The following is a 72,089-nucleotide window of genomic DNA, read 5'->3' as shown; positions in this document are numbered from 1 at the left end:
TGAAGTCGGGGCTGGGTCATTCCGGTCTCGGTGTGCGGTGATTTTGGGCAGGCGGTGCGTCAAATTTTCACCGCATGGGGATTTCAGCTGCAGGAGAGAAGTCTTTTTGGTCCTGCGACTTCAGGGAACAGGAGGCAAGCTCGATGCCAGATGATGCAGAGCACAGGACCAACACCACCACACCAACGAGGACCACAAAGGCAATGCAGAATGCAGGAGAGGCTATTCAGGGCCAGGACAACTCTTCTGGGCCTCAGGGACACGAATATCATCCAGAGGTACAGACTCAACTGGGAAGCCATACAGCAGCTGTTGCGCCAAATTGAGCCACAGTTAACAGCCAGCCTGCAGACACCCCACATTATTCCACCGGAGACCAAGCTGCTAGCTGTCCTGCACATGTTAGCAAGTGGCTCATTCCAAACTACGGGTGCCCTGTTTGCTGGGGTCTCACAGCCCTCATTCTCCGCCTTCCTTTCCAAGGTTCTTGATGCCATCATCTCCCTCACACCCCGCCACATCAGCTTCCCTAACACACAGCAGAAGCAGCAGGAGACCAAACAGGGGTTTTACCAAATACATGGCTTCCCCCATGTGCTTGGTGCCATTGACTGCACACATGTTCGGATTGTACCACCTGCTGCAACCGGGCACCTATACCGCAACAGAAAGCACATCTACGCCATCAAGTGCAGGCCATTGTTGATCACAAGGGATTGTTCACCAACATCATGGCAAAGTATCCTGGGAGTGTACATGATTCCTTCATCTTCCGCCACAGCACCATCAATCGGCACTTCCAGGATGGACGATATGGCAATGGCCTTCTTCTTGGTAAGTCCAGAAACCTAGTAATATACACACAGCACAACAAAACCTAATTGATTGGGGGTGAAGAGGGGTAAATGGCGCTCTATATCACAATATTTAGATCATATGTTATTCTTCGGTGCTGCTGTACTAGAGCTACACCCCCAATGAAGCCCTACATGATAACCAAAGTTATCCAACAAATTCAAATTGTAGCAGCACACGCTACCATCTCTAATCAACACAAGTATAGCAGTAAGTACAACAAAACAAAGCAGAATATTGAAATTAAATATAGAGAGTCCTCATCCAATTGGTTCCATACACAAATTCTTGTTTAATTCTTCTTTTACTTGTTCCCAAATTCCATCACATATTTTTCATAATGTTCCAAATTTCATCAAAGGATCATCACAATGTCGTATTCCAAATTTCCATTAATTTTGTCCGTATTTAAGAATTCAATCAATTATATCCTTATCAACATCACTTGTCCCACTTGTTGCTTGTCAACACGTGTTTCGTCTAGGGAGTGCCCTTTGACTTCTTCAGGACTTCCTATAATAAAATTTCCATTAAATGTAAATTAATATACATTATTAATAGCTACATTGTTTTCCCACAATCACTTTGATGAGTATTTCATTTTGCATGCTTTTCATGTGGAAGCTGTGAGATTTAAGTGGAGACATTCTCGGCACTAAAAAAGTATACATCTGGGCATAAAGTTCACTGAATTCTTGTATTTATGTCAGGACAAATAATCATTCACATGGACAAACCCAAATGGCCTATTATGCTACCAGATTGCACAATCACAAAACAGGGTCTTCTATTGGCATTTAGTATTAGGCATTGAAATCCTATAATTGAGTCGCAGGCACCTATGACATTTTTTTATTGGGCACCATTGCCGGGACTGAGATATTGCAGTTACCATCTGTGTCACATTGGTGCCAACCCATTTTCAAAAGGGAAAGGGCCAGCATGGGATCCCTCCTCTTTGTGAATGCATGGCCACAAAATATTTCTGAGCATGATATTGTGCAAGGAACCACTGACTGCTTCCATAATTCTATTTTAGTGATGAAACAGGTTGTTAAATTAATTTCTGGACACCCCTGCTGAAATATTGCTGCATTTCGACTAATGTAAACATCTCAATATGAAGGCAGTCACAGACATGGTGGTCTGCAGAGCTCAGCAGGCCAGCATTCCTGTGAGTGCCGCCATTCCCAAGGAGTTTTCAAAATGAGAGCTACCTCATCATGATTGAAGAGGTAGGTCATTTGTTACCCCATTTTTCATTTGCAAACAATGTCATTTCGGGTGTTCTACCTCTGATCATCCAACTTGCTAATTGCTAGTTGCTGAATCTTGCAATGTGTGTTTCACAATACCTGATATAGGTACACATGGCCCTGAGTTACACATTTCCGGTGCAATGACTACACCTGTGCCCATGCATTCTGTCAACGATGATCAACTAAGACACTGTCAGCATACATTATTTTGCAGTTTTGGAACAGCAAAGTGGCCAATCGATGTTTAGTGCTAAATTGTCATCATTTCACACACAGGATCCCTGCCATCATGTTGTCATAGGGGGCATATATGGCTTAGGGGACACTGCCAATGGGGCATATGTAACCTAAATACAACACTGGTACAACTAATATGGACCACTGAAAGCACAATAATTTATGAAAGCAAATCAACCCACATGTCCATCACCCAGTTACTCATTGTCCCTTGATGCACAAGCCACAATCCCTGAGTCACTGGTATTGCACTACACCAGGAACGTGGCATTGCAATTGTCACCCAATAACAAATGATGAAATGGAGTACCATCTGGAATGGATTCGCTACAAAAGTGTGTAGTCAGGTTTGGCCCCACATGATTGTTAGGGCCAGTGCATGTGTGCATATGTGTGTCTATCACTCACTGGAGTGACAGTGTCAATGCAAGTTTGCAGTGGTATGTCTCTTGGAGTGTCTACATGCCTGATGTGCAGCTCTATCATATAAAATGTCACACACTGTGATTTGTTGTTACCACGTTTGCACAGTGATCAGACATTGAGCATATCTCTACTATCCATGTTTTACAGGTGGACCAGCCCCCTACACCATTGGTGAAGTGGCTCGATTCGAGGACCCAGATGTATCCACTAAGTGTGAACATTTTTGTCCTGTGTTGTGATTGCAGCTGTTGTGTGATTGGCTCTTGTGTGTTGGACTCATTGCAAGATATGATGAGCTGGCACGTGATCTGATATGTGACTTGTCTGGAGGTTGACATGGAAGAGTTAGACATTCACTGGCAGAGAGTAATAAATTGGGAGTGTAGTGCTGTGCAATAAGCATGGGTAGGTGAACAGGGTGATTTGTAGCCACATTTATGCCCACAATTGATTTGGAGGTGGTCCAGTGTTATTATTTAGTCAGCAAGTCATACCCTAATTCATACAAACCAGTGATGCATCAGTTTTACACACAAACTTGCGCATTCCTGTAATGTAATGAACATGTAGGACTGTGTGGGTGACTGTCCCCCAGCATCTAGCCCCACATGTTGTACTCAGTTTACATAGCACTTAAGTTGTATGTTATAGGCGTGCATGCAGGTCAAGGCCAGATGTGTGCTTGCATCAATGTGGGTGATCGAGGAAATGTGTCAGTGAGATCTAATGTTGATGGTTCACAAATGGAAACATGAATGTAGATGTAATTGACTATTGGTTGACTCACTCCTAGTTGGCAGGCCTCCTTACCTGTGTTCCACTCACTAAATCCATGTACAGCTGGACAAAGCTTTGTGGTTGTCCTTGACGGTTGAACAAATGTATTGCATGGCCATCCCCCTGAGGCACAGGGTTAGGGGGAGAAAATATATGTAGCTAGGTGTGATGCTAACAGTGTAGATGACAGACATGTAATTCAAGCATGCATGTGTGCCAAACTACACTGACCCCTTTATGATTAGCAACTGCATACCATCCTGCCAGTTCCATATACAAATCACAGGTCTTGTGTGCCTTCAAGTTGATCCAGATGATAGGGATTAGTTGGCCTGGCACATGTTGAGTACTTGCTGTATTTGCAATGTGACCAATTGCACTACATGTATGCACAGATCAGTTAATTTGGAACACACCTTGTTGTGCATTGCTGTTCTGTTAGATAGTTGATGGGTAGGCTGCGTTGGCATGTCATTCTTCAGGGACAATCTATCATCTGTACTGTGATTTGGACTGCATGTGCTATTTCTGAGGAAATGTTAGATTATCATCTGTACATGCATCACACAATGATGACACTAATGTGTGCCTGTCTCTTTTTCACAGCTGCCAACATGAATACCCAAGAAATTTGAGAGTTCAGAGGCAGGCAGTGCGATACAGGCACATCCTCGATGTGGAGGCTGGGTATCGGTTATATGTTGAAACCACGAGTGCTTCAAGTACCCATGGCTCAACAACGAGTTCGGAACAACGAACTCGTTGGCATCACTAATGCCTTTACCACGAATGCACTTACAACGATTTTTCATTTTAAACGGATTCCTGGTAAAGGCATTAGTGATCAGCATGCTCGGTTCCAGCATGCTTCCACCCTAGCCACCCACCCCTAAAAATTACCGCGACCGCCACACCTGCACAACCACCACAACCCCCACCCCCAAAATTACCACAACCCCACCCCCTCCCCTAAAACTTAAAGCATCCCAAACCCCCAACCCACCCCTTAAACCGAAACCCTAACCCCCGCCCCCATAAACCCTAATCACCCCAAGTCCCCCACCCCACTCCCAAAAACTAAAAACACCCCAAGTCCCCACCCCGCCCCTAAAACCTAAAGCACCTCAACCCCCCAACCCACCCCTAAAACCTAAACCCTGACCCACCCCTTCCCCCAAACCCTAAACACCCAGAGCCCCCACCCCCAAAAAAACAGCCCCAGTCCCAGCCCAACTTACCTCCTCCTTCACCGCATCTACTCCCTTCTTCTGTGCCTTAACCACGCATGTATGTGGTTCACACATGCGTGGTTAAGGCACGAAAACCAGGAAGTCGTGGAAAATGAAACCGTTGTTTCGCTTTAGTTTTGCACGACTTCGTGGTTTAGGAGTCGTTGTTCCGGGTGTTTCCCCTGGGTATCGCATGATGGCAAGACGCTATAGTAGAGAAAGAGCCACATGAGCATTGTGGGCTTTTAACCAAGGGGGCCCAGCATTTGCCACAACAGGTGTTGCCACCACCCCGACTGCAGGCACAGTGGACACTGGTATCTCTGCCACACCTGCTGCACACTCTACATCTGCAGCATAAGTCACAACTGCTGCACCATCTATGCCACCACCCCCAACCACGGCACCAGCACCTGCAGTTGCAACATCCACTATGACGCAAAACACCACAGCAGGTGTTATGGACATGGCCGCATTGCGCCAGCTGCAACAGGACATGCGAAGGGTCATAAGGAAAATGGACAGTCTCCAGCAAGAGGTGGCCCACAACAGCAGAAAACTGAAGTCTATTAAAAAAATCCATGGAGGGCAAACCTCTCAGTCCAGTTTTGCCTCACCCATAATTCCGTCCCCTCCCTCCTCTTTGCTTATACTGGTTTTAAAGTGGGTTTAGGGGGTTTAGTGAAAGGTTAGAGTAGGCTATTAGTTTAGATAGGATAAGTGGGTTGGGGGATGGGGAGTTATATTATTAAATGTTAGTTTGTTTGGGTGTTGATGTTAGGGTTTATGGGGGTCATTCTGACCCCCGCCGGTGGCGGAAGCCGCCCGCCTGGCGGGAACCGCCAGAAGACTGTATCGCGGTCAAAAGACCGCGGCGGTCATTCTGACTTTCCCGCTGGGCTGGCGGGCGACCGCCAAAAGGCCACCCGCCTGCCCAGCGGGAAAGCACCAGCAACGAGGAAGCCGGCTCCGAATGGAGCCGGCGGAGTTGCTGGTGTGTGACGGGTGCAGTTGCACCCGTCGCAATTTTCAGTGTCTGCTAGGCAGACACTGAAAATCAATGTGGGGCCCTGTTGGGGGTCCTCTGCAGTGCCCATGCCATTGGCATGGGCACTGCAGGGGCCCCCAGGGGCCCCACAACACCTGTTCCCGCCAGCCTGGTTCTGGCGGTGAAAACCGCCAGAACCAGGCTGGCGGGAAGGGGGTCGGAATCCCCATGGCGGCGCTGCTTGCAGCGCCGCCGTGGAGGATTCACAGGGGCAGGGGAAAACCGGCGGGAAACCGCCGGTTTCCCTTTTCTGACCGCGGCTTTACCGCCACGGTCAGAATTGCCCTTGATGCACCGCCAGCCTGTTGGCGGTGCATCCTCCAACCCCGGCCCTGGCGGTCCATGACCGCCAGGGTCGGAATGACCCCCTATGTGTATTCCAGAAAGAAATAATACAAAAAATATATATTAGTTTAGTATTAGTATCTGTTTAGGTTAGTATATGTTGTCCTACACGTGTCCTGTCATATAAGCGGGGTGGAGGGTTGATGTTTAGAGTGTTTAGTTACATGTGGTAATGTTGTGGGTAATGTATAGTTAGGATAGGTTAGGTTAGTATAGATGTGTGACATAGTTTAAGTTTTCTTTCATACATATGTAATACATTTTTTGGTACTCCTTTACAGTATATGTCATATGCTTGGGGATCTGGGCCTTTGCATGAGTGGACAGTGGCAAATCGGTGTTTGCCTGTGTATTCCATCCTGCATCCACATCCCATTCTTGACATGTTCATTCCCACTTCCAAATGAGCTGTCACATTGGCAGCTACAACAAAGCTACATGTCTATGCATCTGCCATCCACTGAACCCACCACTCAAGGTGACTATGGTTCCCATGTATTGGAGAGGTAGGTGTGATTTTAAAGCTGTCATAGTTTGGTTCCTGTGTTGGAATCTTGGGCACTGTGAGACATCTGCCTGCAGCCTGATGTTCATGTGAACCCTGATAAACTGATTGGTGTCATAATCTTATGAAGTTCAGTATACATAAATCACACCTATGATTTTTCTCATTGTACTCCCAGTTGACGTTATTGTCCAGACACTCTTACACATCCATTCCTGCTGTATGGTGTGGTTGTGGGATTTAAGTTTAGAGTCATATGTCACATGCACAATGATTGTCTTGTAGGGGATGTGGGCAGCATTGAGTTTCATCTTGTACATACCTTGGGCCTGACATATACAATTTCTACACAGCATTATACTGTTTGTGGTGCTTTAACTTCAGAAATGAGCCACAAACAGCACAGATGATTGTAAAATCCAGACCCTTGTGCATAGATATCAGCCCACATTCTTTCTACGCTATTGTATTGACATTTTGTGGCCATTGACGTTACATGCATCACAAAACTCCTGCTCAGTAGATATGTCAGCTTACACAGAGACAAAATGGTTGTGTAGGTGCTGTTTATTTTAAAGTGCTGTAGTGCAATATTTACATAGTCCAGGTTTGTAAGTCCATTGGTGTGATGCATTCTATTGTGACGCAACACAAGTGCAATGTTGAGGCACATGTCATTGGACATGCTGGGATGGAGTGTCATTCAGTTCAGAGGAACATGAATTGCAAATTGGGTAGTGAGAGACAATTGCAGTCCCTAGTGGTAAGGTAAACAGTGTGTTGAAGAATAGTGCATGTTACCAACTGTAGCAAGACTGGCATGTTGTCAAGCACAGGACATAGGAAAATCAGCGCCCATGTGGCATGGGCTAGTGCTACCGGGTACTCCTACAGGTGAAGGTGATCTGTTCCACGTCTTCATCTTGTGTCGTCTCCTCTGCCCTTGGTGGTGGTGGTTTTGAGGGGATAACACACACTTCAGTGTTTGGAGAAGTGGACTCTGAATTCCCGGTAGCTGCCGACTGTGGAACTATTAAGGGCATTACTGCAGCAAGGAGGAGCTGCTGGTTATTGAGTATAGCAGCAACATCCCTGTGGTAGGCAGCCAGGTTGGCCCTGAGGGAGTCCTGATTGTTGTCATGCATACAGTGAAAAGTTTGGGAGGCAGGTGTTGTGGCAACTCCCTCACTGCAGTGGTGAAGTCCCCCACACACTGTTGTAGTCCTTGCAGTAGTGATTGTTGCACTTGCATAGCTGCTGACTGTTCTGCAGATGACATCATGCACATGTGCATCCCCTCAAGGCTGGCTGCCATATTTTGCGTCCCCACCCACACCTCCTTGGCCAGCTCCGACTGTACTCCCACAACTGTACTCTCAAAGGTGGTCCCTGTGTCATCAGAGTCCTCAGCTGTGTTTGAGTTGGCAGGTCGTACTATTGGGGTGGTGGGTGGTTCCTCTGGGATGGCTGCTACATCTGTGCTCCTCCTTGTGACTGAAGGTGGGGTCTGGAGGGTTCCCAGGACATCTTGAAGGGTTTCCCCGCTAATGGTTGTCAGCTAGTCATCCATGTCATCAGGGTACTCCAGGACAGGCATATCCACAGGAGAGCCATCGTCCTCTGCAATGAGCTATTGTACAATTAGTGTGTCTGTGTTGTGGCAGTTGTAATGTGACGTCACTGACTTCCTATTAATGGAACATTGTAATCTGGGTTCCCATGCATTGTTCCTGTCATTAATATTAGCATTCTCACAGGCCTAAGCCCCACCTGCATGTCACATGTAGTGTGGGCAGTTTGGGGAATTGTCTGTGTCACATCCTCTAGGTGTAGGTTCAGTCCAAATTGTGTCTTGCCACTGTGTCTTGCCACCTTCTTGTCCTACTCAACCCTCCGTCAACTACTACATGGGCCTTGCAATGCCTGTTGGTGTTCTGATGCCACTTGCACCACACATAACAATATGGGCCTGACCCAGTCTATGATATTTCACATACACCTATACGTTGCTGAAACCTAGCACATACCATGTATTGCATTGCATGACGCGTTACAGGTGTCAGCATTGGTAGTGTGTCAAGTTGATGTTTGCGAAAGTGTGCTACATTGCATTGCACTTGCATTGCACTGATGGGCCTGGCAGAAGTCCATTTCCTCTTATGACTGTGCGGGTGTGTTTCCCTAGCTACACACATATGTCCTCCCCCTCAATGCTGTTGTCCTAGCAGTATGACAGTTGAGATGTTGCAAGGTGGCATTGCAGCTATTGTAAAACAGGCACGGGGTAGACCCTGTAATGGGCAGCATGGGTATGACATTACTGCGGTGTATTTCATAATGTAAGTGACAATCCCTGATGTTTATTGAGCTTATAGACATGAGAATTCGACAGGTGTTTGTTCCATGGGCACCTAAATTACATTTTCTAATTGACCAGCACACACAGCACATGTAGTAGTGGCAAATGTTGCCAATGGTAAATGCTGCTTGAGGCAGTGGCCTGAGACTGGGCAGTGTCCCCTAGTTCATATTCTGACAATTCCAGCTATCCTGTGACAGCAGCCCAGTTTTGCATTCTAGACTACCCTCCTGGACTGGCTTTGCCTTTCCAGCAACCTTAGCATGGTGGTGTACCCCCATGCAAAGGTTGTTGGTGTTGTGTTGTGCTGTGCCCCTGGATGCCCCTGCACAGCCCATGCACCTGTGCTGTGCCCCTTTCCCCTTTCCACTGCCTGATTTCCATGGCTGACATGCATTGTGTAGTTGGTATGTACCTCCCGCTGCTTGTAATTAACATTTAGGCATTTTGGTCCCCCAGGCAACTTACCCTGCATATGTGTTGTTTCCTGGTAGTATGAGCTGTCCTGTCCTGCGATTCCTGTGATGATCTCCTCTGGGATGACGGCTACAACCATCTCCTCCATCTCGTCCAGGGCCTCCTGCGGTGCTGGACTCCCATCTCCAGCTGCAGTGCTGCCTTCCTGTTCCTTGCCATTTTCTCCTTTGTCCTGCGCTTGCAGTCATGCCAGCATTTCTTGTACTCAGTGACAGTTCTCCTGACCTCTGCCACACTGTTTATCTTGTCGACAATTTGTTGCCAAATTGCCTCTCTCCTCCCAATTGGTAATTTAGAGGTAATGAAAAGTTGATGCTGGTGCTCCGTCACCTCTCTGACCAGTATTTCATGCTCCTCTGAGCTGAAATGACACTTCCTTTTCTTCTTGTCTCTCCCCTGGGTCTTGTCTGTGTCCTCCTGGCTGGTTCCTGGTAGACTGAGGTCTCCCTGGGGTCTCTCCTGGCTTCTGGGATCCACTGTTTGCTGCATTCACGCCACTTTTTGACACTATTGCAGTGGAAAATGGTGCATATTCGGTTTGCGAGGTTTTCCACGTCGCAAACCGGATTAGAGTCAATTTCCCTGCGTTACCGTCATTTTGCTTTACGATGCAGCGCAATAGTTAGCGTTAAAACAAATGACTCCAACCAGTTCTTAGTGCCACCGTGCTTCAAAGTATAAATTTGACGCACAGGTGGTGCTAAGAAATGGTGTTAGCCCGAGTAAACATTTTTGATGCAAAACTGCGTTAGCACAGTTTTGCGTCAAAAAGTATAAATATGCCCCTGAGATTTCTGCCCCTAATCCCTGCGATTAGCAGCGCAAATGCTGTTGACGGGCTGTCCGAGGCTGGGCTGAGCTTACCCCTTTTGACTCTGAGCTGAGAAGTGTGTGCCATTTTTGATTTGTCTGATTCTGTGGTAATTACACTTATTCATTTATTTAGTTGTGTTTGTTTGGAAAGTTTCTTAGTATGAAGAAAAGTGTAAAACAAGAGCCCACAAAAAGCCTTAATTTGTATAACGGACCCGCCAAAAAGGATAAGGGCAAAGTGCATGCATGGACATCATTTGCCCCTTGGTCCTGGACCCCTGGTTGCTCATTGTGACCCCTGGCACTGCCTTTGTGACTCCGAGCCTCAGAGATGGCGAAATAAGTGAAAGGAACACAATGTATGTTGTGTGTGTGCTTGTGGGTGAGTATGTGTTTATGCAAGAGAGTATGCAGAATTGGGAATGTGTGTTTATGTGTAAACCAGGAGTGGCTCACTGTACTTTTTTTTTAAAAACACACACTTACCTGGATCGTCGCTGCCAGGCACAGCACAGGCTCCCAGACTGCCTTGCGGCCAATCCTGACGCTGCTCAGAGCAGCATTAGGATTGGCTGGGAGTGCCCTGCCAGGGTGCTGCCATGCAGACTGGGAGCCTGTGCCTGCTCTCTCCAGCCCGGCAACACAGAGCCAGGCTGGATAGAGCACAGTGTGCATGTGTGTTTGGCCAGCCGGGCCGGCCGGCCAAACATACATGCGCAATGAGGGGGAGTGCTGAACTCCCCCTCTCTGCTTGTCACAGTCCATGTCTCTGAGCCTTTTATTACAAAATGATAATAAACCTAGTTTATTATCATTTGTATCGTTTTGTATTAAAAGGTTTGCAGCTGCTGCTGCTGGCGGGGGGGGGTGACGCTCCTCCGCCCTAACGGAGGAGCCGCGCATGGTGTAAGTATGTGTGTGAGTGAAAGTGAAGGCCAAGGGCAAGTGATTATATTTCTACTACCCCTGACATTTTGGTGAATTGACACCCATGAGCAGATGACACTTTTCAAAAATCATAAATGGTCTGATAGAGGAAATGAATATTTTATTTTGTGTTACCAGTCAGAAATCTAACCCTATTGTTCCAACTCTCCTGTCGATGATTTCTGCCCCAGCAATAATTAAGAAAAAGGTACAGCTAAATACATATTGGGGAAAATATTTTTTTGCTTAAATAGAAGAATTTAGAGCTAAAGTATAAACGTCAAAAGACTTATGCACTGATTTATACTTTTTTGCACGGCAATAGCATCATTTTCTACGTAAAAGCGGCGCAAACTTACAAAATACAATTGTATTTTGTACGTTAATGCTGCTTTTGCGTCAAAAAATGATGGTAATGTGGTGCAAGAAAGTATAAATCAGGGCCTTAGAAGGAAATGTGGCTAAAAAGGATGTCAGTCTGCACCGGTACATGTTGAAGGAACTGTGCACCATGTGAAATTTAGAAACCAGTATGAAATTCTTTCAGGGTGCATCTCTGTAGGAGGCTGGCCTGGATTATAGTGGGTACCTGATGGTACTTACACCTTGTGCCAGGTCCAGTTATCCCTTATTAATAGATTAGTAGTGTTCTAACAGCTTAGGCTGATAGAGGTAGCTATAGCAGAGCAGCTTAGGCTAAACTAGGAGACATGCAAAGCTCCTATTATACCACTTATACCATAAGGCACTATATCATAAGAATCACAATACTCAGAGTTACTAAAAATAAAGGTACTTTATTTTAGTGACAATGTGTCAGAAATATCTCAGAGGATATACTCCCTTAGGAGGTAAGTAAAATACACAAAATATACACACAAACCAAAATTAGGTCAGTAAACAGTTAGAAAAGTAGTGCAAAAACTGTAGAATACAATAGGATGCAAAAGGCCTAGGGGCAACACAAACCATATACTCTAAAAGTGGAATGCGAACCACAAATGAACCCCAGACCTAGTGTATTGTGTAGAGGGTCAATGGGAGTGTAAGAAAACACTAAGGGTGTCCAAGATACCCCACCCTAAGACCCCTGAAAGTAGGAGTAAAGTTACCCTACTACCCAGAAACACACTAAAGTCGTGATAGGAGATTCTGCAAAGGCAACAACTGACTGCAAAGCACTGAAGACGGATTCCTGGACCTGAGGACTTGTAATGTAAGGGGACCAAGTCCAAGAGTCACGCAAGTGTCCAGGGGGGCAAGAGCCCCCTAAACCCTGTATGAAGGTGCAAATGGGCTGCCTCTGGGTATAAGAAGCTGAAGATTCTGCAACAACGGAAGATGCCAGGAACTTCTCCTTTGCACAGAAGATGTTCCATGGGGTGCTGAAGGATGGAGAGTTGTTTCCACGCAGAAAGACCACAAACAAGCCTTGCTAGCTGCAAAGGTCACAGTTGAAGAAAATGGGTGCTGCCTGGGCCCAGGAAGGACCAGGGGGTCGCCCCTTGGAGGAGGAGACAGAGGGGGAACTCAGCAGTACAGAGAGCCCACTCAGAAGCAGGCAGCACCCGCAGAAGCACTTGAACAGGCATTCAAGAAATCTGAGCACAGAGGTCATCTCAACACTACAAAAGAGGGTCCACGAAGCCGGTGGTCAACTTAGCGAGTTGAGCAATGTAAGATGGAGTGCTGGGGACCTGGGCTGTGCTGTGCATGAAGGATTCCTTACAAAAGTGCACAGAAGCCCTAGCAGCTTCAGATCACGCAGTACACAGGATTACTGTCTGGCGTGGGGAGTCAAGGACTTACCTCCACCAAATTTGGACAGAAGGACCTCTGGACTGTCGGGGTCTCTTGGATCCAGCTCCCATGTTCCAGGGACCACGCTCGTCAAGATGAGAAGGGACCCAGAGGACGGCGATGCAGACGTTTGGTGCCTGCGTTAGCAGGGGGAAGATTCCGTTGACCCACGGGAGATTTCTTCTTGGCTTCTAGTGCAGGGTGAAGGCAGACAGCCCTCAGAGCATGCACCACCAGGAAACGGTCGAGAAAGCCAGCAGGATTAGGCGCTACAATGTTGCTGGTAGTCGTCTTGCCACTTTGTTGCAGTTTTGCAGGCGTCCCCGAGCAGTCAGCGGGCGATCCTTGGCAGAAGTTGAAGAGGGAGATGCAGAGGAACTCTTGTGAGCTCTTGCATTCTTTATCTGAAGAGAAACCCACAGGAGAGACCCTAAATAGCCCTCAGAGGAGGATTGGCCACCTAACCAGGTAAGCACCTATCAGGAGGGGTCTCTGACATCACCTGCTGGCACTGGCCACTCAGAGGCCTCCATTGTGCCCTCACACCTCTGCATTCAAGATGGCAGAGGTCTGGGACACACTGGAGGAGCTCTGGGCGCCAACCCTGGGGTGGTGATGAACAGGGGAGTGGTCACTCCCCTTTCCTTTGTCCAATTTCACGCCAGAGTGAGGGCTGGGAGATCCCTGAACCGGTGTAGACTGGCTTATGCAAGGAGGGCACCATCTGTGCCCTCCAAAGCATTCCCAGAGGCCAGGAGAGGCTACTCCTCTCAGGCCCTTAACACCTATTTCCAAAAGGAGGGGGTGTAACACCCTCTCTCAGAGGAAATCCTTTGTTCTGCCTTCCTGAGACTGGGCTGCCCAGACCCCAGGGGGGCAGAAGCCTGTCTGTGGGTTGGCAACAGCGGTAGCTGCAGTGAAAACCCCAGAGAGCTAGTTTGGCAGTACCCGGGGTCCATGCTGGAGCACCGGGGATGCATGGGATTGGCACCCCAATAGCAAATTTGGCATGTTACATCGCCATAGTCGGAGTTACCATTGTGAAGCTACATATAGGTATTGACCTAAATATAGTGCACACGTGTAATGGTGTCCCCGCATTCACAACGTTCAGGGAAATTGCCCTGAACTATATGGGGCACCTTGGCTAGTGCTAGGGTGCCCTCACACTTAGTAACTCTGCACCTAACCTTCACTAAGTGAGGGTTAGACATATAGGTGACTTATAAGTTACTTAAGTGCAGTGTAAAAATGGCTGTGAAATAACGTGGACGTTATTTCACTCAGGCTGCCGTGGCAGTCCTGTGTAAGAATGGTCTGAGCTCCCTATGGGTGGCAAAAGAAATGCTGCAGCCTATAGGGATCTCCTGGAACCCCAATACCCTGGGTACCTAGGTACCATATATTAGGGAATTATAAGGGTGTTCCAGTGTGTCAATCAGAATTGGTGAAAATGTCACTAGCCTGCAGTGACAATTTTAAAAGCAGAGAGAGCATAAGCACTGAGGTTCTGGTTAGCAGAGCCTCAGTGACACTGTTAGGTGCCACACAGGGAACACATATAGGCCACAAACTATGAACACTGGGGTCCTGGCTAGCAGGATCCCAGTGACACAGGCAAAAACAAACTGACACACAAGAAAAATGGGGGTAACATGCCAGGCAAGATGGAACTTTCCTACACAACCCCCCCAAAACCTTGGCCAGATGAGTCTGCATTGTCTTAGTGGAAATATCTGGAGAGTCCATCTGCATTGGAGTGGGTACTCCCAGGTCTATGTTCCACTGTATAGTCCATTCCCTGTAAGGAGATGGATCACCTAAACAATTTAGGTTTTTCACCTTTCATTTGTTTTAGCCATAATAGAGGTTTGTGGTCTGTCTGAACAATAAAGTGAGTACCAAACAGGTATGGTCTCAACTCTTTCTGTGCCCAGACCACAGCAAAAGCCTCCCTCTCTATGGCAGACCAACGCTTTTCTCTAGGGGTCAACCTCCAGCTGATGATAGCAACAGGTTGATCCTGGACCTCGGTGTTAAGCTGCGATAGCACTGCCCCAACCCCCAATTCAGAAGCATCAGACTGGACTATGAACATTTTGGAGTAGCAAGGGCTTTTTAGGACAGGTGCAGAGTATTTGGCCTGTTTGAGCTCATCAAAAGCTTTTTGACAGCTAGCTGTCCACAATACCTTTTTATGCATCTTCTTACTAGTGAGGTCATTAAGGGGAGCTGCAATGGAGTCATAATTCTTGATGAACCTCCTATAGTACGCTGTGAGGCCTAGAAAGGCTCTCACCTGGGTTTGAGTTGTAGGGGGAGCCCATTCCATAATGGTTTGGATCTTCCCCTGCAGTGGTGCAATCTGTTCCCCAACTACCAGGTGGCCCAGATAAACCACTTTCCCCTGCCCTATCTGGCACTTTGAAGCCTTGATAGTGAAGCCTGCCTTTTGCAGGGCCTCCAAAACCTTCCACAGGCGGACCAGGTGCTCATCCCAGGTGGAGCTAAAGACAGCTATATCATCTAGATATGCTACACTAAAAGCTTCCAAACCTTGCAGGACTGTGTTCACCAACCTCCGAAAAGTGGCAGGTGCATTCTTCAAACCAAAGGGCATCATCGTGAACTGATAGTGCCCTCCAATGGTGGAAAATGCAGTTTTTGGTTTAGCATCTTCTGATAGTTTAATCTGCCAATACCCTGCAGTTAAATCAAAAGTGCTTAGATACTTGGCAGAAGCCAGTGTATCTATTAGCTCATCTGCCCTGGGTATAGGATGAGCATCAGTCTTGGTTACTTGAGTGAGACCACTGTAGTCAACACAAAACCTAATTTCTCTTTTGCCATCTTTACTGTGAGGTTTTGGGACAAGCACTACTGGGCTAGCCCATGGGCTTTCTGAAGGGTCAATCACTCCTAAGTCCAGCATTTTCTGTACCTCTTGTTTTATGCAATCCCTGACATGGTCAGGCTGCCTATACATCTTACTTTTGACAGGTAAACTGTCTCCAGTATTGATTGTGTTCTCACACCAGGTAGCTGTACCTGGTATCAGTGAGAAGAGTTCAGAAAATGGTCTTAGGAGATTTACGCAGTTGTCCTTCTGCTCAGCAGTAAGGCAATCTGCAAGCACCACTCCATCCACTAAGCCATCAGCTTCAGTGGTGGAGAAGAGATCAGGGAGAGGGTGACTCTCTTCTTCCTGTCCCTTATCAGTTGCCATGAGCAGGGTTAAATCAGCCCTGTCATAACAAGGTTTTAGGCGATTGACATGGAGCACCCTAAGGGGACTCCTGACAGTGCCCAGGTCTACCAAGTAGGTAACCTCACTCTTTTTCTCAACAATGAGATTGGGTCCATTCAATTTGTCCAGGAGTGCTCTTGGGGCCACAGGCTCCAATACCCACACTTTCTGTCCTGGGTGGTACTGGGTCAGGACAGCCTTCTGGTCATGCCATTGCTTTTGGAGCTCTTGGCTGGCCTGAAGGTTTTTACTGGCCTTTTTCATGTACTCAGCTATTCTGGATCTTAGGCCAAGTACATAATACAATGTCTTGCTTAGGAGCTTTTAAAGATTGTTCCCAACCCTCCTTTACAAGTGCAAGGGGACTTCTCACAGGGTGCCCAAAGAGGAGTTCAAAGGGGCTAAAGCCCACTCCTTTTTGGGGTACCTCCCTGTAAGCAAAAAGGAGGCATGGCAACAGGACATCCCATCTCCTTCTAAGTTTTTCAGGGAATCCCATAATCATACCTTTGAGGGTTTTATTAAACCTCTCAACCAGACCATTTGTTTGTGGATGATAAGGGGTAGTGAACTTGTAAGTTACACCACACTCCTTCCACATAGCTGTGAGGTATGCAGACATGAAGTTACTACCTCAGTCTGACACCACTTCCTTAGGGAAGCCCACCCTGGAAAAGATTCCTAGGAGGACCTTCGCCACTGCAGGAGCTGTGGTGGTCCTTAAGGGAATTGCTTCAGTATACCTAGTGGCATGGTCCACTATCACCAGGATAAACCTATTGCCTGAAGCTGTTGGATGGTCAAGGGGGCCAACTATGTCAACCCCTACCCTTTCAAAGGGCACCCCAACCACAGGAAGTAGAATTAAGGGGGCCTTAGGTGTGCCACCAGTCTTGCCACTGGCTTGGCAGGTCACACAAGAGCGACAAAACTCTTTAGTGTCCTCTGACATATGAGGCCAGTGAAACAATGGAACAAGCCTGTCCTAAGTTTTACTCTGGCCCAAATGCCCAGCCAAAGGAATGTCATGTGCCAAGGTTAGAAGAAACTCCCTATACTGTAAAGGGATAACCAGTCTCCTGGCAGCTCCAGGTTTACGGTCCTGTGACCCAGTATACAGGAGGTTGTCTTCACAATACACCTTATGTCTATCACTGACATCCCCATTCTGCTGTTTGACATCTTGCTGTCTCAAACCCTCTAGTGTGGGACAGGTCTGCTGTGCTACACTCAGCTCTTCCCTAGCAGGCCCCCCTGCACCCAAAAGCTCAGCAGTGTCTGCTGCCAGCTCATCTGGTGTAGGTTCTGCACAGGGAGAGGATTTCTCTTCCTCAAAAGGGGAATCTTCTGGAGAGGGAGGGATAGTGGTCAAAGATTTACCCTTACTACCCCTAGGTTTGGGAGGACTTGGTCCATTGTTCCATGATCCAAGTTTCCCTGTCCTTTTTGCTTCTTGGCCTGAGCCCTTGTCAAAGCAAAAATATGCCCAGGAATGCCCAGCATTGCTGCATGAGCCTCCAACTCCACTTCAGCCCAAGCTGATGTCTGCAAATCATTGCCTTGTAAGCAAGCTACAGGTAATCCAGTGGCTACCACAACTTTCTTTGGACCAGTAACCCCCCCCAGTTGAGATTCACAACAGCCATGGGGTGGCTAAGTGTGTTATTGTGAGCATCAGTCACTTGGTACTGCTGACCAAGTAGGTGTTGATCAGGGTGGACCAGTTTCTCAATCACCATAGTGACACTGGCACCTGTATTCCTGTAGGCCTCAACCTCAACACCATTTATTAGGGGAAGTTACTTGTACTTACCCATATTAAGGGGATAAGCAACCAAGGTGGCAAAATCAATACCACCATCAGAGACTAAAGTAGCCTCTGTGGTCTCCCTAACAAGACCAACCCCAACTACATTACCAATGCTGAGCCCAGCTACACCCTTTGATAGGCTATTTGTAAAAGACTTCCCACTGCCACTGCTATTACTAGGGGCACTAGACGTTGCAGTTGGGGTTGTGGTAGTGGGAGCCTTGGTGTTTTTCTTTGGACAAGTGGAATCACTTGCCCAATGGCCTTTACTTTTACATAAATAACACCATGGCTTCTTTTGATTGTGGGAAGAGGATTTGGACCCACCAACCCCAGAGGATTTTTGTGGGCCTGATAAAGACTCAGAATGTTTTTTATCCTTGTCCCCACCCTTGTCAGAAGACTTACCATCCTTCTTCTTGCCATCCTTGTCACCCCCTGTATGAACTTTTCTGTTCACTCTTGTTCTGACCCATTTGTCTGTCTTCTTTCCCAATTCTTGGGGAGAGGTCAGATCTGAGTCTACCAAGTACTGGTGCAACAAATCAGACACACAATTGTTCAAAATATGCTCTCTCAGGATTAGATTATACAGGCTTTTATAGTCAGTCACCTTACTGCTATGTAACTAACCCTCCAAGGCCTTCACTGAACAGTCTACAAAGTCTGTCCAGTCTTGAGAGGACTCTTTTCTGGTGTCTCTGAACTTAATCCTGTATTGTTCAGTGGTTAAGCCAAATCCATCCAAGAGTGCATCCTTAAAAACTTTGTAATTGTTAGCATCACTTTCTCTGACAGTAAGGAGCCTATCCCTACCCTTACCAGTGAAAGATAGCCACAGGATAGCAGCCCACTGTCTTTGAGGGACTAACGGTACCATACAGGCCCTCTCAAGTGCAGCAAACCACTTGTTAATGTCATCCCCCTCCTGGTAAGGGGGGACTATCTTATGCAGGTTTCTGGAATCTTCTCTCACAGGATTGCTATCAAAAACACTGCTGCTGCCACCATGGGGAACTAACCCCAACCCCTGCCTTTCCCTCTCTACATCTAGAGATTCCCTATCTAAGGCCAGCTGCTGCTGTCTTAGCTTCAGCCTGGCCTTCTCCAACCTCAGTTTTCTGAGTTCCCTTTCCACAGTGTTATCCTCAGGGTGGGAGGCTTGGGAATTCTGAGACAAAGAGATGTGGGAATTGGCAGAAGTGGACCTGTCTCTAACTGGCTGGACTCTAGTAACCTGGCCTTTTGGAGTGAAAGGTGCCCTACTAGTGTGTGACCCCCTCCTACTACCAGTGTCACTAGGTGGCCTGTTAGCTGGCAGGTCTTTGGAAGAACCCTCCCCAGCATCCTCAGGGGACTCCTCTGAGTCTTGTTGGGTACCCTCCTCCTCTACCTCCTGATCCTGGGATGGGCCAGACTGCTTCTGGTCACTTTCTACGAGAAGGCTAAGAAGAAGGTCTTTGGTAGGATTCTTACCAATGCTTAAACCTCTTTCAATGCAGAGACCCCACAAACATTTAAAGTTTAAACTGCCATAGGTTGCCTGGACAACTGTGGGAGTAAGTTCTACTGCACACATGATTGTTAGAAAGGGTTTAGGACAGAGAGAAAAAAGTTTAGAAACTTTTAAAGAAAAGAGAAAAACTTTTTGAAACTTTTCAAAACTTTTCAAAACTTTTCAGAAACGTTTTAGAAAGTTTAAAGAAAGAAAGTTAAACTGTTTAGGTTAACTGTGTATATTCTGAAGCATTTGGTATATGTTTTTCCTATGAAAAGCACCAATGACAAAGTGGTAAAGCAGTTACAAGTACTTATCCCACCGCCGCACCACCAATGTAGGAGGCTGGCCTGGCTTATAGTGGTTACCTGATGGTACTTACACCTTGTGCCAGGTCCAGTTATCCCTTATTAGTAGGTTAGTAGTGTTCTAGCAGCTTAGGGTGATATAGGTCACTATAGCAGAGCAGCTTAGGTTGAACTAGGAGACATGCAAAGCTCCTACTATACCACTTATATCATATAGCACAATATCATAAGAATCACAATACTCTGAGTTACTAAAAATAAAGGTACTTTATTTTAGTGACAATGGGGGTCATTACAACATTGGCGGTAAAAGCCGCTTACCGCAGTGCAGAAGACCGCCAACACACCGCCGCGGCCGCGGAATTCCGCCACAGCTATTACGACCCACATCTCGAAATCCGACAAAATTCAGACACCCACACAAGTCCGCCACACCAAAGGTCAGTGATAAACTGGCGAAAACAAAACCTCCACCGTCACGCCAACAGAAATATGCCCATGCTATCACGACCCACGAATCCACGCGGCGGTCTTTCAACCGCGGTATTCCATTGGCGGTCCACACCGCCGCGCTCAAAATACACACACATCTCCAAAACACCACCACATTGGACAATTTGAAATACACACACCTGATACACATACACACACCACTCCCACACACCCAACATAATATAAAACACACACCCACATCACCCACAAACCCCTACGACCCCCATTACAGAGAGAAGGCCAGAGAGAGACACCACCATCAACAAACTAGCAGCCACAGGCACTTAACACCATCACCCACACAACTGCCACGCACAAAACACCACACACCACTACATATCACCACACTTATCACCACACACACCACCCCACATCACCTACACCACTCCATGGCACGTCAAAGACACCCCAGGTTCTCGGAGGAGGAGCTCAGGGTCATGGTGGAGGAAATCGTCCGGGTAGAGCCACAGCTATTTGGATCACAGGTGCAGCACACCTCCATAGCTAGGAAGATGGAGCTATGGCGAAGAATAGTGGACAGGGTCAACGCAGTGGGACAGCACCCAAGAAATCGGGACAACATCAGGAAGAGGTGGAACGACCTACGGGGGAAGGTGCGTTCTGTCGTCTCAAGACACCACATTGCGGTACAGCGGACTGGCGGCGGACCCCCACCTCCTCACCCACAACTAACAACATGGGAGGAGCAGGTCTTGGCGATTATGCATCCGGAGGGCCTCGCAGGAGTCGGTGGAGGAATGGACTCTGGTAAGTCAAATCTTAACTATCATATCCCCCACCCTACCTGCATGCTATCACAGACCCCCAACCTCGCCCCATGCCCTATCACTCCAACTCCTCACAAATGTACTAATAACACAAACCACCCATCCCAACACCAAGCCCTGCATGACAAAACAAAGCATAGACACCCATCACTAAAGCATGCCCACTGCACATACCCATAACACCCCCCTCAACCATCATCACACAAGCCCCCACACAGGAATGCTAGCACTGGGGTATACGGTCACCCACCCATTGCACACCATGACACACACAGATGCAATAATCATGCTTTTACACCCCTGCAGGACCACTACCCAACGTCACCAGACAGGAGGGTCCAGACATCTCCACCCCACCCACAGAAGGGGCCCACAGTGATGACAGCAGCTCTGTCCAACTGGATCCAGATGACCAGCCCGGACCATTGTGCGCCTCAGGACAGTTGGTTCGCCTCACACAGGCACAGCCCACCACAGACCTTCCACCCTCTGGTAACACCAGCACAGCACCCACCCAGCGGGCCCATACCTCCGTCCCCAGGACACGTCAATCAGCTGTGTGTCCACCACTACAGGGAACCCAGGATAACCCACCACCCCAACAACCATAGGGACATGAGGGCAGTGGCAGTGGGCACACGGTCCAGGGGACGGAGGCCCAGGAACACAGGGGAACTGGGAGGGCTGCTGTGCGACAAGGGGCGGACAGGCCCAGGGAACCCACTCTCCACTAGGCCCTCTCCTCCGTCATGGGAGCCTACCACCACTCCCAGGAGACAATGGCAACGGTCCTGGCCAAGTTTCAGGAGGAACAGTATTTGGGGTTCAGGGAGGAACTCAGAACCATCAGCTCCGCCCTGGGCACCATCGTAGGGGTGCTGAAGGAAATACTAAACACCAGGAGGGACACTGTGGCACTCCAAGGGGCCCCTGACACTAGCATGGATGATGAACTGCCCACCACCTCTGCCGACGCTAGTGGACAGGAGGCACCGCCACAGGACCACCAAACCAGCACCCCACCCCCTGCAGATGGAGAACCACCCGCAAGCGGTCCCTGATATCCAGGAACAAGACAGAGCACGATGCCAAGACCCCCGCCAAGAAATGAGACCACCCTGATTGTCATCCTACTGTCCCACTTTGTAACCCTATCCATATTGGAACTGCCCCAGCTCCACTTCCTATGCCCATATGGGCAATGCACCTGTGAGACTAATAGACTGGACTCTGCCATGAACATTCCTCCACCATCACCCCTCACCATTTTACAACCCCCCTCCAATATTTAGCACTTCAATAAATACCCTTGAAGCACAAAACAATCTGGAGTCAGTCTGTGATTTCGAAAATGTATATTAGCAATGACAGTGACAAAATGCGTTTTCAAATGTAATGTCAACATACCTATGTCACACATCTCAAGTCCATGAGGAATCTAAGCAGATGACACACGTTGGAAACCACACCTGTGAAACCGTAAGGGAAATGTACAACTCAGTGACCATATACAGGTTGAAATCGACAGACAGGATAGAGGTAGAAGTGTGAAAGTACTTATAGTAGGCAGGAATGTTTTCTCACCTGTGTGTCACTGGAAATATTGCTGGATAACTGAGTCCCTGTTGTCAATGTCTTCTTCCTCTGCTTCCTCCTCATTGCTGTTCACAGGCTCCACAGCTGCCACAACACCGTCATCTGGACCATCCTCCTGCAGAAAAGGCACCTGTCATCGCAAAGCCTAGTTGTGAAGCATACAGCAGGCCACGATGATCTGGCACACCTTCTTTGGTGAGTAGAATAGGGAACCACCTGTCATATGGAGGCATCTGAACCTGGCTTTCAGGAGGCCGAAGGTGCGTTCGATCACCCTCCTACTCCGTCCATGGGCCTCATTGTAGCGTTTCTCTGCCCTGGTCCTGGGATTCCTCACTGAGGTCAGTAGCCATGACAGGTTGGGGTAACCAGAGTCCCCTAATAGCCACACACGGTGCCTCTGGAGTTGACCCATCACATAAGGGATGCTGCTATTCCACAGGATGTAAGTGCCATGCACAGAGCCAGGGAACATAGCATTTACCTGGGAGATGTACTGGTCTGCCAAACATACCATCTGTACATCCATGGAATGATAACTCTTCCGGTTCCTGTACACCTGTTCACTCCTGTGGGGGGGGGACCAGAGCCACATGGGTCCCATCAATGGCACCTATGATGTTGGGGATATGTCCAAGGGCAAAGAAGTCACCTTTAACTGTAGGCAAATCCTCCACCTGAGGAAAAACGATGTAGCTCTGCATGTGTTTCAGCAGGGCAGACAACACTCTGGACAACACGTTGGAAAACATAGGCTGGGACATCTCTGATGCCATGGCCACTGTAGTTTGAAATGACCCACTTGCAAGGAAATGGAGCACTGATAGCACCTGCACTTGAGGGGGGATTCTTGTGAGATGGCGGATAGCTGACATCAGGTCTGGCTCCAACTGGGCATACAGGTCCTGGATTGTGGCACGGTCAAACCTGTAGGTGATTATCAAACTTCTTTCCTCCATTGTCGACAGGTCACACCATCGGTCGGTACACCGGAGGATTCCGCCATCTCCTCACATGTCCCAGCCGACGGTGCCTAGGAAGGACAACAGTGACCACAGAGTCAAACAACTCAGAGGTATGTACCCACAGTCTACACAGAACACCATTCATACAAAAAATGTGGCCTGTATTTGTGTTGTGAGACAAGGCCTAGGTATGTGTGACGCAGTTGGTAATTAGGCCATGTGGGCCCCTGAAATGGCGGCTGCCTGACCTCTAAACTGGGACAATGGGATGTGAGGTAACTGCGCTGGCGTTGTACACCGTTGCGGTAGGCGGTCGAAGATCGCGGCGCAATGCTGCATTGGTTAACATCAGACCCTATGGGTCCCAGGAGCCAATGACGATGTACGCCGGCGGTGATGGTACGCACCGCCGCGGACGTGACCGTCGCGGACGTGACTGCCATTTTCTATCTGTTCAATCACTCGATACCTGATCTTCGACAGGAGAGGACCTAAACTGCAAGTGCTGCTGTGACCTCGGTCTGGAAGAGACAATGGCTCATGCGTCTGGGGAAAGGGCCCCTGCCTTCACTGCAGAGGAGTTGGAGAAGCTCGTGGACGGGGTCCTCCCCAAGTACACGCTACTCTACGGTGCTCCAGACCAACAGGTAAGTACACAGGGAGCACGTTGTATGGGCTGTGCCTGTGTGGAGAGTGCTGGTTGTAAGAATGAAGGGGGCACAGTTCTGCGTGCATGAAGGACTGTGAATGCATGTGCCACGTGGCAAGGGTAGGGATGTGGGCCACTCACTTATACGGTGCAGTTGTTAATGACTACTCTTCTTCCCCTGTACATGTCATGTAGGTCAGCGCCCACCAGAAGAAGGATATTTGGCGTGCCATCGCCAAGGACGTCCGGACCCTGGGGGTCCACCACAGACGGAGCACCCACTGCCGGAAAAGATGGGAGGACATTCGCCGCTGAAGCAAGAAGACAGCGGAGGCTCAGCTGGGGATGGCCTCCCAACGTGGGAGGGGTGCCCGTCGAACCATGACCCCCCTGATGTTCTGGATCCTGGCGGTGGCCTACCCTGAGTTGGATGGGCACTTGAGGGCATCACAGCAGACACAAGGGGGTGAGTACAACATCATCAGAGGACTTTGCGCGCAGTGAAGGTGTCTGGGTGGGGGAGGAGGGCTGTGAGTTTCCCTAGGCCAGGGTGAGTTCCGTAGGCTAGGCCCCTCCGTAAGGCAGGCCATGTGGCACCCCACCCCAACTCTGTAGAGTGCCAAGTAAAGGTATTCATGCCCCTGTGTCATCTATGTGTGCAGATGTCGTCCATAGCCATGTAGGCCATATCCCAGGAATTGCATCTGTAGAGCCCAACAGCGCGACGTAGTGCAGGGGGCTGCTGTGTCTGTATTGTCTGCCAACGGTAGCGGTAAGCCATGCACTCAACCTGTCTTTCTTCTGTCGACCCCCTCTTTTTGTGGTCTCTCTGTTCTTGTGTGCATCAGCATCATCAGGTGGAGGTACAGTGGCACCGGAGCACGAGGGAGCTGCATCCCACATGGCCATAGAGGGCCACACCACAGACTCAGAATACACCAGTGGGACGGAGGGCGAGGGGAGCACCACGGCGGTCACAGGATCTGCAACCAGCGACAGGGACTCATCCTCCGATGGGAGCTCCCTTGTGGTGGCGGCAAAATCTGTGCCCCCCACTTCTACAGGTACAGCTGCCACCCCTCCACCAGCACCGCCCTCCCAGCAGCCCCTCAGCGTGTGCCCCATGCCCGCTCACCCAGGAGGGGGGGCATCACCTTCGCCCCAGGCACCTCAGCCCCTGCCCCAGTCACCTCAGCTGCCCTCAGTGAGGAGGCCATTGACCTACTCAGGTCCCTCACTGTTGGGCAGTCTACCATTTTGAATGCCATCTGGGTGTAGAAAGGGAATTGCAACACACAAATGCATCCCTGGAGGGCATTCATTCTGGTCAGGCTGCCCTTCATCGAACCCTGCAAACTCTGGCCTCAGCACTGATGGCAGCCATTGTCCCTGTATCTAGCCTCCCCCCTCCAACTTCCTCCACCCAGACCCAAGACCCTGTACCCCAGCCTATCCCAAGCACACCATCAGACCAGCCTGCACACACCTCACCACACAAGGGAAGCTCAGGCAAACATAAGCACCACACATCCCACAGGCACTCACGCAAGCATCACATACATACAGACACACCAACATCCACTGCCTCCACTGTGTCCCCCTCCTCCTCGTCTACACTCACACATGCATGCACTACCACTACAGTCACAACATACCGCACCAGCACACTCACCACCACACCCCGCTCACATGCACTCACCTCCCCCACTACCATTTACACGTCCCCTGTGTCCTCTCCCAGTGTGTCTGTGACGCCCCCTCCGAAGATACACAAACGCAGGCACACACCCACCCAACAGCCATCCACCTCACGACAGCTTCCAGCCCATGCACCTGCACCCAAATCGACAAAAGTTACACCTCCTACAACCACCACCTCTTCCTCCACTCCCAAACCCCCTCCATCTACCCGTACCAGTGTCTCCAAACAACTTTTCCTGTCCCCCCTTAACCTATTTCCCACCACCCCCCACCCCTTCCAACTCATAGGTCCTGTACTAGCACCTCAGCCAAAAAATCTCCGGGACCAGTGGTGCCTGTTGTTACAGGTATGTGGAGTGCACCGGCCACCAGGACAGCCAGTGTGGCACGGAGCCACAGCACAGCCAGTCCACCCCCTGTGAAGCACCAGAAGTTGGACAGTGCCCAGCGGGAGAGGGGGAAGACTCCAGCCAGCAAAGCCACTCACAAGGGTCCCAGGGGGAGTGTGGATTCAGCTGTGACTCCTCCCAAGGTGGGGCAGGTGCAGAAGAAATCTCCAAAGTATGGGAGGAGCAGCACTGCGGAGACGACCGCTATCATCCCCGCTGCCCAGGAGGCCACCGCCAGCCCCATTGTCACTGGCCCGGAGGCCACCACCAGAGTCACTGCCCAGGAGGCCAGCCCCATCGTCACTGGCCAGGAGGCCACCGCCAGAGTCACTGCCCAGGAGGCCAGCCCCATCGTCACTGGCCAGGAGGACACAGCCAGCGACAGCCCAGCTGGCCAGGAGGGCCTCGCAAGCCACAGCCCAGCTGACCCATGAAGGGCCACCAGCCACAGCCCTTCTGGTCAATGAAGGACCGCCTTGGCAAGCACCGCTGAACAGGCCAGGGACCGCTGAACAGGGCAAAGACCGCCATGGAATGCATCGCTGAACAGATCTGACGCTGACAACTCAAGCACCGCTGAACAGGCCAGGGACCGCTGAACAGGGCAAAGACTGCCATGGAATGCACCGCTGAACAGGTCTGACACTGGCAACTCAAGCACCGCTGAACAGGCCAGGGACCGCTGAACAGGGCAAAGACCGCCATGGAATGCACCGCTGAACAGGTCTGACACTGGCAACTCAAGCACCGCTGAACAGGCCAGGGACCGCTGAACAGGGCAAAGACCACCATGCAATGCACCACTGAACAGGTCTAACACTGGCAACTCAAGCACCTCTGAACAGGCCAGGGACTGCTGAACAGGGCTAAGACCGCCATGGAATGCATCGCTAGCCCATTTGCGGCAGGGGCAGTGACGCAACTGGGACCGTCACAGGGTGTGTGCTGCACTCTGGGCACCAGTCCCCCTCCAGAACCAGTGGAGACTTGCATCCACTCCGTCTGTCCTGCACAGGATGAAGCACTCTGGGCAAAAAGCTCCCTCCAGAACCAGTGGAGACTTGCATCCACTCCGTCTGTCCTGCACAGGATGAAGCACTCTGGGCACAAAGCCCCCTCCAGAACCAGTGGAGACTGTTATCCACTTGAGAGACTGTGGCTTTTCACTCCCCAGTATGGTACAGTGGGCAACCCACCCACTGCAGAGACTTGAGAGACTGTGGCTTTGCACTCCCCAGGATGGTACAGTGGGCAACCCACCCACTGCAGAGACTTGAGAGACTGTGGCTTTGCACTCCCAAGGATGGTACAGTGGGCAACCCACCCACTACAGAGACTTGAGAGACTGTGGCTTTGCACTCCCCAGGATAAAGCAGTGGGCATGGAGCCCCCTCGTGGATCTGGCGTGGTGCACTCATCCGGCTGAGGTACCCCCCTTCCCTTCCCCCTGAGGTGCCTGTTGTATTTCTATCCGATGCCCCAGCAGTGTTCTCTCCATTTTGATCGGGTATCTTGTGTGGGCCTCGCCCATGCATTTTGGGCTCAGTGGTCCACGGACAATGAATGGTGCAATACCTGCACTACTAATCGTGGTGTATATTTTGTTTAATGTGTATATATATATATGTATATATTTGCTTACTGTATTTTGATATATTACAATGGTTCAACTCATTTCCTTTTGTCTTTGCATTCTTCCGGGGGGTTGGAGGTTGTTACTGTAATGTATAGATATGCATTGATGTGTGTGTTGTAGTGGGTGAGGGTGGGAGTGGGGGTTGGGATGTTGGTTGTGTGTGTCCCTGTGTTTTTGCCTCCCCTATGTCGTAGGTGAAGTACTCACCGTGGTCTTCCCCGCCAGCGTTGATGATCCTCGTATAGGAGCAGGAAGACTATCGCAGGGAGTATATGGAGTTCCGGCTCCATGGTGCCCTCGTTCCTCGTGGAGTGTGTAGAGGTGAGCGTTTTCCCTTTGAAATGGCTGTTTCCGCCATGTTTTTATCCGCGGTGAATCCACCTCGGAAAAGGTGGCGGATTGGTAGGTTGTGATACTGTGGGCGGTACATTGTCCTCCGCCTGTCTGTTGGCGGTGACCGCCACGCTGTTTGTCTGTACCGCCGTGGCGGTCTGAGTGTTAAAGTGGCTGTCTTTGTTGGTGGTTTCCGCCACGGTCATAATTCCATTTTTTTTACCGCCGGCCTGTTGGCGGTTTTACCGCCGCTTTAACACCGTCTGCCAGGGTTGTAATGACCACCAATGTGTCAGAAATATCTCACAGTATATACTCACTTAGAGGGTAAGTAAAATACACAAAATATACACAAACCACAATCAGGTAAGTAAACAGAAAAGTAGTGCGAACACTGTAAAATACAATAGGATGTAATAGGCCTAGGGGCAACACAAACCATATACTAAGAAAGTGGAATGCAAACCACGAATGGACCCCAGGCCTAGTGTAGTGTGTAGAGGGTCGCTGGGAGTGTAAGAAAATACTAAGGGTGTCCAAGATACCCCACCCTAAGACCCCTGAAAGTAGGAGTAAAGTTACACTACTACCGCAGAAACACACTAAAGTCGTGATAGGAGATTCTGCAAAGGCAACAACTGACTGCAAAGCACTGAAGATGACCTGAGGACCTGTAAAGGAAGGGGACCAAGTCCAAGAGTCATGCAAGTGTCCAGGGGGGGCAGGAGCCCACTAAACCCTGGATGAAGGTGCAAAAGGGCTGCCTCCAGGTGGAAGAAGCTGAAGATTCTGCAACAACGGAAGATGCCAGGAACTTTTGCATAGAAGATGTTCCACGGCGTGCTGAAGGATACAGAGTTGTTTCCATGCAGGAAGACCACAAACAAGCCTTGCTAGCTGCAAAGGTCGTGGTTAAAGAAAATGGGTGCTGCTTGGGCCCAGGAAGGACCAGGAGGTCACCCCTTGGAGGAGGAGACAGAGCGCTCAGCAGTACAGAGAGCCCATGCAGAAGCAGGCAGCACCCGCAGAAGCACTTGAAAAGGCGTTCAAGAAATCTGAGCATGGCGGTCATCTCAACACTACAAAAGAGGGTCCCACGAAGCCGGTGGTCAACTCAGCGAGTTGAGCAATGCAGGATGGAGTGCTGGGGACCTGGGCTGTGCATGAAGGATTCCTTGCAAAAGTGCACAGAAGCCCTAGCAGCTGAAGATCACGCAGTACACAGGATTACTGTCTGGCGTGGGGAGGCAAGGACTTACCTCCACCAAATTTGGACAGAAGAACCTCTGGTCTGTCGGGGTCACTTGGATCCAGCTCCTGTGTTCCAGGGACCACACTTGTCAAGATGAGAGGGGACCCAGAGGACCGGTGATGCAGAAGTTTGGTGCCTGCGTTAGCAGGGGGAAGATTCAGTCGACCCACGGGAGATTTCTTCTTGGCTTCCAGTGCAGGGTGAAGGCAGGCAGCCCTCAGAGCATGCACCACCAGGAAACAGGGGGACAATTCCATGATCTTAGACATGCTACATGGCCATATTCGGAGTTACCATTGTGAAGCTACATATAGGTATTGACCTATGTGTAGTGCACGCGTGTAATGGTGTACCCGCACTCACAAAGTTCAGGGAAATTGCCCTGAACTATGTGGGGACACCTTGGCTAGTGCCAGGATGCCCTCACACTTAGTAACTCTGCACCTAACCTTCACTAAGTGAGGGTTAGACAAATAGGTGACTTATAAGTTACTTAAGTGCAGTGTAAAAATGGCTGTGAAATAACGTGGAAGCTATTTCACTCAGGCTGCAGTGGCAGTCCTGTGTAAGAATGGTCTGAGCTCCCTATGGGTGGCAAAAGAAATGCTGAAGCCCATAGGGATCTCCTGGAACCCCAATACCCTGGGTACCTAGGTACCATATACTAGGGAATTTTAAGTGTGTCAATCAGAATTGGTGAAAATGGTCACTAGCCTGCAGTGACAATTTTAAAAGCAGAGAGAGCATAAGCACTGAGGTTCTGGTTAGCAGAGCCTCAGTGACACAGTTAGGCACCACACAGGGAACACATATAGGCCACGAACTATGAGTACTGGGGTCCTGGCTAGCAGGATCCCAGTGACACAGGCAAAAACAAACTGACACACAAGTAAAAATGGGGGTAACATGCCAGGCAAGATGATACTTTCCTACAATCTCGATGCAGGATCTTCTTCCACTAGCTCCTTTAGCAGAGAGCCACTTAGGGCACCAGTACAGGGGCCTCGTGTGATGTTTCATCTCGATTCTGATCCTTCAAGACACCAGATTTATAAATCACAGATGAAAGACGTTATAGCGCTTAAAGTTTCAGTTAAATGGCTTCAATATAGCCTGTGAATTACATAAATATCCATAAATTACACAAATTAATCACCTTACCGAGCTTCCATTCTCCTATTAGTAAAAGGTTGAACGTTGTGAACCCATTAATAAATGATATATAAAAGAAAGTTTGTTAGAGACTACAGGAGGTGCTGAAAATGACAACACTAGATATAAATTGACATTTCTGTCATAATTCCTAAGCTTTATGAAATTCTGATTGCATTACTGAAGCATTGCTAAATGTGAGAAAGCAGACTATTCATTGAGGTAGTCCACCACAAGTAATAACGTCACTTTTCCTGGTAGGTCAGTAAAAAAACATACAATTTAAACCTGGTAGCTATGGCATAGAGCAGACACACTTGGCTTAAGGAAATGTGTAAAGCATTTAGAAGTACCAAAGCCCAACACTACTAAAAACCCACTTCAATGTAGAAAAATAGAAACTATTTTATTGAACAAAATAACAAAACTCCAATAAGGGAAACCGCAGATGTGAATTTTTAAAGTCAGTAATGTAATTAGTGACTCGGGCAACTGATTGGGCTAGACCGAGGCCATGCATTTCCTTAGCTGGACACCTGGGGATATGAAAACCTGGGAAAGGCTAGTAAGATGCTTATACTGCTTTCATATGTCTGAAAACGCGGAGGAGTTCTGGTGCTCCTGAACCACTACCAGTGGTGAGGACACCATTTTGGAGGGTGGGGATTGACATTTTCAGGCACCACGACCAAAGAACACCCTGTCAAGTCAATTTCCCTAGTAGTTTCCAAGAATCCCACCTTCTGGCAGCATCAACTCCATCAATCTTAAGGCACTAGAGTTTTGATGTGGCCAGATGACGGGAAGGGATGTTAAAGAGGCTATAAAAGGGAGGGATACCTGGAATAGGATGCAGTGCAGATTGTGATTGTGTTGACATGAAAAATAATCTAGATTTCATACAATTAATTAATCTTAATTTACATTAATATCACATTCACATGATGTTCTTATCTTTTGTTAGAATACGTTTTCTTTTACCGATTCTTTCAGATCGATTCTCTGATTCTCTTCAGTAAAGAATGGAACAATACTGGGAACAGCCTCCTAGTTCATAAGACTATTGTCCCACATCAAATCACTCAACCTCAGAGAGAAGAATAAATTGGTATTTATCACAGTTAACTTCTTACAGAAATGTCTTCTTCAAGGTTTTGTTAAGGTGGAACACTTACTTCACAATCCTTTACAGGCTTAATGGGATTAAAGCAAACAAAGCAAGTGAATTCCCAACAAGGGTCTTTAACCACTTTATTTTGCCTCCCCTGGCACTGACCTAAATAGTTGTCTCTTGAAGTCCTTAACATCTCAAATAAGGATAACTCTCAATGCTCCTAGTCTAAACAAGATTCACTCTTACTTTAGGCTTACTGAAAGTTCTGGCAAGAATCATTATTTTAGTTTCTTATCTCTCACATATGATACGTCTGCAATAACATGAGTTTCAGGATTTCATATTGGCGTTTTACTGTTGATTGCAAGTATGCATTGGTTCCACTCGCATTCATGATTTTACTGCTGCTTTGTTGAAATTAGAATAACAGGCTCACTATGATGGGCACTACCCTTTCCATACTAGCTTACCTCAAAATGGCTGTCAAGATTTGGTGCAGTTGAAAACTTGTGAGATCTCGCTCTTATGGTTCAGCTTTCTTTTAATCTGTATTGTCTCACTTATATTTCCTTCAAGATTCAAGGCTATTGTGGATGTTCCACCACAAATGAGCACAATATTTAAAGGGTGCATTTGCAAAGTGCACTTTTCACCACAAATACCCTCTGGTACCCTTGTTTAAAGCATTTCCTACAAGATGAAAGACCACCATGACACAGTCCTAGAGAATAATGTAATCCTGGTAGTAATGGACTATGCCACTAGAAATCTTTAGGCAGTATCTCTGAGGGCAGTTACTTCGCATATTCAGCAGAGTAGGGTGCCCAAGGAGATTATCCCAGACAGGGGACAACAGGTCTGTGTACTTGAAGGCTATGGGGGGTGACTTACAAATGTACTGCACTTAATCACCTCCCATCCAATGCACTTGTTGAGAGGTTCAACAAGACTCTGAAAGGCATGAACATGTGGTCGATATGAAACTCATGGCCTGATTTAGATGCTGATGGTAATGGCCCCGCCATCGACTTTTTGACTGGAAACCGTCCGCCGCCGTGACAGTCCTCCTGCCATATTTAGATGTTGGTGATCTGATGGATGAAAAACTGCTTTTGTACTGCTGGCTCCTCCAAGAAATACTGCCTGCATCAATGGTGGGAAAGGTAAAAGGGATGCCGGTGGGACCACAGCCAGCCTTCCTGCTGTGCAGATTTAGATGTGCCTGACCACCAAGGAAAAAGTGGCGGTCCAACCTCCACTTTTTAGTTGGTGGATTGGGGAGAACAGGGTGAAACCTCACCGTTTCTCCATTTACCCCCCTTCTTCGACTGGACACAACTGGACAACACCTGCCATCGCTGCAGCCACTGACCCATGGAGAAAACACAACCACCTTCTCATCGACGGACTTCAAGGTAGGGATGCTGCATTGCCAGGGTACGTTGAGTGGGCACTGCATGGGAGGTCGGGACCACTGGAGACATATACATGTCACAGTAATTTTCTTAAATTACTATGACGTGCATATGTCGGGGGCATAAGTGGGTCAGACATGTATGGGAACACACTGGTACCCAACACATATCACACATGTACACAACTGTCATTTATAGCACCAGTATTCATGTTGCTTGTTGTGGTTGTATAGTGTGTGGGTGCATTGTCAATGGTGTGTGTATGTAGTGTCATGGATTTGTGTCAATGTGTGTTTTCAGCATGTACAGTTTGTGTTGTGTCAGAATGGCAATTGAGTGAATGTGTTGTGTAGTGTGTGGGGCAGGAGTACACTAATGGCTAAGGAACAGTGTGTGTGTTTGTGTCCCTTAGCTCCCTTCCATAGCCACTGCCATTGTATGAAGTCCATTGAGTCCTGCCGCCGTCTCCCCCGTGAGCGAACCACCGCCAGTCAATCCATATGCAGAACTGTAACATCTAAACACCACAGGCAGACATGACAGTCTTTTCAGGCCCGCTTCCAATGCCGCTTGGTGGTGCAACTGCCAGCATCTGAATCAGGCCCTCAGACAGAAGTGGGACATCCTACAGCCCTGCCTTTTGTTTGCCCCTCTTGGCAGCACCACAAAAGGGCGTGGGCTACAGCCCCCTTGACCTTCAATATGGGTACCCTTCAGATGTCCACTGAGTCTTGTCAGAGTAAGGTGGAGAAACCTTGCTACAAACCCAAGCAGGACATTATGGAATATGTAGTCTGAGATCTAGGATGGCTGAGTACATAAAAAAGGCAGAAAACTTTGCAAAAACATTGATTGACATCACAGTGCATGGCAGGGGGAGGGGTGCAACTTATAGTTGCCTGCGTTAAGTATAACTGGTGAATTTCGGTGGTTTATTACCTGACATTTTCACCTAACTATGACATCACTTTAATCTTTGTTCTTTTCATTGATATATATATATATATATATATATATATATATATATATATATATATATAGTCAGTTAAACAATACCGGCTGGCAGTGCGGCATCATGTGGATCAATGCCCACAGCTTACTATATCATGTAGCAATATAAAGAGTATCATATTAAGTAAGTCAGACCTACTGACCAAGGTCAGAACAATAAAATATAAAAAGCAGGCCTATTGATATTGTCAAGGGATCAGCACATTAAAATATATAAAGCAGACTGTCAAATAGTGACCAATAACTATAATCAAATGTATATTTTATAGATTCACAGAGAGCTAATTCAATAAAAGTAATTGTCATAAAATATTTTTGTTAGCAATGGGGTTTCTAGTTGGCAGAGGTATACACCCTTGTCTAAGTAGGGACCACAATCCTAGTCAGGGTAAGTTACAACACAATCCAAATTATCCTGTGCCCACCCTCTGGTAGCTTGGCACTGAACAGTCAGGCTTAACTTAGAAGGCTATGCGTGAAGAATTTGTGAAATAAATCATACAGTAACACAGTGAAAACACCACAAAAATACACCATACAGGTTTAGAAAAATAGAGAACATTCATCTAAATAAAATACTGTTGAAATGATGAAAATCTGTTGTACACAAGCAAGTTATGAATTTTTAAAGATTAAATCCAACTAAAGCTCCTAGAAACACAATAGCTCCAACTGAAACTATCACAGCATCGTTGACGAAGTCGTTCACAACAATCGGACACGACTGGTGCTGGTCATGGAGTCACACGGACCCCCAGATACACACCCTTTTGAAAACGGAGAACAAGAATGTCGCACAGAGCTGGAAAGAGACGTCACTTGAGTCAGTGCACCATGAGTCCCTTACAGCTTCTGAGGAAAGAGGTGGTGGAGTTGGTGGAGGTGAGGCTTCGGTTCCGTACGGATGCAGGGAGAGATGATGCGTCGTCATCCGCGATGCATCGATCCGTTGTGACACAGTTCGATGTCCACCAGAACGTGATGTGTCGACTTCGCAGTGTGCCGATGACCCTGAGTGATGTTAGCGGAGTCACGGCAACGTTGGACTTGCATTGCAGGCCACAGTCATTGCGTGCAGCGAGGTACACAGAGTGGGAGCAGGCTGCAGTGTCGCTGGCGTCGCTGAAGTCATTCTGGAGTCACTGGAGTCAGGTACTAGCAAAAAGCTAGTAGTTGAAGTCTTTGCTGTCCCTAAGACTTCAGAAAAGGAGGCAAGCTCAATCCAAGCCCTTGGAGAGCACGTTTGGGGTAAGGCAGAGTCCTTCCAGCACATTCAGAGGCCAGCAGGGCAGCATGGCAACAGCAGGGCAACAGTCCTTCTCAGCAAAGAAGTCCAGAAAGTCCTTTGGGCAGCCAGGCAGGTCTTCTGACAGAGTTCAGGTGCAGGTCCCGAAGTGTCTGAGTTGGTGGGTTCAGAGACCCAGTTTATATACCCAAAAATGCCTTTGAAATGGGCGAGAGTTCAAAAAGTGGTTCTAAAGTGCACAAGTTCCCCTTTCAGCCCAGTGCTGTCTGCCAGGATCCCAGTGGGTGGGTCATCAGTCCATTGTGTGAGTGCAGGCCATTGGCCTTTGAAACGTAAGTGTCAGGCCTTCCACCCTTTTAGCCCAGGAAGACCCATTCAATATGCAGATGCATGTAGATTTGACTGAGTGTCCTGCGTTTGTGGTTGTCTGGGTGGAATGCATAAGGGAGATGTCAACAAGCACAGACCAGACGTGGATTTGAGACAGGCTGTAAGGCACAGATGGATTTAAGTGCAGATAAATGCTCACTTTCTAAAAGTGGCATTTCTAAAATAGTAATATAAGATCCAAAATCACCAATAAGCAGGATTTCCTATTACCATTCGGCCATACTAAATATAAATATGAGGACAGACCTAATGCACTCTAGGAAAGGAGCAGGCCTCACAGTAGAGGAACATGAATTTTAGGACTTGTCACTACCAGGACATATAAAACACCCATGTACCTGGCCTGCCTTTTACCAGCACAGCACCCTGCCCTATGGGTTACTTAGAGCCTATCTTAGGGGTGACTGATGTGTAGAAAAGGGGGAGTTTAAGGCTTGGCAACTACTTTATGCTAAGTCAAAGTGGCAGTGAAACTGCACACACAGGCCTTGCAGTGGCAGGCCTGAGACATGGTTAAGGGGCTTCTTAACTATAACGTCCCTGTAACCTTTGCTTTTTTAAGTGAATTTCTAGGTTTAAAAAAAAATTATATTGCCTAACTATAACGTCTCTGTAACCTTTGTTTTTTTTCTGTGAATTTCTATGTTTTTTGTTAACATAAAGTATTTTTCATTACTATACATTAATCCTGCCCCCGCCATGCACGGTGTTCGGTCGTGCATGGGGAGAGGTTGGCCTTAGGGCCTAGCCTGTGGCCAGGCCCTGCATCTAACCCCCTATAACCACCCAACCCAACCCTGTGCCACACATGATCTTTCGCTGTGCGTGGTGGGGGTTGGCTGCAGGGACTGCCCTCCCCAGTACCTGCAGCCAAACCCCCCTAACCACCCAACCCCACGCTGCACACAGTATTTGGCCATGTTGCGGCAGGAGATGTCAGCAGTACCTGTCTGTGTGTGAGAGAGTGTCTCTGGGTGTAAGAGAGTGGCTATGATAGTGTCTGGGTGTAAGAGAGTCTATGAGGGTGTGAGAGCGGGTGTAGGAGGCAGCACTTTCTATTGTTTAGTAAGTGCTACCTTGTTGGGTGAATGGCTACTGCGGGGGATGGGGGCCCATGGGGCCCCCAACCCCAGCCGATTTTGGCCACAGGGACTCCATCCACCAGGGCCCGGCCTTTATTAAATGGAGGAGGGGGACCACAGGGAACCCATCCCCTGTGGCCCGGCCTTATAAGTTTTTGGGGGGGATGTGGCCTATGCGGTCTCACTCCCTGGGCCAATCTTGGCACGGGGGAGCCCATCCCCCGGAGCCCAGCCTTAACATTTATTTTTTTTCAGGTGGGGTGTTGCACGGCCCACCTCCCAGGGCTGACCTCAGCCCCAGGGACCCCATCCACGGGCCCAGCCTAAATACTTTTTTGGGGGGGAGGCGGCCGCACGGCCTCCTCCCCAGGCCAATCTCGGCTCGGGGAACCTATCCCCAGGGGTCCAGCCATAACATTTTGTTTGGGAGTAGGGGGATCACATGGCCCCCATCCCACAGGGCATCCGGTGTGCAATGGGACTGCAGGGGGAGTCTGTAGGCCTGTGTGATCCCAGCTGGCTCCCCTCCTCCTGCGGTAGCCTGCATTGCTGTCACCGAGAGAGATCTGCTCAAGATGCATACCTATAGGCAGAAAAACAGAGGAAACCTCTGCTCCCAGCAAGCAATGGCTGTTTGACAGCTCTCACTTGCTGCGAGCGGAGTGTTTGCTCTGACTTGTTTGGAGCTGTCCAGAGGGTGGGCACCCTGGGATATAGCGGGAGCTGGCCCTTCAGGGGGGCCTCGCGGCCCCTCTTCAACATTAGATTTTGCCCCATTAGCATTAGCATTTCATATTAGTCCCGGGAGGGTGGCAGTCCCCAGGGCTGCGGGAGAGCACACAGCCCCCAACATATTATTTCATGTTAGCTCCTCGGAGGAGGCGGTCCCTAAGGCTGGAGGGGGCATCCCACCCCTGCATGTAATTCATTCTTTTTTGCCCCAGGGAGGTGGCAGTCCCAGGGGGCGAGGGGAGGCTGTGCGGCCTCCCTGCATTCAATGTGATACAAGCCCTGGGAAGGTGGTGGTCCTTGGGGCTTCAGTAAGCCCTAGGAGGGGGGCCTGGCCCGACTGGGTGCCATATAAAAAACAGTCTGTGCTTGTTTTTCTTAAAGATTTGCCACAGATTTGCGACCCCCTTGCGAATTTGTGGAAAAAATGCTTTTTTGCCCCGGTGGGTTGGACCTCAGCACCAAAGCTAAGGGGTCAGGGTACCTTTTCTTATTTTTTGACCTTTTTTTCTGGGACTCAGCTGAAGCTGAGTCCCAAGGTGGCTGCCAACACATCCTTGTAGAAGTGTTGGCAGCCAATCACATCTCAGCACGAGATTACAAGGGTTTGCTGACCCTTTGCATCCCTATATATGCAAATTTGTTTTTTATTTAATATTTCAAAAACTACTGAATGGATTTATACCAAATAACATAAAGGGCGCTTTCTTGACCAAGAGCTAACCTTCTGCCAAATTTGCTGTAATTCTGTCTCGTGGTTCGGGTGCTATTCCTGTTCAAAATCCCTATGGAAAGTAATATGGAGAAAACACATTTAGGAGCACCCCCTATTTCTTAGTCCACTCTTGACAGATCAACCCAAAACTTTCAAACATCAGTTGATGTGAGCGTTGAATTTTTGGGGAAAATGTCTTGAAGATTCCTCAACCAGTGTCAAAGATATAAGCAAGTAAAAACACACCTTTTCTATAGAAACTAGGTCCTAACTATAACTACTATATATATATATATATATATATGTGTGTTATGGTAAATGCAGTACAAATTCATGCTTACTTCATCTGTATCTGGAGTTGCTCACCTTAGTCAGTGCAGCTAGTGCTGTATATTCTAGATATGTTTCTGGGTTTAACCCTTCATCAGCAGAGAGCAGCAGGCTTTTTTCTGTTATTGCTAGAAATGCTGCCAAAGTCCTCTCAGGTATCAGTACCACTCACTGGCACACAGGTGCATCAGCCAAAGCTTGTCAGCTTGCTGGCTCGAGGGAGCCTTTTTAAACAGGAAACAGTTGGGAGCACACTGCCTCACACTCCAGCATGCCATTTGCATGTTGGAAAACTCGGCTGATTGCAGAAGCCCCCTAACTTTTTGCCCCCATTTTTCACTTATACTGGTGTTTTTGTAACTCTGATGGCGCCCTGGGCACTGATAAACAGTCCCAGGGCCTGTGCTCTGATTAAAATGATTATGCAAATAAGGCTAAATAGAATTGGATGTACCATCCTACCTAGAAGTTCCTAGTATATGGTAGAGCATGTAGTTTTTAGGACCCCAACATAGGTACTGGACCCATAGGTGCACTGCTGCGGTACCCGGTGTAATTTTAAAGGCAGACCTCTCTTGCTGGCTGCTTTTAAGTTAAAGTTTACCCTAAATTCAACTTTGTAATTAAAGGTACTTTCAAAGTCTCAAACTACCTTATTTCTACATATACGTCACCCCTAAGGTGTGCCCAAGGTGCCCCCAGGGCTGGGTGCAGTGTAACTATAAGCAACACCTTTATAGAAGATGTTTCATAAGCCCTGGTGAGGGAAAAATAGCTAAATTAATTTCCCCCATTGTAGTGAATGGGCGCCATAGGCTAACACGAGGAGACTTTGGGGGTCATTCCGACCTTGGCGGGCGGAAACCGCCATGCGGCCGCCAATGCGGCCGCACTCCCGCGGCTCCCATTCCGACATTCCTGCTGGGTCGACGGGTGCAAACCAGGTTTGCGCCCGCCGGCCCAGCGGGAATGAGCCCGCAACACAGGAGCCGGCTCCTAATGGAGCCGGCTGTGTTGCGGCCGTGCGACGGGTGCAGTTGCACCCGTCGCGCTTTTCACTGTCTGCTATGCAGACAGTGAAAAGCTGGCCGGGGCCCTGTTAGGGGGCCCCTGGATACCCCTTACCGCCAGCCTCTTCCTGGCGGTGAAAACCGCCAGAAACAGGCTGGCGGTAAGGGGGTCATAATCCCCAGGGCAGCGCTGCTTGCAGCGCTGCCCTGGCGGATTATCACCGCTGGGGCATAAACGGCGGGAAACCGCCGGCCCCGGCGATGTGACCGTGGCTATACCACCGCGGTCAGAATACAAAAAAAAGCACCGCCAGCCTGTTGGCGGTGCTTTGGTCTTTTTTGCCCTGGCGGTCTCCGACCGCCAGGGTCAGAATGACCCCCTTTATTTTTATTTAATAAAGTCTCAAAAGGATCTAGATATTTCAAGTTTGGTATCAAACATATTGTTATAATACATCCAAATTGCCATTGTTGAATTTAATATAACTAACTCAGGGAAGGAGTTTTAGAACTCTTTCTAAAAGTTACCAGTTTCAGCTCTGTAGTGCCCTTCTCTGACTGGCCAGGCTACTTTGACGAGGTGTGAAGTGGCCTGGCCTGGGCTGAACACAAAGAAAGTGCCTGGGGGAGGTGAAATGGCTCAGCAGATGGTGAAACAGGATGGGGGGAGAACAGCCAAACTGCACTTCAAAGGAGGGAAGGAGATTTGGGCCAGCAAGTGGACCTCCCCCATTTCCTTCTAAACCAGCCAGCCAGGTGCCCCCTGGCTAGATTAAGAGAGGACTGTAAAGGGGCGTGCTAGGGAAACTTAGCCACACCAGTGGGTGTGCTCAGCCAGACCTAACCTCTGAGATTGAATTTTTGCCATCTTGGATTTTTCTCTCTGGGATTGATTTTTGTAACACTTCCCAGGAAGTGGTCACTCAAGAGGAGGTGACCTGGCCGTGATTGGTCAAGAGGCCCCCCTGCTTTCCACCCTCAGGAGCAAGGATAAAATTGGCAGAGCTGCCCCCCCACCTGAGATCCCTACTGGAACAAGACAAGAAGATGAAGGACTGCCCTGATTGACCCCTGACCTGCAAATGGACACTGCACTCCGAAGGACTGCACCAGCTGTACACTTGGGCTTCAACACTAAAAGGACTTTGCCTGACTTCTACTGCTTCAAGAAGGGACTCCCTGTTTGCTACAGGTAGAATATAGCTGACCAGAGTCCCCTGCATCATGCCTTGAAGAAACTAACCAGCTGACCAGTGATAATTTTTGGATTTGAGCCAAGTGCATTCTGGGAGTTGGAGTATTAACCCTCAAGGAGCAACTCAGAGCTTCTGGAACCTGGGGGTGTGTTGTGGGCTCCAAAGGACATTCAAAGACCTTCTGGAAGAAGATCCAGAAGTTTGGAGCAACTTTGGAAAAAAGCTCCATAAGTGGACTGATCTGACATCGTGAGTCAAGCCTGCTTACGTTGACCGCGACCTGGCCTGACTTGCAGGTTCATCCCACTCAAAAGCTCCAGAGCCCCAGACATCCAGGAATCCACCAGGGGGTCGTGGAAAGGCAATCCAACGACGCCAACTCGAAGTCAGCTTGCTATGGAGGGTCTTCCGATGTCGGAGGGAAAAAGCTCCCAAAAAGCTTCTAAGTCCGAAAGTAAAAAGTTGAGCGAGTCTTATCGTGCAGTAAATCTGAAGAGGGTTCCAGGGAGGTTGGATTCAATTTCAAGTTCAGCCCGGACGAAGATTTCCATCTAAGTCCGAAGGTAGAATTCTTTACCGAGGTCTCCTGCGACACGTACCCGATGAGGGCTCCAGGGAGGTTGGACCCGACTTATGTCTTTGTCCTGGTGATGAAAATCTTCAAGAAAAAGACTGAGGTGGTCATTCTGACTTTCGCAGTCTTCACTGAATACCGCTGTGTAAGCAGCCACCGAAAGACCGCCAGTGATGGTGGTCTGAAGACCGGCGCATTACAAATCACCAACACAACACTGCCTAAAATTCACCCAAAAAATTATAGCTGAAAGGACAGCATGAAGAAGGCGTCTGCACCACCAGTACTGCCATGCTGAGAATATCCCGCCCACCCAAAAATTAACCACAAATCTACATGGCGGTCTAAACACAATGTTATTCCATTGGCGGTCCGGACCGCCACAGAAAAAAATGCACCTCTACCAGAACACTGCACCACATTGGACAATACCTTAACGCCACACCTGATACACATACACACACCTGACAATGGCACTACAAAACACACCCCCATACATACCCAGAATCCTTTGCACCCAGAAACTATGTGAGAGCGTGGCAAGAGCACACTGAAAGAAGGCACTGCACCTAGATATCAGAGGCATTATCACATTGAACATGCATCACATAACACACCACCGCACACAAACACCACAAACCACACGCACATCCCATTACCCTAACTCACACCAAGAAACAGCACACCCAGCATCCCTGCACAACACACACACCCCACCGAGAACCCAACCACCATGGCACCACAAAAAAAAAACAGATTCACAGACTGAGGGCAATGGTGGATGAATTGTCAGAGTGAAGCCGCAACTGTTTGGAGTACAGGTCCAGCAGACACCAATTGCCCGGAAAAACGACTTGTGGCAGAGGATAGTCAAGGTGAATGCTGTGGGGAACCATCCACGCACAAGGAAGGACATTAGGAAGAGGTGCAACGACCTATGGGGGAAGGTACGGGCCATGGTTTCCAGGCACCAAATCGCCATCATACATATTCCAAGTGCAGATGACATACAAACCACACATACCTGTTCATCATTGAGAGTAGTGACAAATCAGGTCAGTCCTGTTGTCAAGTGCCTGATCCTTGTCTGCCTCCTCCTCAGTATCAGAGTCACCGGCCCCAAACACTGCTCCAGCATCAATGTACCCCTCCTCCAACAGTGGGATGTGCCTTTTGAGGGCCAGATAATGGAGACTACAGCATGCAACAAAGATCTTGCAGACTTTCCCTGGTCGGTATTGTAGGGCACCACCGGACACATGGAGGAAATTAAATCTAGCTTCCAAGAGGCCAAAAGTCCTCTCAATCACTCCCCTCATCCGGCCATGTGCCTCATTGTACCTGTTCTCCCCTCCTGAACATTGGACATCTAACAGGTGTCAGGAGCCAGGGTCGGTTAGGTATCCGGAATCTCCTGTGTGGAAAAGGGGACATGACCATAGGTAACAATGCTAGGCAGAGTGCAGACTGTGTAGGGAGGAGTGCAACGGACTAACATGGAGAGCAGTACACATACCCATGAGCCAGACCTTTTCTCCCTGTAGCTGTGACATCAATGCAGGGACACTGCTGTCCTCAGGACATAGGAATCATGTACTGATCCTGGGAATTTTGCATTTACATGTGTTATGTACTCATCTGCAAGACACACCACTTGTCATTGAGCGAATATGTACTCTTCCGGTTTCTGTAGACCTGTTCATTGGCCCTCGGAGGTACCAAGGCAATGTGAGTCCCATCAATGGCTCCTATTACATGTGGGACATTTGATATATTGTAGAAGGCTGCTTTGACAGTGACCAATTCTGCACGTTCTGGGAACCTGATGTACCTGTGCACATGCTTGAGTAGGGCATCCAGCACATCCTACAACACCTTACTGAACTGTGAAGCCAGTCCCACAGTCACCTGAAAAGAGCCACTCACCAGAAAATGCAGGACTGACAACACCTGGACTGTTGGAGGGATGGTATGGGGATTTCTCAAAGCCGTCAGGAGATCTGCCTTCAACTGGGCGACCAGTTCCCTTATGCACCAACGGTTAAGTCAATAGGTCAGGATGATGTGGCACTCTTCCATGGTTTCAAGATCTACGAGTGGCCGGTAACTTGGTGCATTCCTCATCAATCAATTTTGGCGATATCTAGGTAGGGAGGCAAACAACAATCTGGGAACATCTCACAATGTTGAGAAACAAGTATGACACACGACAATCATAAATAATTGGTCATGTAAGTTGGATGTCATGTTGGGGGAAGAGACATTACTCCACACTCCATTCCCAGCCACAAAATCCCTGTGACAATGGACGTGTACAGGACATGTACTCAAACACCTTGCATGTGTTCCACCATACGGATTGTCAATACTGACAAATATAGTGACAAGTGTGGTGATGTCACCTGACACTCACTACATATGTGATTATCTACAAAGTATAACCGAAATGAATGCATTTGTGACGATATGCAGGTGATGATGCAGTGTGAACCCAGGACAGTCATGTAACATACTAAAATGGCATCCGCCTGTCCTGCATGCATTGGACATATGGAAGTGACCTTATTCTGCCGGCGGCAGTCGTCATGGCGGAAGTCTGTCGGAACTGCTGTGCAACTCCTCATTGGATAACATTGATGTTTATAGGAAACTGGGACCAATGACGATCACCGCCGGCGCTGACGGTCATGACTGTTGTAGTCGTAACTGCCATTTTGTATGGGCCAGCTCACTTGACTCCTGGTATTCGGGCAAGGAAGACCTCCACTTCGTGTGCTGCTGTGTCCTGATTCGTGGAGCAACGATGGCATGCACTGCAGTGGATAGGGCCATAGTCTTCACAAGTGAGGAGCTAGACAAACTGGTAGAGGGGGTCCTACCCCTGTATGGGCAGTTGAGCTCTAGGGCTACAGATCCTTTGTCCCACATTTCGGGTGGCGTTTGAGGATGAATGTGTGTGCACATTGACATGTAATGACTGATTTGGGGTTTTGCATGCACATGATGTGTGTGGTATATTAGCAGTGTGCATGGTCAGTGTATGTTGTGTGTCGCCAAAGGTTGCAAATGTATTGATATTATTTACAACATGTCCCCCATTTTTGGAATGTTTCCCATGCAGTTCAGCGCCCACCAGAAAAAAGGGTTATGGAGAGCCATGGCCAAGGAAGTGTTGACCCTGGGGGCCCATAGCTGGCGAAGCACCCACTGCAGGAAGCGGTGGGAGGACCTGGGACGTTGGGCCTGGAAGACCGCAGAGGCCCAGCTAGGGATGGCCTCCCAACATGGAAGGGGTGGGCATCAGACCCTGGCCCCCCTAATGGCCCGCATACTGGCAGTGGTCTACCCAGAGTTGGATGGGCGCTTGAGGCCAGCTCAGCAGCCACAAGGGGGTAAGTGTAGACTGTTAGGTGACTTCTGCATGGTTGTGTACTGGGGCCTCCACTGGACTTGGGATTTACGTGGTCATATGAGATTTAGGGAGTGTACAGTCCTGGTTGTCACACCAATCCTGTAGGAGTGTGACTCATTAGCTATGTAGAGTCATGCAGGAACAGAAGTGGTGGTAGTGTGACACACATTCAACTGTACTTATGGGTCACTCAAATATTCTATCATGTCACTGGCTGCACCCTCTATCTCTGCGTGTACTGTAGTAGTACAAGCTGATCATATTGGCAGTGTATTTGGGTAATGAGAGGTGTGTTTCTTTAACATTGCAATTGCTTCAATTGCAACATCAATGGATCTCTGTACCACATGTACTCCACACATTCCTGTCAATTAGTTTGTCTGAGCTCAGATTTGTTTCATCCTGTAATGGATGACATGTGGTTAGGTATGTTCTTGGGTTGAATTGTTGGATCAGTCATTTAGCCAGTTGACAGGCATGTAGTAGTTTTCAATCAGGTGTATAGGTTGCAGGGTTGAGATGATCGCTGATAAGTTTGGGCATCGCTTGCAAGACTCTATTGTAATTGATAGCAAAATGGTCTCTTGTTTACCCGTCAGGGGCTAATGTATGCATTGTTTGTATGTGAAGTGGATGTGTGGGTTATCACCATATACTCCCTTGCTGTTTCTCCCACCCTCATTCTCTCTCCACCTCTGTCTATGTGTGCATTAGCATCATCTGGCAAAGGAGGAAGGGCACTGGCGTGTGGGGATGCAGCAGCCCACGGGACCCAGGAGGCTGGCACCATTGAAGGGGACCAGTGGGACGGAGGGCAAGGGGAGCACCATGGGGAAGACTGGAGAAACCACCACATCAGATTCAGATTGCTCCTCCAATGGCAGCTCCCTGACGGTGGCGAACCCATCTGGGACCACCCCAGCACCATCCTGGTCCCCCACCCCACTTACCAGCACCACCCTCCCTGTAGCTCCGCACCCAGTTGCCCATGCCCGTTCACCCAGGAGGGCGGGGGTCTCCTTCGCTGCAAGCACTGCTGCCCCTGCCCCAGTCAGCTCTGCTGCCCTCAATGAGGAGGCTATAGACCTCCTGAGGTCCATCTCTGTGGGGCAGAAAACCATCGTGAATGCCATCCAGGGACTGGCATCCTAGATGCAGCAGTCCAATGCGTTCCTGGAAGGCATTCATGGTGCCTTGTCTGGCCTACAGAGATAATTTCAAGCTATGACCTTCTCACTGACGGCAGTTAGCGTCCCTTCATCTTCCGTACCCCCTCCAGCTACCTGTTCCCAATCCATAACCCCTCATCCTACACCCGGCCAGGGCACACATACAGACCAGCATACACCCACTACAACAGACAAGGTGCTCAAAGACAGACATAAGCATCACAAACGAACCCACATGCATGTACACACACAATACACATCTCCATACACAACAACAGACACTTACCCACTGCCTCCTCCCTTAGAGTCAAATCTCTACTCACACCTGCCAGCACTGCATCATCACACACTGGTCCTGCTAGCATTCCTGTCATACCCTCAATCACCACAACAGCAAACTCACAGACTCCCACCCCACACACCACATCAGCACTCACCACAACTACCTTCTCTGCCACCTTCAGTATATCCACCTCACTTGCACACACCACCCCAACTTTCACTCACACATCTCCCATTCCCTCTCTGTGCATCTCTACCCCCCTCCCAATGAATGCACACGCACTCTCACCCACCCAACATTCACCCATCACAGACATGCACACATAGCACACACCAGCATCCACATACAGCACACCAACATGTCAGACGAGCACTCCCTCTGCCTCCACTCCCAACCCTTAATCATGTGACCTCCCCGTGTACCTAAAAAAGTATTTCTTGCCGTCCTTGACCTCTTCCCTACTCCCCTCCCACCCTGTATTACGCCTAAATGTTGTGCCCCCCCCACCCCTCCCAGGCCCTTCCACCTCCCATTCCTCAGGTGCCCCCTCTGGTGTTTCCCCTGCTCCTCCACCCAGCAAGAAATCCACCCCTCCCAGAGCCAAACCCCCCCCAAAGTCCAAACCGAGACATGCTCCTTCCAAATCAACGCCACCTCTTCCCCCCACCCGAAACCCATGAGATTTCTGCCTGTCCCATTGATTTCTCTATGCCGTGGAGGCCTATTTGCTGTTAGGAGTCAAGTAGGGGCCATGATATCTGGACAACGTGTCCTGCATTACCGGACATTGAACTTGCCATTTGGTATTTATTGTATATAGTTTATTTATATATTTTGTGTAATAATACATCTGCCCCCATTGCTGTGCTTGGCAAGTTGAGAAGTTTATCCTGGTTTCCTTCTACATGGTGGCGTGACATCTCTGTGCAACAGTGGAATGTGTCTGTGTTGTTGCATGCGTTGGGTAGATAGGTTGTGCCATGTGCATGTTGTTGTGTGTCTGACTGCTTGCTTGTGGGATTATATGGAGTGTTGTGTGCGTTTGTGTGTATAGTGCTGCATGTGTGGATCTCCTTTTATGTTGTTTGTATGTGACGTGTCACCTGTTTCATTGTTTGGATGTGTGTTCACTGTTGTTGAATGTGTCATTGCTACATACAGTTTATGGTGTTTGTGTGTGTGTGGGGTTTCACAATGTGCCTATCTATGCCTGTGTTGAGATATTTGTGGTCTAGTTGTCGTTGTGTGGTTTTGGAGTGTTGTGTATGGATGTGTATGACTGTGTTGGTGTGCGTTGTGCTTTATGTTTGGCACGTATCTGTTTGGCTTTATGTGAATTGGGTACTTGGTTTTGAGGTATTTTGTGTGTGTGTGTGTGAGTGTGGATTTGTGTGCTGTTACGGTAAATTTGTATACGTGTGTGTGTGGCCTTCAATGTCCATGCTGGGAATGTGTGTTATGTGTGGGTGTGTATCACTGCCATTTCCTCCACTCTGTCCTAGGCGTACTTACGGTTGTAGTCTTTGTCATTGTCGCTAGCCCTGAAGGTGTATGGCGAGATACAATGCTGGGGAAGACTTGCAGGTCATTTGTCATGGCGGCCACGGACGTGTCTCTGTGCCTGGAGGTGGGTGTCTCCTTCTGTACTTTCTGTTTCTGCCAGGATTTTCTTTGCGGCCAGCCTGCCCCGGATATCCTAGCGGTGTGGTGACTCGAAATGTGGTGGGCGGCACATAGGTTTCCAGCAGCCTGAAGTTGCCTACTGCTGCCAGATGCTGCTCGTCGGCAGTACTGGCAGTCATTTGTTTGTGTTGCATTGGGTTCACTGCCTTACATGTTATATGGTGGTCACAACACCGCTGCCGGCGTGGCAGTCAGGTTACCACCAAACTCGGAATGACCACCTAAGCGACAAGTTAAATCTTTGACTGAGGCCTCCTGCTCATTATGGCCGAGAAGGGATCAATCGCGGTTGACCTCAAATTTAATCTTTACCCTGGTCGAGTTCGAGATGTGCAGATTGGCGCTTTTATTTTCTATACGCTAAAAAACATTTAGGGGATCATTGTGAACTTGGCAGGTTACCCCACCGTCAGCCGTGCTGACGGTCGTCGGAAGATCGCCAGCATGGCGAAGCCCCCGCCGGCCCTATAATGATTTTCCCGCGGGGTCGGTGGGCAGAAACAGTGTTTCCATACGCCGGCCCAGCGGGAAACAGGGCCTTTACATTGACGCTGGCTCCCAATGGAGCCGGCGCCAATGTGGCAGTGCGGCGGGTGCAGCAGCACCCGTCGCGCATTTCATTGCCTGTAATTTGGAAATGAGTGACGGGCTGTGCACAGGGGCCCCTGCACTGCCCATGCCAAGTGCAAGGGCAGTGCAGGGGCCCCCAGAGGGTCCACAAACCACCCATTCCGCCAACCTTTCGCTGGCAGTGTAAACCACCAGGAAAAGGCTGGCAGAATGGGACTTATAATCCACAGTGCTGCCCTGTCGGATCTGAAATGCCGCCACTGCCAGGCTGCCTGGTGGCGGCAGAGTTTCCACGTGGTGTTTTCGCCACGGTCATAATAGGGTGGGTAGACCGCCACTACCGCAGCAGTCCGCCCGCCACCGTTAGTCTGGAGGTCCATGGACCGTCAGATTCATAATGAGGGCCTTAATCTTTCAAAATTCATATCTTCCGTACCCTTTATTGGAATTTTGTTGTTTTAGTGTCATTGTAAAGATAAACATATAGGGCCTCATTACGACCCTGGCGGTCTTAAGACAGCAAGGGTCGCAGTGGCGATCTGACCACCACATTACGACTGTGGCAAGAGGGACTGGCGGTGCTGGCGGTGCTGGCGGTCCTAATCTGCCAGGGCAGCACTGCAGCCAGCACGGCCCTGGGGATTACAACCCCCCCCTCCACCAGCTTTTACATGGTGGTGGCACCGCCATGTAAAGGCTGGCGGAGACGGGGTGCAGGGGACCACTGGGGGGCCCTGCACTGCCCATGCATTAGATCCAGCCCAGTTGGATTTGCTATGGCATCCTGGCACCTCCTACTTCTAGCTTGGTCTGTAGTATAGGCTTCACAGAAACCTCCGCCACCACAAGTGGTAAGCCTGAGACTAGGATGTACTACTGCTCTATCCCACTGAATATTAATCTGTGCTCATCTGTGATTTTCTGCTTCATTGCAGCTGGTCCAGTGATGTCCCATACTCTTACCAGTGATGCCTTCAATACTACTCCTGACCAAAGTGCGGTCCATCACAATAGTAAACTCCAGTACAGTGGTTCTCTCTCTCCTCAATGTCCATCCCTGGATCACTACCATAGCAAGTAGTCTTTATTATTTGTTCACTCTACAGTTCATAGAGGGCTAGGGTGTTTATCAAAGCTACACAACAGGAACCTGAAACATAGTCATACCTTACCATGGCTGGGCAAAGTAATGTGAAATGCATTGCTGACCAACTAGCTTCAGTCATTGACAAGAACAACCTACTTGATCTTTACCTCTCAGGTTTCCACAAAGGCTCTAGCACTCAAACAGCACCATTAACAGTGTTCAGCACAATTTACTCCATGATAAACAAATGTTACACCAGACTCAACTAGCTTCAGTCATTGACACCGAAGACCAACTAACCAGCACCCTCGCCAGGAACCCTCCGCCCGACCCCAACGACCCGGACTCCGCCGCCATCAACCTCCAACAGTGGATCCTCAACTGCGCCAACATCCTAGCACCACTCAAGAGACCCACCGTCAACCAAGAAAAGAAAAAAGCAGCCTGGTTCACAGACGAACTGATCACCTCCAAACGCAACTGCCAGAAACTCAAGAAAAAATGGATCCTCGAGCGCACACCCGACAGCCTAGCAACCCACAAGGAAGCCAACCGCAAACACCACCAACTGATCCGACTCGCCAAACACTCCCACTTCACAGAACGCCTAAACAACAACGCACATAACAGCAAGGAACTCTTCTGCATCGTGAAGGAGCTCTCCAACCACAACGCCAACGTCAACGACGTCCCACCATCCCAGAAACTCTGCGACGCTCTCTCCACCTTTTTTTACCAGAAAATCGCCACCATCCACGACAGCTTCAACACCACACCTCCGCCAGACCTCTCCCCCAATAACCCCTCTCACGCCGACCGCCTCACCACCTGGACCCACGTGGACGACGCCGAAACCCTAAAGACCATGAACTCCATCCACTCAGGATCTCCATCGGACCCCTGCCCACATCACATCTTCAACAAAGCCGACGCCACCATCGCCCCCCAACTCCGCAAGATCATCAACCTCTCCTTCAACACCGCTACCTTCCCAGACAGCTGGAAGCACGCCGATAACCAACCCCACCTCAAGAAACCCAAGGCTGACCTCAACGACCTCCAAAACTTCAGACCGATCTCCCTCCTCCCCTTCCCAGCGAAGGTCATCGAGAAGATCGTCAACGCACAGCTCTCCCACTACCTCAAAGACAATTCCATCCTAGACCCCTCCCAATCCGGTTTCAGGCGCAACCACAGCACAGAGACTGCACTCCTCGCCGCCACAGACGACATCAGACAACAAATGGACAACGGCGAAACTTCAGCCCTGATCCTCCTAGACCTATCCGCCGCCTTCGATACGGTCTGCCACCGCACCCTACTAACTCGCCTCCACGAAGCCGGAATTCAAGTCAAAGCCCTCAACTGGATCTCCTCTTTTCTCTCCGGTAGAACCCAGAGAATCCGACTCTCACCCTTCCGCTCCGAAGCCACCAACCTCATCTGCGGCGTCCCCTAAGGCTCCTCGCTAAGCCCAACGCTGTTCAACGTATACATGGCACCCCTCGCACACCTGGCCCGTCAACACAGCCTCAGCATCCTCTCATAGGCCGACGACACCCAGCTCGTCCTCTCCCTCACTAAAGATCCACACACCACCAAAGCCAACCTCCACGAGGGTCTGAAATCCATCGCCGAATGGATGAGAAACAGCCGCCTGAAACTAAACTCCGACAAGACGGAAGTCCTCATCCTCGGTCGCTCCCCCTCCGCCTGGGATGACTCTTGGTGGCCCACCGATCTGGGCCCCCCACCCACTCCAGCCAACCACGCACGCAACCTCAGCTTCATCCTCGACTCCGCTCTCACCATGTCCAAACAGGTCAACGCAGTCTCCTCCTCCTGTTTCAACACCCTCCGCATGCTCCGCAGAATCTTCAAGTGGATCCCGATGGAAACCAGAAAGACGGTGACCCAAGCCCTCGTCACTAGCAGACTTGACTATGGCAACGCACTCTACACAGGCATCCCAACAAAAGACATCCAACGACTCCAACGCATCCAGAACGCATCCGCCCGCCTGATCCTCGACATACCCCGCCGATGCCACATCTCCCAGCACCTGAAGGACCTCCACTGGCTCCCCGTGGACAAGAGGATCACCTTTAAACTCCTGACCCACGCGCACAAGGCACTACACGACGCCGGACCCACCTACCTGAACAACAGACTCAACTTCTATGCTCCCTCCCGCCAACTCAGCTCTGCCAACCTATCCCTCGCCATCGTTCCCCGAATCCAGCGCAAGACCTCCGGCGGCAGATCCTTCTCCTACCTCGCCGCCAAGACCTGGAACTCACTCCCGACCTCCCTACGCCAGACCCAGGACCTCTTCACCTTCAGGAGACTCCTCAAGACATGGCTCTTCGACCGATAGCAGCTACATCTCCCCCCCCTAGCGCCTCGAAACCCTAACGGGTACATAGCGCGATTTATAAATTTAATGATTGATTGATTGATTGATTGATTGATTATCCATCACAATTTGTCAGTAGCCTTTGATACTACTGATAGCCAAAAACTCAATTAATTACGTTAAAGGTAATTCACCCTAAAAGGAACATTTTTGGGTTAGATTATTTCCACAAACAACCTTCTGAGATGTCAACACTCCCTCACCAAGCTCTTACAGCGTTCCCTCAAGTATGCATAATGGCACCAACAAATTTCAACCTGTTTATCGTACTATTTAGAAATCTGAAGGGCGAGGATGATATTGGAATCCACTGATGTGCAAATGATACCAACTCTATCTAAACATGTACATATTTTAAGACATCTGCATTTTAAAAGACTGCCAGGAAAAACTCCATAACTGGATGTCTTCCAACTTTTAAAGGTTAAATCTCAAAAAGCTACATTTATCATCCTTCACTGGCAAACTTACTCCAAAATTTATGACAAATGATGGCCTATACATGAGATAGTCAACTTCGACCCTCACTTAAACATGCCATTCAATATCATAGATACAGTGAAAGAATCTAGGAAGACTCATTACTCCTTAAAAAATGAAGGCCCTTCCATCAACCAATTGACTTTCGACTTGTTGTTTAAGCACTGAAAATCTCTTGAATTGCTATTGGAAAAATCACCCTAGTGGGAGCAACAACCGCCTGTATAGATCCCCTCAAAGTGAGTCACCATCCTGCAGTCTGGCTAGTCTTAGAAATTAAAAAAATTACCACATCAATAATGTCACGAGAGAGCTTCATCGGCCATCACTGTAAGCTAGAATCAAATTCAAGATGCCATGCATCATCTTTAAAGCCTGCCATTCACTAAAAGGTGAATACTTTTGATTCTCCTTAAAAAGGTTTGCTAATGCAAAGGACCTCAGGAGCAAATAAACATTTAGAAGTGAGACAAAAAAATGAAACATTATGTGAGAAAACAGGGCTGATTGCAGAGGCCCCCTAACTTTTTGCCCCCATTTTCCACTTTATGCTGGTGTTTTCCTGACTCTGATGGTGCCCTGGGTACTGCTAACCAGTCCCAGGGCCTGTGCTCTGTGTAAAATGGATATGCAAATTAGGCTAATTATAATTGGCTAAGTTAACCTACTTATAAGTCCCTAGTATATGGTAGGGCATGTAGGTTAAGGGACCACAGCATAGGTGGTGCACACCTAGGTGCACTGCTGAGGTGCCCAGTGTCATTTTAAAGGCAGGCCTGCCTTGCTGGCTGCTTTTAAATTAAAGTTATATGCAAATTCGACTTTGGAATTAAAAGTACTTCCAAAGTCTTAAACTACCTTATTTTTACATATAAGTCACCCCTAAGGTGTGCCCTATGTGCCCCTAGGGCTGGGTGCCATGTAACTATAAGCAGGGACTTTATAAAAATAGATTTATAAGCCCTGGTGAGGTAAAAACAGCCAAATTTGTTTTTCCCTCATTGAAGTAAATGGCCTTCATAGGCTAGAATGGGCAGACTTTATTTTAAATTTTAAAGTCTCCTTAAATGTTACATACCAAGAATTTGGTATCAAATTAATTGTTGTAATAAATCCCACAACTTCCAGTTGTTGGATTTAATATAACTTGTTCAGGTAAAAAGTTTAGACTTTACCTAAAAAGTTGCCAATTTCAGCTCTGCATTGTTTTTGCTGCTGTGCTCTGATTGGCCAGCCTGCAGCAGCTTCTGCCAGGCTGCCTTGATGAGGTGTGAAGTGGCCTGGCTTCACACAAAGGAATGTGCTTGGGGGAGAGAATCTCCCCTCAGCAGATGGTGAGGCAGGAAGGGGGAGGGCTGCCAAACTGGTCTTCAAAGGCAGAGAAGGACATTTGCAGCACCCAGCAACACCCCCACATCCTGCAACCCCAGACAATTAGGTGCCCCCTTGATTAGATTAGGAGAGGGCAGGAGAGGGGTGTGTTTATGATTTTTAGCCACACCAGTGGGTGGGCTCAGCCAGATGTAACCTCCAAAAATCAGATTCATCCATGTTGGATTTTTAGAGACTGTTGCCTTCTGGGATGGATTTTTGCCACACTTCCCAGGAAGTGGTCATCACAGGGGGACGACCCTGTCCCTGATTGGAGAACCAGGGCCCCCCTGCTTTTCACCCAGGAGCAAGGATAAAACTGGCAGACCTGCACCCACGCCTCAGATCCCCACCAAATTTCAAGAAGAAAGAACTTAAGGAGAAGAAGGACTGCCCTGCTGGACCCCTGGCCTGCACCTGGAACCTGCACTCAGAAGGACTGCACCAGCTGCACACTTGGGCTTCACCACAAGAAGGACTTTGCCTGGCTTCAACTGGTTCAAGGAGAGACTCCCTGTTTGCTACAGGTGACAAATTGCTAACCAGAGTCCCCTGCACCAACTCCTGAAGAAAGCGACCAGCTGACCACTGTCCAGTGGCCAAAAAGGAGTTTGCGCCAGGTGCATTCTGGGAGTTGAAGTCTGCACCCCCCAAGGACCATCACAGAACTTCTGGACCCTTGGGGTGAGCTGTGGACCCCAAAAGAACCTTAAAAGAACATCTGGGTGAAGCCCCAGAAGTTTGGAAAAGATTTGAGAATTTTGGGAAAAAAGCTCCAGAGAGGGACCGACCCGCCGCGGAAATTCTAGCCGGCTTGCCTCAACCGCGACCCGGCCTGACTTCGTGGTTCGTCCCGGTAAAGAAAAACATCCGAAAAAGAGACTAAGTCCGAACGTAAAAAGTTGACCGGGACCTCCCAGCCATCGTATCCGAGAAAGGCTCCACGGACGTCGGATCAAGATCCAGGTTTACCCCGGTCGAAGGATTTTCATCTCGAAAAAACGACTAAGTCCGAAGGTAGAAATCACCACCGAGGAAACCCACATCGCGTATCCGGACAAGGGCTCCAGGAGGTCGGATTCAACTGGCAGGTTCGTCCCGGTGAAGAAAAATCTTCAAAATAAAGACTAAGTCAGAAGGTAACTTTTTAACCGAGGCCTCCCGCTACTTGTAGCCGAGCAGGGCTCCATCGCGGTCGGCCTGAAACTTTGACTTTGCCCCGGTCCTGGTGCAACCAGATGACCCGATTGGCGCTTTTTGTTTCTAAGCGCTAGAAAAATAATAATTCTTTAAAAATTCATATCTCCGGTTCCCCTGAACCGATTTTAATCGTTTTTGTGTCATTTTAAAGATAAAAACATAAACTATTTTTATAAATTGGTTTTGGATTTTTAAACTGTTTCCTGTGTTTTATTTAATTACTGTTTTGTGATATTTGAATGCTTTACACTTTGTCTCCTAAGTTAAGCCTTGCCGCTCGTTGCCAAGCTACCAAGGGTTGAGCTGGGATTAATTTACTGAGACCTAACTGTACCTAGGTGGAGGTTAGTGGCTTGTTGCTAGGTGTAGGTACCTACCTGCCCTACCAATAACCCATTTTCCAACATTTTTGGAAGCAGCGACGGGATCCTGTACTTGTGTTCAATATCGCGTTACAGTTTTAAGTAAAACAAATTAAAAATCCTTTAAATTGTCCTAGTGCAAAAATTGTTTTTAATTATTAATTTGGATTAATTTCAATTATTGAATTTTTGTAATTTTTCTAAATTCTTGTTTCCAATTTTTGCAAAAGTTTTTTTGACACAAAACTAGGGAACCATGAAGCTTGATCTGGCTAGCCTACCCACACTGACAGTAGTCCAGCTTAGGGGGTTGTGTATTGAAAGAGGGTTGCCTGCAACCACTGATCTCAGGAAGCAAATCCTGATCAAATCCCTGACAGCATGGGCTGAGGCCCAAGAGGTAGACTCAGAGGAAGTTCCAGAGGAGGGAGAAAAAGGGGAGGATGCTGGCTCTAACCACTCAGGGGAGGGAAGGCATCTGACCCTAAGTGAGGACGAGGAAGAACGGTCCTCAGTAAATACAGTCACTAGGGGCAGACCCAAAGCTAGTGGTGGGAAGGGGGTCCTTTCAGGAGGAGAGAACCCATCCATCAGAGAAAGAGAGCTGGAGGCCCAGCTAGCATACATAGCTTTGGAAGCAGACAAGCTGGCCCTAGAAAAGAAAAAGTGGGCATACAAAGAGAAAAGAGATGGAGGCAGCGATAAAGAAGCTGAGGTGTCCATGGGTGGGGGAGTTTGCCCCAGATTACCCAAGGGGGTGGTTCCTGCCTATGTAGAGGGGGATGACATAGATAAGTGGCTGGGGGCCTTTGAGAGGGCCCTCCAGATGAGGAGAGTCAAGCCTCAGTACTGGGGTTCACTTCTTTGGGAGTTAGTTCCCAACTCAGGGAGGGATAGGCTTCTGACCTTAAGGGGGGAGGAGGCAGATTCATACCCTAGTATGAAGAGGTGCTTAGCCAAGAAGTTTGGTCTGACCCCAGAGCAATATAGAATGAAGTTCAGGGACACCCAGAAGGTCAGTACCCAGTCTTGGGTTGACTTTGTGGACATTTCACTAAAGGCACTAGAGGGCTGGATTATTGGTAACAAAGTAGATACTTATGAGGGGTTATACAATCTGATCATGAGAGAGCACATCTTGACCAATTGTACCCAAGAAAGGTTACGCCAGCATCTAGTGGACTCTAAGCATACCAACCCTAGAGAGCTAGGGGAGGCAGCTGATGAGTGGTTGAGAACCAGGGTGGTTGTCAAGTCCCAGGGGGGAGACTCCAAGAAGGGGGGGGCAGGTCCCCAAAAACCTAAGGAGGGAGGTGGTAAGCCCACCACAGAGACTCCCTCTGTACCCCAGAACCCTAAGAAGGAGGAGAGTAAATCCCACTCCCACTCCCACTCTGACAATCAAAGACAGGGAGACCCAGGGTTAAAAAAGCTCTTGGACAGTAGGGCTTGCTTTGACTGTCAGCAGACAGGTCACTTCAGAGGAGATGCAGCCTGTCCAAAGAAGGTGGTTAGCACTGGGCTGTCCAGTGTAGCCATAGAGGAGGACTCCTCAGATGATGAAGTCCTCCTAGCAATGAGCTGGGAGACAGGACCAGATGGTAAACTGGTAATCCCTGAGGGTGGGAGTAGGCACTTCCACCACATTCAAGTGAATGGGATCCCTACCACTGGCCTGAGAGACACCTGTGCCAGTCACACTATAGTGAGTGACCGGTTAGTGACCCCAGACATGTATGTCCCAGGAGAGACAAGGAAAGTCAGGATAGCCACAGGGGAGGTCACCTCCAAACCTGTAGCCATAGTGCCCCTAGAGAGGGAGGGTATCCTTGACTGGATTAGGGTGGTAGTCAGTGCTGACCTCCCCCTAGATTGTATCCTGGGCAATGACCTCCCAGAGGTGAGTCTGGTCCCAGATGGGGCGGTCGCCCAGGGCGCCCCCCCAAACCAAAGTCCTGGGGAGTCAGTCCCTACAGTTAGGAGACAGGGGTCCCCAAGAAAAGGAAAGAAGAAAAGGAAGGGTAGGCCACTCTTAAAGAGAATTCCAGGGAGCCAAAGGCCTTCTGCCCCAGTAGGGCGGGAGCCCAGAGTTGGCACTGGTGAGGCCTCCCCTGACCCCAAGGAAGTCCTGAGTAGACAGGCAGCTGTCCAGATGCAGGGTGTTGCCCCTGCACTGACAAAAGGGAGAGTGGATGGAGGGTGTCTGCCACAGGAAGTGGTAGCCCCCCACTCTAGACAGCAAGAGGGGTGCCAGGACCTCACAATTGCCCCTAAAGCAGCTCAGCCACCTGTCAGTGGAGAGCTTAGGGTGTGGTTCTGGGTACTGACAGCTGTCAGTAGCCTCTGCTGGGTGCTAGCCTTCCTGGCAGCACTGTACCTAACCTGGGAGGCAGACCCCAGGGCCAATAACAAAGTAGGCCCCCTGACCCTATTGGTCATGGTGGGGTTGCTCAAGTGTTGGGTGACCTCTTTGGGTAAGCTAGGTGTTGCCCTAGCAAAGTTTGGAGTAGGGGAGGTGGGCACCTCACTACCCAAGTTGGCAGAGAAAGAGGAGGAAGACCCCCCTAGAGGGAAGTTTCAGTTTGAGATGGATCCTTTCATTGTTGGGGTGGGTTCACTACCCAGAGGGAGTGACCCTGACAGGAGGATGTAAGGCAGAGTAGGCCCTGCAAAGGGACAGCCAGTTCTCTTCACTGTCTTCCTCGCCTAACAAGCCAGGAACACTCTCCCAGGGTTGGGCTGAGTCTCCTGGGCGTGTGGGCTGGGGGGGGGGGGGGCTGTGTGAGAAAACAGGGCTGATTGCAGAGGCCCCCTAACTTTTTGCCCCCATTTTCCACTTTATGCTGGTGTTTTCCTGACTCTGATGGTGCCCTGGGTACTGCTAACCAGTCCCAGGGCCTGTGCTCTGTGTAAAATGGATATGCAAATTAGGCTAATTATAATTGGCTAAGTTAACCTACCTATAAGTCCCTAGTATATGGTAGGGCATGTAGGGTAAGGGACCACAGCATAGGTGGTGCACACCTAGGTGCACTGCTGAGGTGCCCAGTGTCATTTTAAAGGCAGGCCTGCCTTGCTGGCTGCTTTTAAATTAAAGTTATATGCAAATTCGACTTTGGAATTAAAAGTACTTCCAAAGTCTTAAACTACCTTATTTTTACATATAAGTCACCCCTAAGGTGTGCCCTATGTGCCCCTAGGGCTGGGTGCCATGTAACTATAAGCAGGGACTTTATAAAAATAGATTTATAAGCCCTGGTGAGGTAAAAACAGCCAAATTTGTTTTTCCCTCATTGAAGTAAATGGCCTTCATAGGCTAGAATGGGCAGACTTTATTTTAAATTTTAAAGTCTCCTTAAATGTTACATACCAAGAATTTGGTATCAAATTAATTGTTGTAATAAATCCCACAACTTCCAGTTGTTGGATTTAATATAACTTGTTCAGGTAAAAAGTTTAGACTTTACCTAAAAAGTTGCCAATTTCAGCTCTGCATTGTTTTTGCTGCTGTGCTCTGATTGGCCAGCTTGCAGCAGCTTCTGCCAGCCTGCCTTGATGAGGTGTGAAGTGGCCTGGCTTCACACAAAGGAATGTGCTTGGGGGAGAGAATCTCCCCTCAGCAGATGGTGAGGCAGGAAGGGGGAGGGCTGCCAAACTGGTCTTCAAAGGCAGAGAAGGACATTTGCAGCACCCAGCAACACCCCCACATCCTGCAACCCCAGACAATTAGGTGCCCCCTTGATTAGATTAGGAGAGGGCAGGAGAGGGGTGTGTTTATGATTTTTAGCCACACCAGTGGGTGGGCTCAGCCAGATGTAACCTCCAAAAATCAGATTCATCCATGTTGGATTTTTAGAGACTGTTGCCTTCTGGGATGGATTTTTGCCACACTTCCCAGGAAGTGGTCATCACAGGGGGACGACCCTGTCCCTGATTGGAGAACCAGGGCCCCCCTGCTTTTCACCCAGGAGCAAGGATAAAACTGGCAGACCTGCACCCACGCCTCAGATCCCCACCAAATTTCAAGAAGAAAGAACTTAAGGAGAAGAAGGACTGCCCTGCTGGACCCCTGGCCTGCACCTGGAACCTGCACTCAGAAGGACTGCACCAGCTGCACACTTGGGCTTCACCACAGGAAGGACTTTGCCTGGCTTCAACTGGTTCAAGGAGGGACTCCCTGTTTGCTACAGGTGACAAATTGCTAACCAGAGTCCCCTGCACCAACTCCTGAAGAAAGCGACCAGCTGACCACTGTCCAGTGGCCAAAAAGGAGTTTGCGCCAGGTGCATTCTGGGAGTTGAAGTCTGCACCCCCCAAGGACCATCACAGAACTTCTGGACCCTTGGGGTGAGCTGTGGACCCCAAAAGAACCTTAAAAGAACATCTGGGTGAAGCCCCAGAAGTTTGGAAAAGAGTTGAGAATTTTTGGAAAAAAGCTCCAGAGAGGGACCGACCCGCCGCGGAAATTCTAGCCGGCTTGCCTCAACCGCGACCCGGCCTGACTTCGTGGTTCGTCCCGGTAAAGAAAAACATCCGAAAAAGAGACTAAGTCCGAACGTAAAAAGTTGACCGGGACCTCCCAGCCATCGTATCCGAGAAGGGCTCCACGGACGTCGGATCAAGATCCAGGTTTACCCCGGTCGAAGGATTTTCATCTCGAAAAAACGACTAAGTTCGAAGGTTGAAATCACCACCGAGGAAACCCACATCGCGTATCCGGACAAGGGCTCCAGGAGGTCGGATTCAACTGGCAGGTTCGTCCCGGTGAAGAAAAATCTTCAAAATAAAGACTAAGTCAGAAGGTAACTTTTTAACCGAGGCCTCCCGCGACTTGTAGCCGAGCAGGGCTCCATCGCGGTCGGCCTGAAACTTTGACTTTGCCCCGGTCCTGGTGCAACCAGATGACCCGATTGGCGCTTTTTGTTTCTAAGCGCTAGAAAAATAATAATTCTTTAAAAATTCATATCTCCGGTTCCCCTGAACCGATTTTAATCGTTTTTGTGTCATTTTAAAGATAAAAATATAAACTATTTTTATAAATTGGTTTTGGATTTTTAAACTGTTTCCTGTGTTTTATTTAATTACTGTTTTGTGATATTTGAATGCTTTACACTTTGTCTCCTAAGTTAAGCCTTGACGCTCGTTGCCAAGCTACCAAGGGTTGAGCTGGGATTAATTTACTGAGACCTAACTGTACCTAGGTGGAGGTTAGTGGCTTGTTGCTAGGTGTAGGTACCTACCTGCCCTACCAATAACCCATTTTCCAACACATTATTTGCCTGCAACATGCCGTTTGTAACAAGGTGAGGCCCCCTTACCGAAATTATTACATGCATTAAATTAAGTATGTCAAAAATCAAGTGAGAACGGTTCAAATCACACAAGTAAAAAATTCAAGTGAGTAACGTTCAAAGGAATGCAATCAAGAAGTTTCACATCAAATAATATAAAGTCCAATTTACCCATTTATTATACTTATCTTCATATAGTCTGAGCATTTTGGTTTCTAATACCAATTATTTACTTATAAATATAGAGCCCTGAAGAAGTCGCTGGGGACTAGAAGAATTCCCCTTGACGAAACACGTGTTGGCTCGACGTGGAGTGTACCTTCGTGGAGGATGCTGTAAAATCTTTAATTGTGACCTATTAAATTTCTGGACTGAATTGGACTTTATACTATTTGATGTGAAACTTCTTGATTGCATTCCTTTGAACGTTACTCACTTGAATTTTTGACTTGTGTGATTTGAACTGTTCTCACTTGATTTTTGACATACTTAATTTTATGCATGTAATAATTTCGGTAGGGGGGCCTCACCTTGTTTTAAATTTTTGTTGGGTTCATCTTGAACCTTCGAGGGATGGGTGTTTTCCCTTGTGTAGGCAACCCCTAATAATTCAATTGGCCTAATAGTACCCTGAGCTCCATCAATCCCCTATTATTACACCCCATTTTTTCTTTATAAATTTCTTGAGGGGGCAGCTTGGAAACAGGCCTTTACGGTTATACATTCTCCAGTATGGATAGAACCAAAGTAGCAGAGGAACTGTTCGAAAGCCTAGCCTAGGGGGGCACAATTCAGAATACATCACGAAATAACTTTAACCCACAAAATGAAGGCTTATGGAGCAAATTTATTAGATTGGAGAGACTAAAAAAGAGTGAATTATCTAAATGGTGGGATGGAGCGACTTTAAAACAATATAAGAAGTTAAATCGCATACCCAGGGGTTTAAGATCTCAAATCTTTCCCACCTATGATGATTTGGATATGGATTTGTTAGTTTTGTGGGATAATGAACTGACTACCAGCTCAATGAAACTTATGGATATTTTGATTATTAACTCTGAGAGGAAAGTGACCCAATTACAAAAAGAAATCTATGATTTAGAAAAGGAAATAGTCAATTTAAATCTTAAGGAAGCTACTGATAAAAATTACAAGACGTTGGAGGAAATACTACTCAAGTTTCAGGAAGAAATCATACAAAGAAAAGCCCGTAAATTGAAACGTGATGAAAAGGATTATCTGACAGGCAGAATTTTCACGTTTTCTAGCAAATATGATCATCTAATACACACCAATTTGGCCTCTAGGAGATCTAGCTTGTCCAACGTTTCAGACTCAACATCTATTAGCACTTCGGTCACTAGTGATAGTGAGGTGGAAAGTGGTCCGAGTACTTCTGCCAAGGCTAGTGACGTCCGGGAGGGCAGTACTTTTTTACAGGAGTTAATAAGAATGAGACAAGGCAAATTTACTCAAAACAAAGAAATACCCCATACAAAAAAACCAGGAGGGGTAATAGAGGATCAGGTGGTCAAAACAAAGGATCAGGAGGGTGTGAAAACGAGATCTCGGGACAAGAAAAATTAGATGTGGAAGAATTTTCAAATATAAATGTGATCAACTTATCTAAAATTGAATTAACATCGGGGATGAGTAGTCTTTTAGCTAAAGGACTAAATTTCTGTCCTAAAACTTTTGGAGATCCCTGCAAATCCAAGATTGACCTTTTTAAATTCATGCATAAACTCAAACTAAAAAGATTTTTTCAGATGAATCATATTGAGAATACAACTTCGGATGAAGTGGTTTCTCCACTAAGTACCTTGTCTATTAAGGAGGTGCAAGACACAGCACTCATACTTTCCTTAGCAGAACGGGATGAGGATCCAGATATTTGTTCCAGGATACTACATGATCTGGATTTAGATTACAGTAGAACCATTTCTAGTGGTTTAAAAAGGAAATCCGGCTGGACTCCGAAATCTTGTGGTATGAGCATTTTTGATAGATTTTTTGACCTGGTTTGTCAAGATTATGATAACTACATGTCAAAGAACAAATACAGACAATTTTCCAAAAACCTGAGTCCAGATGAATCATTTGCATTGGAAAGACTTAGACAAGACAAGGATATCATTGTCAGACAAGCTGATAAAGGTGGGAATGTTGTTCTTATGAATAAAATAGATTATGATAATGAGATAATGTCACAACTGAATGATCTGGCGTGTTATGAGAGAATTGCTGGCAATCCCATCCCCAACCTGGTTGATCTGATAAATAAGAAATTATGTATATGGCAACAAGAGGGATTATTGAATAGAGATGAATTTTCATACTTGAAGGTTGCTCATCCTAGATATCCATGTCTATACACACTGCCCAAGGTTCATAAGGGTCTGCCTTTTCCACCAGGTAGACCTATTGTCTCAGGTTTAGAAGGTTCAACTGAAAAACTTTCTGAATTTGTTGACTGTTTTTTGCAACCGATAGTATGTAATCTCCCATCTTTTATTAAGGATACTACTCATATTCTAAGTATTCTAAATGATGTTGATTGGGATAGGAACATGCTGTTAGTTACACTTGACGTAGTATCCCTTTATACTTGTATCGAACACGAACTAGGATTAGAAGCCATCCGTTTCTTTCTAACCAAAAGGTCAGCAAGCCTTTGGCAACATACTGTAATGTTAATTGAAATGATTGATGTAATTCTTATGAATAACTTCTTTCTATATAATAACGACTGGTTTAGACAAAAACGGGGTGTTGCCATGGGCTCCAAATTCTCTCCTTCCTATGTGAATGTGTTCATGGGTTGTTTTGAACATAATTGGGTTTGGGGCTCGGAATCTACTAAGTGGCAAACTGATATTTTGTTTTGGGGTAGATTCATAGACGATTGCTTCATGATCTGGACTGGTGGAGAACAAAGATTGTTAGAATTTTGTACTTTTTTGAACTCCAACACCATGAACGTTGAAATTATATATCAGTACAGCGCGGAGAAGATTGTATTTCTAGACGTGGAGGTTTTTATTGCGGATAACAAAATCCATAGTAGACTCTTCCGGAAAGCCACAGCTTGCAACTCTATTTTACATGCTGCAAGTGCTCACCCGCGACATCAAATAGCTTCTATTCCCTTTGGTGAAATGGTGAGGGCACGACGAAATTGCAGTTTGGATGATGAATTCGTATTTCATGTGAATGATATGGGTAAAAGATTTAGAGCACGTGGCTACTCCAAAAAAATGATCAAGAAGGCACAACTAAGAAGTAGAAATGTTAGCAGGATTGATACTTTGAGAACCGGAAATCGTAAGAACATGTTAGATGAATCTAATAAGGTACGCCTTATAACAGATTTTAATGATGCTTCGTTGATTTTGGGTAAGTTTATGGCTAAACATTGGCATTTACTTTCACAAGATGAGTCAATCAAAAATATAATACCAGAAAGAATTCCCACTACATACCGTAAAGGTAAAACTCTGAAAAATATTTTGAGTCCCAGTTTTACTACTTTTTCCCCTAACAGAACGTGGCTACCCGCACAAACGAGTGGTTTTTTCAGATGTGGTAACTGTGGCACGTGTCGCTGGGCATGCCATGGGATTAAAGAATTCGCCTTGGAAGGGAAAGTATACAAAATTTGTACTATGATCAATTGTAACACTACTCATGTTGTTTACGTAATACAATGCAAATGTACACGTATTTATGTAGGAAGTACTATACGGCCACTAAAGGCTAGAATTGGTGAACATATGCGGATGCTTAAAAATGGTGATACGAGATATCCAATAGTTACCCATATTCTATCCTGTAATTCAAAATCAATCCATAAAAATTTTAAATTTTTTGGACTAGAACATTTTCCCCGTAACCCGAGAGGGGGTAACAGAGAATTGATGCTACGTAGGAAAGAGGCGACATGGATAATGAGATTAAAGGCTGTGGAATTGGGCCTTAACTCTGACAGGGAGTTAGAGTTCTTTTGGGGGGATCGCAGTTAATGTAAATGTGATAATGATCAGTCATTTTTATATTTACAACACATGGATATGTTTGTTTTATGTTTCAATTGATGTGGATAAATATTGTAATTATTAACCAAAATTCTTACACTTGAAGACTACTCTACCATTGATTGATATTGGGGCGTTTGACTTTGAATTGATCATTAACCTTCTTACCTTTATCTATACTTTCAATCTGCTATCTTCTCTTATTTACATGGTCTCAGAGGAATTGCCCTAGTCACAAGGGTTTTTTGTCTTTTGACACCACCTGGTGATATAACCTATATTAGTCAATTCATCTAATAGTGGCCAGTATTTTGTGTAAGCTGTTTCCTTTTCATATTGTAATAGTAGTTTGGTGACTGTCACAGTGAGAACTTATCAATTTGGACGTTTTGGGTACTGTTTACTTGTATGTACAAAACATGAGCAATTTTTATTTCTCTGAGATACAGTTATTATATTTGTATGAGTACTAGGTAGGGTTGTTTTTAACAAATTATGATTTCTGATTATTTTAACCCCACCTAAAGTCCGTTTTCCTTGTTGGATGGTATTTTCCTTTAGATGGTATTTCTACATTAATTGGTCGTATCTCCTAATAAGAGAATCTATGAGGGATGAATCTGCGATGTGTTGCGGCTTTCGTAACGTTGTGTGTTTGAATAACGGACTACAGTCCGTTTTCTCTGTTGTTGGCGCGAGGTGACACCTCGCTCCCGGAGGTGATTTAGTCTCCGAAAGCGCGAGACGCGCGTGTGCGTACTCGCAACATGGCGTCGCTTGGCGTTTAGACGCCGATTTGGATAGCGTGCAACTGTATAGGTAAGAAAGCAGAGGTTTATTAGAATAGTTTCTTCACGGGCTGGACCTTAACGTGTTATATAGACTGAACTTCTTTTATTTGCTTACAGCCTAGAATGTAACGGCCTCATAATTTGTTGACGATACAGTCGTGGAATCCAATGTAAGATACATAACCTTCACGTATTTGCATGCTTTTGTAATTACGGTCAGTAGCAAGTTATTTAGTTGAATATTGTGCCTCTTTTCTTCTTGCGGTAACAGGCATAATGTTTGATATTGAGCAGTGAAATTTGTCACATTACTTATCTTTTGGAGTGACTTGCAATAAATTGGAATCGGAAGCTTACAAGGTATTACTAGGTGACAATGCTTTCCAAGACAAACTAATTGTGGCTTTTCATTAACTTTTCACTAATATTTCATCTGTTTTGGTGCTTGGATAAAAATCTACGTGGTGCTTTGATAATAGTAAAGAGTATGTTGGTTAAGTATCACTTTTTGGTGTTGAAATTGGTGATGGGGGGTTCTAAATGAAGGATTGCCAATTATTGGATTTTATCACTAGAGAATTCTTCTTTCCTCTCACGTTTTAATGAATTCTTTGAGTTTTTAAGGGGACCTTTTCCCATTTATTATACTTATCTTCATATAGTCTGAGCATTTTGGTTTCTAATACCAATTATTTACTTATAAATATAGAGCCCTGAAGAAGTCGCTGGGGACTAGAAGAATTCCCCTTGACGAAACACGTGTTGGCTCGACGTGGAGTGTACCTTCGTGGAGGATGCTGTAAAATTTAAAATTGTGACCTATTAAATTTCTGGACTGAATTGGACTTTATACTATTTGATGTGAAACTTCTTGATTGCATTCCTTTGAACGTTACTCACTTGAATTTTTGACTTGTGTGATTTGAACTGTTCTCACTTGATTTTTGACATACTTAATTTCATGCATGTAATAATTTCGGTAGGGGGGCCTCACCTTGTTTTAAATTTTTGTTGGGTTCATCTTGAACCTTCGAGGGATGGGTGTTTTCCCTTGTGTAGGCAACCCCTAATAATTCAATTGGCCTAATAGTACCCTGAGCGCCATCAATCCCCTATTATTACACCCCATTTTTTCTTTATAAACATGCCGTTTGTATTTGTATTTATATGTGGTATTTCTATAGCACACATCTAGCTGAAAGGCGATGGAAACATAGGGCATGATTTAGAGTCTGGCAGTTGGGTACTTTGGGCCTGATTTAGAGTTTGGTGTATGGGTTACTCCATTACAAATTTGATGGCTATCCTGTCCACCGAATTACAAGTGCCATAGAATATAATGGACTCTAAATCAGGCCCTTTGTATCATACGTGATGGACACATTGTCTGCCTTATTAAAAGTAAATTATATCATAATGCACTTATAATAAGGCAGCCAGGATATTCTTAATGGCCTTGGCCAAGCTCTAAATCAAGCCCAGAATCAAGACCATAGACTTTTTCTGAAGATATTCCTTCCATGTGGAGCTGGGCTATCACAGGAATTTACATTAATTCTGGAAAAATTACAATGACATCTGTTGAAGTGATATTTGGAAATCTCACCCATGGTTCTCACCCCATTTTGTCTTTATGAATTCCCCAATCCTCTCCTCTTTATATTTAACATAAATGATGTCCGGACCATGCCATACTACTAGTTCTTCCTCTCCCCTTGTCTTGCATTATCTCTTGTGTGCATTATTTTATAGTAGCTGACTGTCTCATTGTAAATGTTCTCCTGCATCTTAAGCCGTTGGTCCTCATTTCACATAATATATGGTTTATTGGCTATTTCCTTTAGTTTTTTGTAAGAGATCTTCATCTATATAGTTTTAGCATACACAACTTGCACTTCATAACAATAGAAATTTAATTAGTAAATATATCAAGATTTGTTTGAGGTGATCTGAAAGAAACCATTCCAAATTTTATCTCCAGGCTATAAGCAAAAACTCCTGAACTAGATTGAACCAACTTGCCATGAAGTTAGATATTTACCCAGAACAGATTTTTTTTTTCTTAGGTATAAATCAATTTCAGATATTTGCAATACAAAAAAATGCAGGGCAGATTAAAAGGGTAATCTTTTACAAAAGCATTTGAATTGATATATTTGCAGGCTACGCATGTGTAAAATTACAAAACAAAGCTCTCTTCATTGTCTGAGGGAGTTTTTTTGTCCATTAGCCATCGTGGCATCTGCTGATTCTCTATGCAATACCTTTGGTTCATGGACTGTTAGTCAATTACCACAATATGAGTGGCTGCAACAATTTGTCAATTTATTTTGCAGTTACTTTTCATTCTATTGTCTGTCAACTCTTTGAGGATCCCACTTCAAAAATCTGGACGAAATCTGAAGGCTTGAATATCACATTGTGACCACAGGAGCAGATGGGGGGTGCATAAAAATGATCATCAGCGATGTCATCAAATCTGTCATTTAATATGTAATGTGTGATGTAATATGTGAGGTCATAAGCAGTGTATGGCAGGGGTGTAAGTTATAGTTAGCTCAGTAGTCTGTAAGTGGTGAAGTTAAGAGTTGTGTTTTAAACCACACCAATTTAAAATCTATATATCTATATCAAGCAAAAAAATCATCTATAACATGAGAAAGGATATTACAAACACTTATTTGATGCAGTGTAGGAAGTTGCCTCTGTGTATACTATTTCAAAGTAAGAAATAGTGTGCACAGAGTCCAAGGGTTCCCCTTAGAGGTAAGATAGTGGCAAAAAGAGATAATTCTAATGCTCTATTTTGTGGTAGGCTTATCAGAGGGTAGTGTTAGGCATTTGTTGTACACAACCAGGCAATAAATGAGGAACACACACTCAGAGACTGATTCCAGGCCAATAGGTTTTTATATAGAAAAATATATTTTCTTAGTTTATTTTAAGAACCACAGGTTCAAGATTTACGGGTTATACTTCAAATGAAAGGTATTTCACTCAGGTATTCTAGGAACTTTGAATAATCACAATAGCATATACGGTTTTGACAAAAATGGCAATAAGCTATTTTAAAAGTGGACACTGCAAAAATCAACAGTTCCTGGGGAGGTAAGTAATTGTTAAATTCACAGGTAAGTAAAACACTTACAGGGTTCAAAGTTGGGTCCAAGGTAGCCCACCGTTGGGGGTTCAAGGCAACCCCAAAGTTATCACACCAGCAGCTCAGGGCCGGTCAGGTGCAGAGGTCAAAGAGCTGCCCAAAACACATAGGCTTCAATGGAAACAGGGGTGCCCAGGTTCCAGTCTGTTAGCAGGTAAGTACCAGCGTCCTCGGAGGGCAGACCAAGGGGGTTTTGTCGGGCACCGGGGGAACACAAGCAGGCACAGAAAGTACACCCTCAGCAGCACAGGGGTGGTTGGGTGCAGAGTGTAAACTGGCATCGGGTTTTGTATTGAAAGCAATGGGGAGACCCGGGGGTCTCTTCAGCGATGCAGGCAGGCACGGGGGCTCCTCGGGGTAGCCACCACCTGGGCTAGGTAGAGGGTTGCCTGGGGGTCGCTCCTGCACTGGAGTTTGGTTCCTTCAGGTCCTGGGGGCTGCGGTGCAGTATTGGTTCCAGGCGTCGGGTACCTTGTTACAGGCAGTCGCGGTCAGGGGGAGCCTCTGGATTTCCTCTGCAGGCGTCGCTGTGGGGCCTCGGGGGGGTCAACTCTGGCTACTCTCGGGCTCGCAGTCGCCGTGGAGTCCTCCCTGTAGTGTTAGTTTTCTGCAGGTCGAGCTGGAGGAGTCGGGTGCAGAGTGGGAAGTCTCACGCTTCCGGCAGGAAATGTGAAGTCTTTAAAGTTCCTTCTTTGTTGCAGAAAGTTGCAGTTTGTTGAACAGGGCCGCTGTTCACGGGAGCTTCTTGGTCCTTTAGATGCAGGGTAGTCCTCTGAGGCTTCAGAGGTCGCTGGACCCTGTTGGATGCGTCGCTGTTGCAGTTTTCGTCAAAGTAGGGAGACAGGCCGGTGGGGCTGGGGCCAAATCAGTTGTTGTCTCCGTCTTCACTGCCGGGCTTCAGGTCAGCAGTCCGTCTTCTTCTTTAGGTTGCAGGAATCTATCTTCCTCAGCTCTGGGAGCCCCTAAATACTGAATTTAGGGGGGTGTTTAGGTCAGGAGGGCAGTAGCCAATGGCTACTGTCCTGGAGGGTGGCTACACCCTCTTTGTGTCTTCTCCCTGTGGGGAGGGGTCACATCCCTAATCCTATTGGGGGAATCCTCCATCTACAAGATGGAGGATTTCTAAAAGTAAGAGTCACCTCAGCTCAGGACACCTTAGGGGCTGTCCTGACTGGTGGGTGACTCCTCCTTGTTTTCCTCATTATCTCCTCCAGCCTTGCCGCCAAAAGTGGGGGCAGTGGCCAGAGGGGTGGGCATCTCCACTAGCTGGGATGCCCTGTGGCGCTGTAACAAAGGGGGTGAGCCTTTGAGGCTCACCGCCAGGTGTTACAGTTTCTGCAGGGGGAGGTGAGAAGCACCTCCGCCCAGTACAGGCTTTGTTCCTGGCCACAGAGTGACAAAGAAACTCTCCCCATGTGGCCAGCAACATGTCTGGTGTGTGGCAGGCTGACAAAAACTAGTCAGCCTACACTGGAAGTCGGGTATGTTTTCAGGAGGCATCTCTAAGATGCCCTCTGGGTGTATTTTACAATAAATTGCAAACTGGCATCAGTGTGCATTTATTGTACTGAGAAGTTTGATACCAAACTTCCGAGTTTTCAGTGTAGCCATTATGGTGCTGTGGAGTTCGTGTTTGACAAACTCCCAGACCATATACTCTTATGGCTACTCTGCACTTACAATGTCTAAGGTTTTGCTTAGACACTGTAGGGGCATAGTGCTCATGCACTTAAGCCCTCACCTGTGGTACAGTGCACCCTGCCTTAGGGCTGTAAGGCCTGCTAGAGGGGTGACTTACCTATGCAACAGGCAGTGTGAGGTTGGCATGGCACTCTGAGGGGAGTGCCATGTCTACTTAGTCTTTTTCTCCCCACCAGCACACACAAGCAGTGAAGCAGTGTGCATGTGCTGGGTGAGGGGTCTCTAGTGTGGCATAAGACATGTTGCAGCCCTTAGAGACCTTCCCTGGCATCAGGGCCCTTGGTACCAGTGGTACCAGTTACAAGGGACTTACCTGAGTGCCAGGGTTGTGCCAATTTTGGAGACAAAGGTACAGTTTAGGGAAAGAACACTGGTGCTGGGGCCTGGTTAGCAGGGTCCCAGCACACTTTCAAGTCATAACTTAGCATCAGCAAAGGCAAAAATTCAGGGGGTAACCATGCCAAGGAGGCATTTCCTTACATGCCGTGAAATTGATTTACTTAGCCAATATATGTTTATATTCTCTGTAAAATGTGGTGCTGCCATGTGTTCTAGCACCAAGTGTGCAACAACAGTTCAGCAATAGTCAAAATACTCAGAAAGAACATCTGTCCTATCCAATATGATAAAGGATATTGCGTATGCTTGTTTGATGCAGTGAAATTAATTTCCTTAGCATGTACATATATGTCTATATATATGTATGTGTACATTCACCTTAAAATGTGGCTCCAGCACCAGTGACCATATTACACATGCGATACACGCTCCTTGTTGGCGCCATGGCACTTTTGAAAGGTGTGCCTGTAGGAAAGTACCATCTTGCCTGTCATGTTACACCCATTTTACATGTACGTCAGTTTGTTTTTGCCAGTCTCACTGGGATCCTGCTAGCCAGGACCAGAGTGCTCATAGTTTGTGGCCTGAATGTGTGTGCCTGTGTAGTGACTAACTGTGTCACTGAGGCTCTGCTAATCAGAACCTCAGTGCTTATGCTCTCTCTGCCTTTAAAATTGTCACTATAGGCTAGTGACCATTTTCACCAATTCTAATTGGCACACTGGAACACCCTTATAATTCCCTAGTATATGGTACCTAGGTACCCAGGGTATTGGGGTTCCAGGCGATCCCTATGGGCTGCAGCATTTCTTTTGCCACCCATAGGGAGCTCAGACATATCTTATACAGGACTGCCACTGCAGCCTGAGTGAAATAACGCACAGCCATTTTAGACTGCACTTAAGTAACTTATAAGTCACCTATATGTCTAACCTTCACCTAGTGAAGGTTAGGTGCAAAGTTACTAAGTGTGAGGGCACCCTTGCAGTAGCAAAGGTGTCCCCACATAGTTCAGGGCCATTTCACCAGAATTTGTGAGTGGTGTACATTCA

The sequence above is a fragment of the Pleurodeles waltl genome, chromosome 6, assembly GCF_031143425.1.
Source record: "Pleurodeles waltl isolate 20211129_DDA chromosome 6, aPleWal1.hap1.20221129, whole genome shotgun sequence".
NCBI classification, from domain to species: domain Eukaryota; kingdom Metazoa; phylum Chordata; class Amphibia; order Caudata; family Salamandridae; genus Pleurodeles; species Pleurodeles waltl.
This window is presented reverse-complemented; position numbering follows the sequence as displayed.